At 36.1% G+C, this 72089-nt stretch overlaps 1 protein-coding gene across 1 annotated transcript; it reads left to right on the top strand.

The window, feature by feature from the left end:
* The first annotated feature begins 60531 nt into the window (after positions 1–60531).
* On the top strand, positions 60532–71303 carry LOC145037103 (protein trichome birefringence-like 19). The gene is made up of 2 exons (XM_078985673.1): positions 60532–61303; positions 70367–71303. The coding sequence occupies exons 1-2, from the start codon at positions 60611–60613 to the stop codon at positions 71135–71137; spliced, it is 1464 nt and encodes a 487-aa protein (XP_078841799.1). The 5' UTR covers positions 60532–60610; the 3' UTR covers positions 71138–71303.
* The last annotated feature ends 786 nt before the right edge of the window (positions 71304–72089 follow it).

Here is a 72089-nt window from a genome sequence, read left to right as displayed (position 1 = left end):
ATTATATGTTTATGTGCACTTGGTTAATTGACTAGGGTTGGGTTGAGGTGGGTCCTGCTTTGTGCTGTAGGCCAACATACCCAGGGCGGACCAGATACCCCGAAGGCCCAGCGAGTGGTCCTGATAGGCTGTAGGCCCCACGAGCACGGACCAGACGTGTCGAGGCTCAAAGAGTGGACTAGGCCGACTGAAGGCCCGGTACGGGCAGACCAGTCGTACTGTAGACTCAGAGAGTGGACCATGTGGGTTGAAGGCCCGGTGCGGGCAGACCAACCACACTGCAGACTCGATCTATATGGCTAGACTCGGAGGGTGGACCAGGTGGACTGAAGGCCCGGTGCGGCGGACCAGTCACGCAGTAGACCCAAAGTGCATGACTGTTCTGTTTATGATATGATATGTTATGAGTATGGTATATGTGGTTGGTATTTTGGGGGTAACTCACTAAGCTTTCAGGCTTACAGTTTTCATTGTATTGTTTCAGGTACTTCAGGAGATCGTGGCAAGGCGAAGGCGTGATCGTATCGCTCCTCATGTTTTATGTATTTATGATGTGGTCCTGGGAAATAATCTGATAATAAATGAATTGAAAACTTTTTTGTAATGAATTAAAGAATATGAGTTGTTTTTGAAAAGTTTAAATTGGTTGAAAAATTTAGGATGTTACAAGAAGAGTGTGTTACTACTTAACTGAAATATTTTATTGCCATGAGAAATTTCTAGATTGGTGTGTTTCACATTTCTGCCATATAATCTTTCTTATTTTCTGTATTTTTTAAAGAACAGTGAAATTAAACAACGTGACTTTCGAAAATATGCAAAATATAGCAATGTAGTTTATAAAAAATTGATTTTTAACAAATATGCATAATATAGCTATGTGCGACTGATTTGCCCCTTAGTCTCTACATATTTTTCAATAAAAAAAATCTAAGGTATTCAATAATTAGCATTGTACTTTCAAAAAAATATATATTTTTCTGCCATATTATCTTCCTTTTTCGAATATATTATAAATGTATGATGTTATACTCATTTTTGTTTTTATTCATTTTCTTTTTTATTAATGTTAAATGTCTACAAAATGTTGAATTGTTAGTAGCTTCCACACAAGTTTGGACTATTTTGCCCTTTCTTTAGTTATAAACGATGGGTATTTTGTACTTTCATTGATTTATTTTTTAAAACATCATATTTCCCGTTGTGTCCTTTAATTTAGCTGTTTCTTCTATTCACGTTTGAAATTTTTTGAAAAAAATAATTTATTTTGCAATAGCGATACCAAAAAAAATGGAAAGAAGAGTTTGTTATCAAAACGGAAACAGTCACTCAACAAGACTCTCTCATGGGTTGCTAGATTTAGCGGATAATATTTATTGATACCATGTCTTTAGAAAGATAAAAATCAATCAAAGATTGATGAAATGAAAGAAACAGCCTCTCAGTTTGATACTAATCATGAGGCTTAGGTTTTTTTTTTCTTTTCCTTTCTACCTTTTTATCCTTTTATAATTATTACAAAGTTCAATTACTACATTATTTTCTAAGTTGTATGCCTTTAATATTTTGTCAGATGTTAGTGGATAACGTCTTATAATGAAGATATTTTGGTCTTTTAATAAAAACATGAAGAATAAAATTGAATTCCTAGCGCATGTTCAATTTCTAAATTGCCAAAAAAGAAGTTATTTTCTATAACTAATGTCCTATATACCGCTCAATAAAGACAATATAAGGACATCTTGTGGATCTAAATTGCCATGATTGGAATAATCAATTAAAGTGTAATTTCTTATTGTTTTTTATTTTATAAACATTACATATTCTCCATCATATCATTTCACATTTAAGTGAGTACATTGCTATTAGAGGTAATGATATGTAAGTATGCTACTATTATAGTTAAAAAGAAATCATAGAAGTGGAAGTAGATCGCTATAATAAATTTAAATATTGATTCAACTAAAATTATTGGGACTGATTAAGCTATACATTTTCTCTTTTTACAGGTATAATACTGAAGTAGCTTATCTAAAGATTGGATCTGGTTGACACACGGCTAAGGTTGTGATCAAATCACAGGTTGTTGTTGTTGAAAGACGGTCTAAAATTTTGAATAATGTTTTTCTTTTACAATCTAAATCTCTTATATTGGTTTTAAGACAAATTTACCACTGTTTTTAGTAATTTTAAACCACTATAAATACTTAATACTTACACCTTTATGATAATTTTTTTAAATAAACATATGTAGTACACAAGTCTCACATTTAGTCTGTGTGTGTGTGTGTGTGTATATATATATATATATATGTGTGTGTGTGTGTGTGTGTGTGTATGTTTAGGTGATCATATTCAAAGTAATTATTGTGTTATTGTATGCATAAATGTGGGCTAATCGTTTTGATTATTTTAAGAAAGTAGTTAATACATATTATTGAATTAAATATAATTGAAAAATATCATCCAATTTAACTAGAAGAATATTTTAGTTAATTAATATATATTTAATAAAGGAAATTTGCATATTTTAAGGGATCATAAATTCTATGAATTTTAAAAATCCGATTTTTACTAATTATAAGGTTTTTAATTTGGACATTCTGACAGAATATAATTGAGTATATTCAAAAATAAAAATATTCTATACCAATAAAATAATAAAAATATTCTTGAACATATTTCTTGATCATGATTTAAAAAAATTCATGTAGAATAACAAATTCTCGAACTAGCAAATTAAAGAATTAAAAAAAATTACATTAATTCTTATAGAATACATGTAACAATTGTTAAGAATTACATTTATTATTAAAGAATAAAACTAAAAAACTTTCAAATCGGGAAAAAACATCAAAATCTAACAAATACACTAATTCATTCTAAAAGAATAATGTTGCTAAGAAATACTTTTAATTTTGTTGTCTGTTCTTCAAGCATCAACTTCTGTGAAAATGAATCCAATTATAGTTTAGAATCCAATAACGCATTAGCAAATGATAAATAAAAAACTATATTTCTTTGGAAAAATATGCGGACTTGTTAGGTGTACCAAAACCAATAACCAAAAATTGTAGAAGATGTATAATGAATGAGAAAACAAATCCATATTCCATTCCAACAAAATTAGAATTCGTGTTTCCATTCCGATAGAATTTGAATTCGTGATTCTATTCCGATAGAATTGGAATGGTATAAAATACACGAACCGATTTAATGCTTCTAGAACATCATAAGGGGAGAGATTAAGATCATCAAGAACTCATGTCACCTTTGATGTGTATATCATTTTCCCAGTCTCCCCCATCAGTTTACATCAAGAAAATAGGATTCGACTTATAAAAAAGGAAAACGAATTGGATTCAATGGGTTTTGGCTGTGTATCAAGAGTATAGAAGTAAGAATAAAGCACCATACCCACAACATCAATTAGGATTCCCAAAATGTTTCTCCAACTAAAAGGATCGTGTAATAGAAAATATCCAAATGCCAAACCTAACATGTTTTCAGGTGACCTAACACTTGATAAGTCACCGGAGATGTTTTTTCGATCAAAGTTGACAGCCACCGATATTAAGCAAGTCAGAATAATGAATGCCTGAAATTTATACAGAAAAATAGAATTAATGATTCCAGTTTGTGTGAGATATGAAACACTGAAACTGGCTTATAACATTATACTGAAAGACTATTTTAACCTAACTAGACTTGATTTGTGTATTTGAATGCAAAAACATTTTGATTGGTTAAAAGGGCATCTAGAAATGGAACGATGATGAACAGGATAAGAGGTCGGAGACATTTTTTTACCTGTTGTTGATTGGAACTGCCAAAATAAGGGGGAAACATCGGGATTGTCGAGAAAACACCATCGAGACCCCCATTTGATTCCTTGTTCTAACCGAGAACTTTTTTGACTTCTTCATCTAACCCTCACTGCTTCGCACTTTAAAGCCACAGAGGACGAAAGCAGCCTCGCTGCTTCACCCCACATCCTTCTTCAATCAAGACGACCATCGGAGCACATCATTCGGGTGCAATGGGTCTGCAATCGTCGGACATCCCTCGCACCTCGATCTCGCTATTTATCAATCATTATCTCTATTTCTCAGTTCTGGAATAAAAAAACGGAAGGACGGGGATGGTTGTAGTCGTCGACAATAAAGATGATGGTGGTGGTCAGTAGCCGATTGGATGGTCGGTGTGAAGGCGTCTTCAAGCGGTGATGAATGATTGATCCTACACCGGTGATGAATTCTTCTAATCAGTCTATAAAATGGGGGAATTATATTAAAATCAACATAACTAGCAAAATTATAGGGAGTATTTGTGTAAGTTATTTATCAAATTACTTAGTTACCCTTATTGATTTATTTAATTATTGTTTTTTCTATTAAATTTTGATTGACCAGCATTTATACATACAATAACACAATAAATACTTTAAACACCTGGATCTCTCTCTCTCTCTCTCTATATATATATATATATATATATATATATATATATATATATATATATATATATGTTTTATTAAGTTATTGTATCTTGAAAAATCTGTATATTTATAACATTATATATTTTTATTTTTATTAGGACATCATACTTTGTCAAAACATTTGATTATAATAGTGAAAATTGCTATATATTTCAATGACATTGTTGTTATTTGATAGATTCTTCATTATAATGCTCTAATAAGAAAGAAAGATGTATAAAAATACTTAAATGAATATAAATTGCTATATATTTTTAATACCGTTGGATATTATTTTTTCTTTAACCTTGCCTTAATTAAAAAAGAGGTGATTGTTGGGAATTTTAACCGTGCCTTAAATCAACCAAAGATTGATGCATGTGATCACTAGCCTAGCTGGTTGTGATGCATTCTGGGTTATAGGCCTCAGTGGGTGAGGTCAAGAGTTCGATTCTTGGCTGAGCACATTTGGGGGATTTTCCTTGAATTGGCGTGGGTTCGATTCTTCGTTCCCTTTGGTGGTGAGTGGTGCTCCTCTTGGTGGCCCACCCGGCATTCCTGATCCATCGGATCGGATTACCCTTTATCTATTTGTCGGTTAAAAAAAAACAAAGATTAATGAAATGAAAGAAACAACCTTTCAATTTTCGAAAGTCAAGAAAGTGTGATTTTTTGTAACTTTTGAACTTTTAAAACTAAATCACATTCAAAAGTCAAAATTTACTAAACAAATACTTTTTAAAACCAATTTTTAGCTTTTGTTTCCTCAAAAGAATTTTTACACAAAGAATTTTTAAGCTTAAAAAGTAATCCCAAACACCCCATAGTAAAATTAATACCCCATATGGAAACGGTCCCGCATGGATTTTTTTACACTATATTCATTATCGTTTGATTGGTTTATTTATAAAAATTGTAAATTAAGTCGATTGAATTTTGTAGTTACAAAATCCTTTATTCGATATTTCTATGCATTTTATTATTATTATTTAAGCTTCTTGAATGATTTACGAAATCAAATTGTTGTAAAAAATATGACTATTCCTTTCATTGAATGTATGAAGTCAATGAATAAAAAATAATACTAGCACATTTTCGGATAACAACAAGGAATAAATAGGAAACCATTATTGGTCATTACAAAAAAGCAAGTGCATTATTATGTCACAACCTTTTCCTTTTAGCTTATGATAATCTAATCTAACCCCCTTTCCAAAATGGACCCAATAATCTCTTGGTAGATGAATCCTAAAAAAGTTAGGTATATGTAATTTTTGTCGAGTAGCTTTTCATCATCTCCAAAACTGATTATGAAAATACAACTCCACAACACTCATTAATGAGAATCGGATTTTAATCGTAATCTCAAAACTCTCTAACTTATATGGCTAATGTAAATCATATCCTTATTGAATTAGTCGAATTTTATATATTTTAAGTAATTGGTGAAACCCCTTGAAACAACGATTAGAATGTAGTAGAAACCGAAAATGAAATTTTACAATATTCTGAATACAAACTATAAAAAGAGAGACACGTTTAGCCAAAATGGTGCATGGTTATAATATGAACAAGTGGGATGAAGTAGGCCAAGGAAGTGACATGGAAAGAAGGTTTCTTTTGTGGACTTAAAGCGAAAGTGACGACCACCAGTGTCACTGTTAACCACACTATCTTTAAGCTGAAAGGAGGGACCTCATGCTCCTCTCCATGCAAATCTCACTCGAGTTTTGTCATTTTTGGCTTGGATTATGTATCCAATGATATGCTAATTGATTACTAGTGATGAGTGATTACCCATGTCAGATAATATTTTAGTCAATAGTTTTTGTTGATTTTTCTTTGTATTTTGTAGAAATTTGATATATGGAAAATCACAAGAACATCATATTGAATTTAACAAAATGACCACATATTGCACCAATATCTCAAAATAACTTTATTTCATAATGAATACCTTTTTTTTTTTGATGAAATTGTGTTTCTTACAAAAAAAAAGTAACATTATTGCTGCAAAGTGTTTGACATTACGAAATATTTTATCAGAGAATCTTGAGTTGGATTGTGTCATTTATTTAAGAGATAATATTAGTGTAGTCATACAAATTCTCCGCTTTTAGTTTAAATTATCCATAATTTTATTTTTTGGCGGTCTAAAAACATAAAGTTTATTTTCGTGTGTTAAAAAAACTATTATCAAATAATTAAAGGGGACAATCGGTTGTTTTCCTCAATTTTGATTTTCCTAAAACACACGTGTATTTAAATTCTATTCTCTATTGTAAAAGTTGCTAGAACAATCATCGGAAATGGCCTTACCATCGGAAGAGCAGCAAAATCGGGAGGATTTGGCGGAGACCAAAGAAGTGCTACATAAGACGAAATTAATTCAATTCTTGGGAAGAATTATTCTAATTATCCTTCAAAACAAACATTTTATTGGTTAATTAGGTAATAAATGTAGAAAGAAATAGGGTCCGAACTGATATTTCTATCATATGTCTGGGTTGCAAGAAATTCAGCATATGATAATCCAAGAATACATTTACGAATCTAGGTACGGAAAACGTAAATCAAATTGCTAGAAGGATTCTGTGTTCGTTTGAAGAAAACGAGAGCTAATAATTTTTGTGTCTCCTCAAAGAGAAGAGTCGTTTATATAATAAACGAGATTAGAGTTTCTCTTAGGATTGGCCATCATGTGTTACCTTAAAAGCAAGCCAGGAAATCCGAAATTTAATGAGGATTTAGGGTTTCCAAAAACTAACAAATTTTGTTAGTTTTACCATAATCACCCTCAAGAATTTGAATTTTCCACTATGTTCTCAACTAGGGGCTCTGCCTCTTGGACCCCGCTAACGGCGCTACCACTAAACCCCACCAAAGGAGCGTTGCCCATATGGAAACCCTGGACCCAGCGGCTCTGCCCCCGAACCCTCAACTTGTCGTCGAACCGGCTTCTAATTCGATCTTATACATGCATGCACTCCGCACAACCCGTGTATATATTAGAGTACAAATTATGAAGCTCCTTAGCTCACATGTTGGTTCCAATTACATAAAATAGCATGGTGACACTGAAATCACCAACAATAAACATGGATTTTTCGATTTGTAAGGACCTCATACATTATTTCGAAAGTTTTTACGTATGAAACGTGACTTGAAACTCAAGCATAATCCTCTTGTCATTACATGTGGAGTTGCTCTTAAAATCAAGAAAATAGTGATATCAATAGAACTATATTTTAGAATTTGCTTTTTTGGTGATTAATTAGTTAACCCATGCCTAACATTTTTGTAAAACAACTTTTCTTTTTCTTTTGTTACTTATTAAGCTTAAGAAATATTACAAAATCAATTGTTGTGTTAATTTTGGGTTTGGCAAAATAGATGTTTTCTTGGATTTTTGTTTCCTTTATTTATTTGTTGGAACATAAAGTTTCAAATTTCATTTTGATGATCGATATGTGCAATTTGTTTTAGGTAATGTTCTCTTGTTAAGAAACAAAATGAACTTGCTCGGCTCAGGTGTGGCTGAATTGTCATAGGAGAAATTTCTTTCACTTGTGGCCTAACAGTTAATCGATCCAAACAACAATGTTAATGTGATCTTCTTTTTTTATCATATTGTTATATGTTAATAGCCCATCAACAACATAACTACAATTTAAGTGGATAAACCGTTCTTGTATTTTGGGTTGATATATATTGATTCTTTTCAGTTAGGGAACACAATAAAGATGTAGGGTATGTTGAAAATCAACTACAAAACATTGATGGATGATGATTCCATAGATAGAGAAGTTAGGTGGTAGACATTTGAGGGGAATTAGCCGATGAAGGAGGTAGAGGGGAGTTCGATTGAAGTGAATATGGTAGATTTTACTTGGATAAAATCAAGACATTCTCAGTTCAAAGAGATGAAGGTTGTGGATGATAAAAGCAATAAACAAATAACAAAAGAAGTGAATGTGGGTTTTGTCATGACGACACCAGCTATTACAAATAATTGTCTCTTTTACCTTTTTAGTAAAGACTATACTACTAAAAAATAAAAATCTCCATTTTTTGCTTAGCTATTGGATAAATTAAGGTTTATGTTGGAGATCTGGATATCCTTTGGATCGTGTAAATACTTTCCGAACTGATATTTCTATCATATGCCCGGGTTGCAAGAAATCCAGCCTAGGATAATCCAAGAGGGAACTTACGAATCTAGGCACAGAAATCGTAAGGCAAATTGCTAGAATGATTCTATGTTCGTTTGAAGAAAAAGATAGCTAATGGTTTTTCATGTGTCTCTTCTCAAAGAGAATAGTCTTTTATTTATAATAAACGAGATTAGGGTTTGCCTCTTAGGGCTGGCCGTCATGGGTTGCTTTGGAAGCAAGTCAGGAAAATCCGAATTTTAAAGATGATTTAGGGTTTCCAAAACTATCGAATATCATTAGTTTTACCATAGTCACCCTCAAGAATTTTGTTAGTTTTACCTAGCAGGACCTCAGCCAAGGGCTTTGCCCGTTGGACCCCGCTAGGGGCGCTTCCCCTAGACCCCGTTAAAGGGGCGCTACTCGTTTGGAAACCCCGGACCCAGGGGCGCTACCCCTAGACCCTCGAATATATGGACAAAATATAAAAGACTTATTGGCTCTTCCAATGATATAAAAAAAAGTTGAAAAAATTGATTAGTAGACACAATTTTTTTTCTACACATCAATTAATGTTTTAATAGGATTATACTATGCTAAAAATGAATGCCATTATTGTGTATAGTAAAAAAAATATTAAGTATGATTAAACTCCCTATCGATTAAGCTTATTATAATTATGAAGATGGTGACTGTTCCGGTTAAGAAATCAAGACTAGATTTTAGACATTTTTTTTTTGGAAAAAACAAATAGATTAATAAAAGGAGGAAACACGATCAAAAGGAACATGATCGCACCCACGCTTACAATGATGAAAGGAAAATTACAGGAAAAATAAAATAATTAGAGTTTTAGGTGTTCAAATGGCAAGCAGCTCCAATGAGTCAAACTTCCACACCCATGATTGCTCCTTTGATTACACCACGAGTATGAAGTGGCTATAATATTATCAGCCACTCTAGTTGGATTTGCTTTGATATTCTTAAAAATCTTATCATTCCTCGCAAGCCAGATACACCAGATTGAACAATACAAAATAGAGTTTCCGATAGCTTTCTTATTTTGACAGGAGCCCCAAGACGACTCCATATAGCAGATCCAATATGCTAGAGAAGATTTTGTCTTGTACCCTACACCATTTGAAAATCCACAAGCGGACTGTCTGAGCAAATTCACAACTGATGAATGAGGTGTTCCACCGATTCTGAAGTTTTATTACATAGAGAACAGAGCAGATTGGGAAATCGCACACCCCTGAGTAACAATGATTCTGCCACTGGGATTCTATCCAAAACAACACGACACACAAAGCACCACACTTTAAGTGGTATAAGCTTTGACCAATATATAGTAGGAACTTTGTGTCACACCCCCGAACCAGACGGCGGAAACGTCCGAGGGCTGTCGTGACTCAATTGAATACCATCACAATGAATATACATGAAACATAACATTATACATCACCAACATTCGGAATGATACAACTGGTAGCATTTACATCCATTACATTGTTCCCAGAATATTACATTCTCAAAAGTAACTGTTTGATACTAAATTAAACCACAGCAAAACGTCATAGAGTACAATTCATCCTTCACTTTATCTGTTACTTGAGAATACAAGTATTTTGAAAAACGTCAACATATGAAATGTTGGTGAGTTCATAAGTAATGTTTGAAATCCAATGTTTGTAATGTTTTGAAAAACACCAGAAAATCCGATATTTTCTGAAAATAGTAAAGTCAAGAATGTGTGAAGATCCATAGGTATGCTTGTTTGTTTCTATACTTGTAAAAATTGTTCATTTAAAATTTGTGTGCATTCCGAATCCGTATGTATTGAAATACCCTAGGAAAACCCGATGTTTTCCTAATTCTTTGAATTACATGAACGTACATTGAAACAATTGCAACGTGTGAAGTTATTGGTACCAGGCGACGTTGGATTATTTTTGAGCATGATTATTTGCTACAAACACACGTTACACAAACGACTAGTCTATAGCAATACTAACGATCCCGTAGGCGTCGTCCGTACTAATCACGTTATCCAACCGCCCTGACTACGTGTAGTCCCACACCCGAAGAGAACGAGGACACGAAGGCCTCGGTAACTCCATTAGCCGGTTTGGGATAAAAGGTACGAGGGGTCCCAGACCCGCCTCGCATGAAAAGGTAGACTTTACTAGCAATACCAAAGGACCCTTGGGGACCAGTAGTATACAAGCCATTGAAAGTCCTTTTACGTTATGTCGGATCGGTAAAACCCAACACTTCGTAAGAGAGAGGTCTTCGGGCCTTAAGATCAGGTCATTGGGCTAGCTAGGCTCAACGAACAAGATTTTACACTTTTGGGGCCCAAAGGTGGTGCGTAGACGTCTGTGCACACTCGCATGTATAGTGACTTCCCAATCGTTATCGTAATGTCGTAATGTCATAGTGTCGTCGTGTTAGTAGTTTCGGATTTTTATTGGTTCGAGACCGAACCAATTCGTTTGACAACGACTTTTGGTGTTGTAATGTATTGTATTTCATCGATAGTCGTGGTATCATCATTTGATCAAATTGCATGTATTGAACTAGTCTTGAGGATTTTTTTGTTTTCAGCCCCTCCTTATTTGTAAAAATTTACTTTTTCAACCCTTTATTTAAAAACTTTCCGGTTTGGTCCTTAAATCAATTTTCTTGACATTTTAATACCAAAAATTATTGAAATAAGTATTTTCCAGCATATTTTTCATAGAAAACAGCTTAAGTCCCTGAATTTCAGTTTTTCTCGGTTATAACCTTTCTTTTTCGAAAGTTTGACAATTTTGGCCCAAATTGTAAACTTTTTGCAACTTTGGTCCTTTTTAAATTTAAAAAGCATTTTTAACCTTTGAAAAGGACTTGGATCACTTATAGTCCACTGTTTTATAGAAAAACACAGTTTTGGCCCTCCAAAACAGAAAATTTCGCATAATGGGCCTCATTGGGCCGAAAATGTCATTTTTAGCCCATTAAACTTGAAATTTATGTTTTTAATCCTCTAAATGAGTATATTTCCAGAAATTGTTTTATTGAAACTGTTTTGACATAGTTCAACCCTTAGAATTCGTGATTTGTCAATTTAGGCCCTTAAAGTTTGTATTTTTCGCATTTTAAGTCCAAAAATGGTATTTTTAGCCCAAAGAAATTGTTACTAAACCATTTAGCCATTTTTCTAAAAATACTTTGTATGTAGAAATATATTTGATGCTAGAGTCTTTTAACATAAGGTATATCTCAGTTTTGAGGGGTTTTATGGCTAGATCCAACATTATAACACACAAAAGCACACATATAAGCATGGAATCATACAAAGCATACAAAACACATATAGATCTACACTTTCACTTGCATGCCCCCCCCCCCCCAAAAAAAACTTATAAAAACCGAAAATAGGGGGTATGAAGCTCACCTTGTTTGAAGCTTTCGGTTTTTGGAAGAAAAGATGGAAGAAAGTTTGGTGATTTTCGGCCTTAGCACCTTTCCTTGGTAGATCTCGAGTTTGATGACTTCTAAGGTGCATGATCACAAGTTGGAATAGATTTAGAAGAGGTTTTTGATGGAGTGAAGTATCTAGATCATGGATATAAGTAAAAACTTACCTAAGATGATGATTAACTTGCAAGATCCTCTTGAAAGCTCCTAAATTTCGAGATTTTTGGAGTGGGGAGGAAGGAGTGTTCTTGAGAGAGTTGAGAGATTTTTGTGAATGTGTGTGTGTGTTGCTCGGCCGAGAGTGAGAGGGAGGAGAGAAGAGAGTGATTTTGAAGTGATGTTTGCATGGAAGAATGAGATGAGTTGCATGGATGTCCTATGGATAACAATGATGTGGCAATGGTAAAGTCAACTCTTCCATTTCCTCTTGGGCTTGTGCATTGGGCCGAGAATTTGGAAGGGAAGAGGAAAAATTTGGGCCTTTGCCCCTAAGCCCAATGTTAGTGTTAATCTTGAGTATGTTTTAAGTCTAAAGGAATGTGGTAGGATTTTTATATTTTTATTGGACTAGTTTAGGTCATTCATGTATCAAGGCTTTTAATTCATTTCATTCTAGGTCCAACGTAGCCCGAAATGTTGAAACAAATAGATGTGGGTCCAATTAGAGCCCATTTAAGAGTTCTAAACCCAAGATAGTCAAATTGGAAGTTTATTGGTCCATTAGGCCCAATAAGGAAGTTCTAGTCCAAAGTGGACCTAAATAAGAACTTCTAGGGTTTCCAATTGCTTGTTGGCTATTTGTAATGCTTGTATGGTGTATTTGATTGAAATTTTGTTGTCACAATAATAGGTGTTACGCATGTTCTTAAGCTTTTGATTCACTTTAGCTTGAGTGTATAGTTTACAAGATACAAAATTTCCAGTTGTGACATCATCCCCCTCTTAGAGGGAATTTCGTCCCGAAATTCTGTTTGAAAGCTAGGTTTGAGAATGCTAGAATAGGCGAGGGTACTTTTGCTTCATTTGATCTTCGCGTTCCCAAGTGAATTCTGGCCCACGCTTTGCGTTCCACCGTACCTTCACGATCGGGATGCGACTCTGTTTAGTACGCTTCACCTCTCTGTCCATAATTTCGATTGGTTCTTCGACGAACAGGAGATTCTCATTGATTTTGATTTCGTCAAGAGGAATGACAAGGGTTTCGTCTGATAGGCACTTCTTTAGGTTAGAGACATGGAACACTGGGTGTACACCGTTTAGCTCTGCGGGTAGTTGCAGTCTGTATGCTACTGGACCAATTCGGGCGACGATTTCGAAAGGTCCAATGTACCGTGGATTTAGTTTTCCCCGCTTCCCAAGACGAATGAATCCTTTCCAGGGAGAGACTTTTAACAGTACTCGATCACCGACCTGAAATTCTAAGGGCTTTCGACGTTTATCAGCGTAGCTCTTTTGTCGGTCACGCGATGCTTGCAACCGAGCTTTGATTTGAACGATCTTTTCTGTGGTTTCACGGATGATCTCCGGTCCCGTTAGTGCTTTGTCCGACATGTGTGTTTTCGCTAGCTGGGTGTCACCTACTTCAACCCAACATAACGGTGATCTACATTTATGCCCGTACAGTGCTTCGAAAGGAGCCACCTTGATGCTCGAATGGTAACTATTGTTGTATGAGAATTCGATTAAGGGTAGGTGGGTGTCCCAAGACTTTCCAAAGTCTATCACGCATGCGTGGAGCATATCTTCGAGCGTTTGGATGGTTCGCTCGCTTTGACCATCCGTTTGTGGATGATAAGCGGTGCTCATATCGAGGTTTGTTCCCATCGCCTTATGGAGTGATTGCCAAAATTGGGACGTGAACCTACTGTCCCTATCCGAGATGATAGATGTTGGTATTCCGTGAAGTCTTACGATCTCTCGAATGTATAAACGCGTCAATCTCTCCATCTTGTACGATTCTTTAATTGGCAGGAAATGGGCAGATTTCGTCAGTCGGTCAATTATTACCCATATGGTGTCTAATCCATCCGACGTTTTGGGTAGCTTGGTCACGAAATCCATAGAAATCCCTTCCCATTTCCACTCAGGAATTGCCGGTTGCTGTAACAATCCTGAGGGTTTTTGGTATTCCACCTTTACTTTGGCGCACGTAAGGCACTTACTGACGTAGGTCGCGATTTCCGCCTTCATGTTAGGCCACCAATAGTGTTGTTTAATATCCAAATACATCTTATCGGAACTGGGATGAATGGAGTATCGCGTCTTGTGGGCTTCCTTCATGACAACATCTCTGAACCCTCCAAATTTAGGGACCCAAATACGGTTCATGAAATAGTATACTCCATTCTCCTTTGCTTCCGGGTTCTTTTCCATTCCGCGCAATGCTTCGCTTGCTCTATTTTCCATCTTCATGGCTTCCGACTGGGCTACTGCAATTTGAGTGGCCAGGTGCGATTGAATGGTTATCGAGAGAGTCTTCGTACAACGATTAGATTACTCCTTCCGACTTAAGGCATCAGCTACCACGTTGGCCTTGCCTGGGTGGTACTTAATCTCACACTCATAATCGTTTAACAATTCAACCCATCTTCGTTGCCTCATGTTCAACTCCTTTTGGTTTAAGATGTGTTGGAGACTCTTGTGATCCGTGAAGACGGTGCACTTTGTACCGTAAAGGTAATGCCTCCAAATCTTTAGGTCAAAGACTACAGCTCCCAACTCTAGGTTATGGGTCGTGTAGTTTACTTCATGCGTTTTTAGTTGGCGGGATGCATAGGCTATCACTCTCCCACGTTGCATGAGAACGCAACCTAAGCCCTGATTTGACGCGTCGCAGTAGACTACAAAATCTTCCGTTCCTTCAGGCAGAGATAGTACAGGTGCGCTACAGAGAGCTCGTTTCAAGGTTCAAAACGCAATCTCTTGTTTGTCTGTCCATTTGAATGGTACGCCCTTTTGCGTAAGCGAGGTAAGCGGCTTGGCGATCTTAGAGAAATTTTGAATGAATCTCCTATAGTAGCCTGCTAATCCCAAGAATTGACGAATTTCTGTGGGCGTTGTCGGGATGGCCCATCCTTCTACAGCTTTGACCTTAGAGGGATCCACATGGATTCCATCTTGGCTGACTACATGACCTAGGAAATTCACACTTCGCAGCCAGAACTCACACTTAGAGAGTTTGGCGTAAAGTTTTTCTGATCGCAGAGTTTCTAAGACTTGTCGGAGATGTTGGCCATGCTCTTCCTTGCTTCGAGAATAGACGAGGATGTCATCGATAAAAACAATGACAAAGTTGTCGAGGAACGGTCGGAAGATTCAATTCATTAGGTCCATAAATGCGGCAGGGGCATTCGTTAGACCAAAGGGCATTACGACAAATTCATAATGTCCGTAGCGAGTTTGGAAAGCGGTTTTTGGAATATCCTCTTCCCGGACTTTGAGTTGGTGGTATTCGGACCGTAGATCTATTTTAGAAAAATAACTAGCTCCTTGGAGCTGGTCAAATAGATCATCGATTCGTGGGAGTGGGTAGCGGTTCTTGATTGTGAGCTTATTTAATTCCCTGTAATCGATGCACATTCTAAAAGATCCGTCTTTCTTTTTGACAAAGAGCACCGGAGCTCCCCATGGCGAGTAACTAGGTCGAATAAATCCCTTGTCCAAAAGTTCGTTGAGTTGGCTGGATAATTCCTGCATCTCGGCAGGAGCCAGCCGGTAGGGTGATTTAGCGAGAGGAGTTGCTCCTGGAATAAGGTCGATTCGAAACTCAACCTGTCTCTCTGGGGGTACTCCCGGGAGATCTTCAGGAAACACGTCCGGAAATTCACATGCTACGGGAATGTCTCGAACGTCAATCTCCTCCTTGGTTTTGTCCACCACGTGAGCTAGGAACGCCAGATTGTTCCTTCTTAGATATTTCTGTGCCTTGATGCACGAAACGAGGCGAAGGTTCATGCTAGATTTGTCTCCGTAAATTACCAGGGTTTCGTGATTTTAGAGGCGAAGACGAACGGCCTTCTCATGGCACATAATTTCGGCATGGTGGGGGCTTAACCAGTCCATGCCGATGATCACATCGAAACTCCTAATTGACACTGGCATTAGATCTATTCGAAAGACGTGTTGATTAAGAGTTAGGGTACATCCGGTGTAGATTTCCCCAGTGGATTCGGTTTTCCCATTGGCCATTTCCACCGTATAGGTTTCATTTAGCTTTTGGGGTAGTTGTCTTAATAGATGCTTAAACTTATTGCTTACGAAGCTTCGTTCCGCTCCGGTGTCAAATAAGATGCATGCATAAGCGTGGTTTAAGGGAAACGTACCGGTAACAACAGAGGGGTCTTGAAGGGCCTCACTCTGACCCATGGTCAACATCCTTCCTGTTCCTCCATTTCTTAAATTGTTGTTGTTAGGACAGTCTCGGCGGATGTGTCCAGTCTTCCCACATCCGAAGCAGGTGTAGCTAGGCCCTGCGTTATTGCCGCTGGCATGGTTGTTGTTGTTGTTGCGAGGGTTGTTGCTGTTGGTTCCCTGATTTTGGTTATGGGGAGGGTAAGCCTTGCAATACTTTGCAGTGTGACCCCTTCAGTTGCAACTGGTGCACTGAAAATCCTTGCATTCTCCATAGTGATGGAAACCGCACTTGTTGCATTTGGGAAGATTACCGGAATAAGGTCTGGAAGCATTTGAAGTGGCTGAGGTTGGAGCATGTGGTGCGGCTGGAACCGGTGCGGTAACAGCATTAACCGTCACTGTCTGATGCTTCTTGGAGGTGTCAGGGCCCTGGCGCCCCTTCCTCTTATTGTTCTTTCCTCTCTTGCCATCACTTTCCTTCGTCTTCTCAGTCTCCACTGGCTTCTCTCCCTTCTTGTTGTTATGGTCATATAACCTTTTTGCCAATCTTTTCGCACTGTCAAATGTTTCGGGGTTTGCAGCTATCACATTCCCTTGAATTGGTGATGTGAGTCCCCAGATGAATTGCTCAATCTTCTTTCCTTCCGAGGCGATCATACCCGGGCACAGCAGAGATAGTTCGCTAAATCTCGATATGTAGGCATCGATATTCGCGTTCTGCACAGTGAGGTTCCATAGCTCTTGCTCCATCTTCTGTATTTCGCCTCGTGGGCAGTACTCAGCCATTAACATTTCTTTCATCTCTGTCCACGGCATAGAGTTGGCTACAGGGAGTGTCATGGATTCTACATGTCCGTTCCACTAGGTGAGTGCTTGATCCACAAAAGTGCAGGTCGCGAACTTCACCTTCATGTGCTCAGGGCAGTCGCATATCTCGAATACCGACTCCACCTTTTCGATCCATCGCTTCAGAGTGATCACCCCTCCAGTGCCATTAAAAGTTCGTGGTTTGGCGTTTGTGAAGTCCTTGTAGGTACATGTCTTGGTGGGTCCTTGATTCATTCCATTGTTCGAACTTCCGGCTCCTTGCCCATTGACTCCTCCATTGTTCCCTTGTTGAATTTGCGCAATCGTTGCAGTGACTGCTGCAGATACAGCTGCCTGGAAAGCGGCTGAGTCAACTTCAGGTGGGGTTGGTCCTGGGTTTCCGCGAGCAGGTCGGGGAGGCATCTTTCTGTCACAATACCGAAAGATGTTGAGGGTATGTTGTTTCTGTGAGGTCGTGATCCTACTGACTAGGTGCATGGTACGAACTTAAACACTACTACCATTGACCAATCAATAATAATTTCTCAACACATAGCAATTTGCAATATTGTAATAAAACACGTAAAAATTTATTAATATTATCCGCATTTGATACATGAAAATTTGCTCGTAGGAGCATACATGAGTGATACTAGTTCGACAGCATAACGACTCTATGAGTAGTGTAGTCACTTAAACATAGAGTCGGAGTACATAGCATATTTCCTAACGACCTACTATGACAAGTCTATCCCTAACAGCAATGAGCTGCGTCCTACTATAACGGTGAAATCATATGCCGAAGTGCTGAGCCAACAGCTGAGCCATCTCAGTCATGTCCACAATGACCTCATCCCTCTCAAGCTCTGCTTGCACGGCACGTGCTTCCATGGCGAACAATTGTTGCCGCAAGTCGGCAATCTCGGCTTCTGGGGAGCGATTTTCCCTCGCGGGATTCACTGGTGGGACGTGGTGATCCTGTTGCGCTTCGCTAACAGGAGATGCGACGTGAGCTATGTCCGGGGCCTGATCCTCCCCCATGTCATCGTCGGTCTCCTCGAACTTGTAGTCGGTGTCCATGTATTCGTCAGGTTCAACGCCGTGGACTCCCTCCTGATTCCCCTCTGGTTCGTCTTCGAGTACCCCGTGTGCTTCTAGGGCTTGGTGAAACTGAATGTCCTGATGCTCTCCCTCCATGAAGATTGGGAGAAAGTATACAAATAAGCCATCACTTTCCTATGACTCTACCGCTATTGCACAAGCTAAACAGGCGTTCTCTTTTTGGTGGTAGGGGTATAGTTTTAGATTCCCTAGAAATCCCGATCTCATCAGGGCGTGTGTTAGTTTTACTTTGGAGAGAATGTAGTTGATCAGGCTACATTCACTCCTTGGTATCACTAAGAACAGTCCCGAATTAACCGAGACACTAGTATTATTTTTGTTTGGTTCGTCGTTATGTTCCTATTCCTAGTGCAAGCAAGGGTGTTTTATTTACTTGTTTTGTTCAGAGTCATGTTAGTCCCTCTTTTTGGTTTATAGTTGCATATCCATGTGTGGCTAGATATGCTAGTTCACTATAAACAAAGCTCTGATACCAACCTGTCACACCCCCGAACCAGACGGCGGAAACGTCCGAGGGCTGTCGTGACTCAATTGAATACCATCACAATGAATATACATGAAACATAACATTATACATCACAAACATTCGGAATGATACAACTGGTAGCGTTTACATCCATTACATTGTTCCCAGAATATTACATTCTCAAAAGTAACTGTTTGATACTAAATTAAACCACAGCAAAACGTCATAGAGTACAATTCATCCTTCACTTTATCTGTTACTTGAGAATACAAGTATTTTGAAAAATGTCAACATATGAAATGTTGGTGAGTTCATAAGTAATGTTTGAAATACAATGTTTGTAATGTTTTGAAAAACACCAGAAAATCCGATATTTTCTGAAAATAGTAAAGTCAAGAATGTGTGAAGATCCATAGGTATGCTTGTTTGTTTCTATACTTGTAAAAATTGTTCATTTAAAATTTGTGTGCATTCCGAATCCGTATGTATTGAAATACCCTAGGAAAACCCGATGTTTTCCTAATTCTTTGAATTACATGAACGTACATTGAAACAATTGCAACGTGTGAAGTTATCGGTACCAGGCGATGTTGGATTATTTTTGAGCATGATTATTTGCTACAAACACACGTTACACAAACGACTAGTCTATAGCAATACTAACGATCCCGTAGGCGTCGTCCGTACTAATCACATTATCCAACCGCCCTGACTACGTGTAGTCCCACACCCGAAGAGAACGAGGACACGAAGGCCTCGGTAACTCCATTAGCCGGTTTGGGATAAAAGGTACGAGGGGTCCCAGACCCGCCTCGCATGAAAAGGTAGACTTTACTAGCAATACCAAAGGACCCTTGGGGACCAGTAGTATACAAGCCATTGAAAGTCCTTTTACGTTATGTCGGATCGGTAAAACCCAACACTTCGTAAGAGAGAGGTCTTCGGGCCTTAAGATCAGGTCATTGGGCTAGCTAGGCTCAACGAACAAGATTTTACACTTTTGGGGCCCAAAGGTGGTGCGTAGACGTCTGTGCACACTCGCATGTATAGTGACTTCCCAATCGTTATCGTAATGTCGTAATGTCATAGTGTCGTCGTGTTAGTAGTTTCGGATTTTTATTGGTTCGAGACCGAACCAATTCGTTTGACAACGACTTTTGGTGTTGTAATGTATTGTATTTTGTCGATAGTCGTGGTATCATCATTTGATCAAATTGCATGTATTGAACTAGTCTTGAGGATTTTTCTGTTTTCAGCCCCTCCTTATTTGTAAAAATTTACTTTTTCAACCCTTTATTTAAAAACTTTCCGGTTTGGTCCTTAAATCAATTTTCTTCACATTTTAATACCAAAAATTATTGAAATAAGTATTTCCCAGCATATTTTTCATAGAAAACAGCTTAAGTCCCTGAATTTCAGTTTTTCTCAGTTATAACCTTTCTTTTTCGAAAGTTTGACAATTTTGGCCCAAATTGTAAACTTTTTGCAACTTTGGTCCTTTTTAAATTTAAAAAGCATTTTTAACCTTTGAAAAGGACTTGGATCACTTATAGTCCACTGTTTTATAGAAAAACACAGTTTTGGCCCTCCAAAACAGAAAATTTTGCATAATGGGCCTCATTGGGCCGAAAATGTCATTTTTAGCCCATTAAACTTGAAATTTATGTTTTTAATCCTCTAAATGAGTATATTTCCAGAAATTGTTTTATTGAAACTGTTTTGACATAGTTCAACCCTTAGAATTCGTGATTTGTCAATTTAGGCCCTTAAAGTTTGTATTTTTCGCATTTTAAGTCCAAAAATGGTATTTTTAGCCCAAAGAAATTGTTACTAAACCATTTAGCCATTTTTCTAAAAATACTTTGTATGTAGAAATATATTTGATGCTAGAGTCTTTTAACATAAGGTATATCTCGGTTTTGAGGGGTTTTATGGCTAGATCCAACATTATAACACACAAAAGCACACATATAAGCATGGAATCATACAAAGCATACAAAACACACATAGATCTACACTTTCACTTGCATCCCCCCCCCCCAAAAAAAAACTTATAAAAACCGAAAATAGGGGGTATGAAGCTCACCTTGTTTGAAGCTTTCGGTTTTTGGAAGAAAAGATGGAAGAAAGTTTGGTGATTTTCGGCCTTAGCACCTTTCCTTGGTAGATCTCGAGTTTGATGACTTCTAAGGTGCATGATCACAAGTTGGAATAGATTTAGAAGAGGTTTTTGATGGAGTGAAGTATCTAGATCATGGATATAAGTAAAAACTTACCTAAGATGATGATTAACTTGCAAGATCCTCTTGAAAGCTCCTAAATTTCGAGATTTTTGGAGTGGGGAGGAAGGAGTGTTCTTGAGAGAGTTGAGAGATTTTTGTGAATGTGTGTGTGTGTTGCTCGGCCGAGAGTGAGAGGGAGGAGAGAAGAGAGTGATTTTGAAGTGATGTTTGCATGGAAGAATGAGATGAGTTGCATGGATGTCCTATGGATAACAATGATGTGGCAATGGTAAAGTCAACTCTTCCATTTCCTCTTGGGCTTGTGCATTGGGCCGAGAATTTGGAAGGGAAGAGGAAAAATTTGGGCCTTTGCCCCTAAGCCCAATGTTAGTGTTAATCTTGAGTATGTTTTAAGTCTAAAGGAATGTGGTAGGATTTTTATATTTTTATTGGACTAGTTTAGGTCATTCATGTATCAAGGCTTTTAATTCATTTCATTCTAGGTCCAACATAGCCCGAAATGTTGAAACAAATAGATGTGGGTCCAATTAGAGCCCATTTAAGAGTTCTAAACCCAAGATAGTCAAATTGGAAGTTTATTGGTCCATTAGGCCCAATAAGGAAGTTCTAGTCCAAAGTGGACCTAAATAAGAACTTCTAGGGTTTCCAATTGCTTGTTGGCTATTTGTAATGCTTGTATGGTGTATTTGATTGAAATTCTGTTGTCACAATAATAGGTGTTACGCATGTTCTTAAGCTTTTGATTCACTTTAGCTTGAGTGTATAGTTTACAAGATACGAAATTTCCAGTTGTGACACTTTGTATGCAATTACCTTGGAGTCTATAAACCACGACTGAAATATTGGAGGCGCTCGGAAAAACCTTCTATGACGGTACGGATGAAACACAACTCTTTGAGTTAAATAAAAGATTATTCACCAAGCAGCAAAGTGGAAGACCCTTATCAACTTATTTTAATGAGTTGATAAGTATCTTTCAAGAGATTGATACCCGCTTAACTGTGCAAGAGGAGACTATTGTGCAAACCCTAGCCTTGAACATGACGTTATCTCGTCTACGTGTACACATATTTTGGTGGGTCTTGATCCGGAATTCAACCAGGCGCGAAGTGAAGTGCTCAAAAAAGATCCACCGTTGGATCTTCACTCGTGCTACGCATACATCCACAAGGATCAAAGCCAAAGGAAGACAATGGAGGAACCAAAAATTGAATCGGAATATGCTGTCCACATGGCATCTCGAAACCGGAACTCGAAAGAAAAGAATTCGAATGGAAAGGGGAGCACGCTTCAGTGTACACACTGTGGTGAAGATGGTCACTCAAAATCCCGATGTTACGAAATAATCGGGTACCCTGACTGGTGGGACTTCACGAAGAAGCCGAGGAAGAAGATCGCACAAGCTACAATGGCAAGTTCATCACAACCCGATGAGCTTGCAAACTCTACAGTTCTGATGGTTGCCCACACGTCAACAAATACCGATATGTTCACTGATAACTGAGATACAAATAATTGGTGAATCATTGACTCAGGAGCCACCGATCACAAGATGAATAATTCAGAAAATATGATTACTTTTTCACAAAAAAAGATAAATATACAAACTACGAATGGAGGTATAGCCCCGATAACCGGTGAAGGTTCTGTAAAAATTTTGAACTCCATTGATCTCTATAAAGTCCTTGTAGTACCATCATTATCATCAAACTTATTATCCGTTAGTCAGATTACGGAAGCCCTCAACTGCTATGTGATTTTTTGGCCGAATGATTGCGTTTTTCAGGATATTGCAACACATCGGATTCTTGGTTATGGTACTAGGCGTGGAAGATTGTACTATCTTGAAGAAGGTTGTTAAGGTCAAGCAAATCACGTGGGAGTTAGTCATAAGGCCGTAGCATGGCTGTGGCACCGAAGGCTAGGACATTTATCTTTTGAATATCTTAGGAAACTTAGGCCGGATTTATTTTTACATGCAAAGGATAGTGACTTTAAATGTGGAACTTGTGAATTATCAAAGAGCAAGAAAGATTTCTTATGTTTCTAGGAATAATAAAAGTTCTATTCCTTTTGTAACTATACATTCCGATGTGTGGGGGCCGACCCGAATTCCTACACCTAGTGGTGCTTTATATTTTGTGACTTTTGTTGATGAGTGCACACGAATGATTTGGATCTCACTTTTGAAATAGAAAAGTGAAGTGTTTTATGCTTTTAAGGAATTGCATCATATCGTCAAATCCGTTTATAGAAAGGAAATTCACACACTTCAATCCGATAATGGAGGAGAGTATGTGAATTACCATACGCAACAATTTTGCAAAGAAAAATCCATCCGTCATCAAGCATTATGTGCGGGAACACCACAACAAAACGGATTTGCAGAAAGAAGAAACAGACAAATAATGGAAATTGTTCGAGCTTCTTTGTTTGACATGAATGTTCCCCGAGAATATTGGGGGGAGGCCGTGAAATCTGCCGCATATATCTTGAATAGAACCCCATCCCGTGTTCTAGAATTTAAAACCCCGTTACAACGAATGTATGAGCTCGTAGATATACCACTCCACAATGGACTCGAACCAAGAATTTTTTATTGTACAATATATGTACATCAATCCACCGGGAAACTTGAACCCCGAGCAAGCCGATGTATTTTTTTGGGTATGCCGACCTCAAAAAGGATATAGGTGTTACGATCCTATATTGAAAAATTTATATGTGACTCGAGACGTGCCGTTTCATGAGATGATTCCTTATTTTGGTAACGTGTGCCCGGTTCAGGGGGAGAGTAACAAGGAATCGAACCCACTATGTCATAATGAAATAAATGATGGACCAGATTTTGAGGTTCATGAAAACGATTTTGAAGTTGATCCGACATTTGCTGATCATGAATTCGAGAAAGTTAATGAGGTGGAGATGACATTTAATGATGATAATCAAGATAGTACAATCTCCGCTGACATAGATACCGGATCCGACACTATGGCAGACCCCGAAACTTTGAACATTCCACCTGATAACACTAACATAAATAATTATACTTCGGAATCTACTTTACAGGGAACAAATGAGGTGACATAAACCCGTTTTCCAGTGAGAAGTAATCGAGGTGTACCGAGAAAACAATATGATCCAAATTTAACGGCAAAAGGCAAGTATCCGATCAACAGTTATGTGTCAAAACATCATCTAGCTGAACCACATGCACATGTTGTTGATAAACTTGAAAAAATACACATACCATGGGACATAGGTGAAGCAATGAAAGATGAAAACTGGAGAAAGGCGGTGAGCGAAGAGATGTGGGCCTTGCTAGGAAATGATACGTGGGAGTATGTAAATCTCCCTCCAAGAGTGAAGACCGTATGATGTAGGTGGATTTTCACAGTTAAGCTAGACTCAAATGGTAATTTAATTCGCTACAAGGCACGTTTAGTGGCTAAGGGTTATACCCAAAAGTATGGAATAGATTATGGGGAGAATTTTTCACCCGTGGCTAAGATTAATACAATCCGTATACTAATATCAGTTGCTGCCAATCAAGATTGGACCTTAAAACAATTTAATGTGAAGAATGCCTTCTTGAACGGATACTTGGATGAAGAAGTTTACATGGATCTACCACCCGGGGTGAAGTGTGATGGGAAGGTATGCAAACTAACGAAGGCACTCTATGGACTAAAGCAGTCCCCACGAGCTTGGTTTGGAAGGTTTTCTACCTTCATGAAGAAGATCGGGTACAAGTAGAGCGATGCAGATCATACATTGTTCGTAAGAAATCATGATGGCAAGGTAACAGCTCTTATAATGTATGTGGATCATATGGCTGTTACTGGCAATGATACAGACGAAATAAAAAGGCTTCAAGAAGTGTTGTCCACTGAATTTGATCTTAAGGATCTTGGACAACTCAAGTGCTTCCTAGGAATTGAAGTGGCAAGATCAAAGGCGAGGATTTCTATGTGTCAACGGAAGTATGTCCTTGATTTAGTAGCAGAGACAGGTTTGCTTAATTGTAAGCCAGCTGAAACTCCAATTGAAATGAACCATAGGCTTGCAATCGTACGGGATCAGATTCCTACCGATAAAGAGAGGTACCAAAAACTAGATGGAAAACTTATTTACTTATCACACACGCGACTGAATATAGCATATGGAGGCTCTTTATAGAATTCTGAGGTACTTAAAGCCCTCACCGGGTAAAGGACTGTTCATTGGAAAAAAAAATAAAGATCACCAAGTATGTGGTATAGTGATGCAGACTGGACAGGAGATCGGTCAGATGGAAAATCAACCTCAGGATATTTTACTTTTGTCATGGGAAATTTGGTAACATGGAGGAGTAAAAAACAGAAGGTGGTCTGAAGATCAAGTGCAGAAGCAGAATTTTGAGGTATGGTGCATGGCGTGTGTGAGCTCATTTTGATAAAACGGATCCTACTTGACTTGGGAGTGAAAGTAGTGATTCCAATGAAGTTGATTTGTGATAATCAGACGGCAGTTAAAATTGCTAATAATCCAGTTTAGCATGACCGAACTAAGCATGTTGAAGTGGATAAACATTTTATTAAGGATCATCTTGAGAAGAAAATGGTGGAACTTCCATATGTACAATCGAAAGATCAATTGGCAGATATGTTAACGAAGGCAGTTTGTGGAAGAGTGTTTCGAAGCTCTATTGGAAAGCTTGTAATGATAGACATACATTCTCCAGCTTGAGGGGGAGTGTTAGATAGAGCTTAGTGTTCGGATAATGATAATGTATATGAGTTTGTTGTATAGTTATCTAGATCCTAATTTCATGCAATATAGTTGTGTGTAAAGCTTATATATACTTATACCATGTATCATATGGAAATAATAAAAAATTGGAATTTAATTCCCCAATCTCGTGTTATTAGATTCACACACTCAACTCTCATTGGTGAAGTCTCTACTTTTCAACATCTCAAGGATCTTCCCAGATTGCTAGATGCCGATGGCAGGATCCTATGTCACACTTTTTTGTGGGAGGTATGAAGGTAGCATTGAAATTCAATGATCCTAAAGCGGCTAAATCATTTCTTACTGCCTCATATCACTGGAACAAATGGTTCACATGGCTGAAATTTGGTATTTCGGAGGACTTTGCTTTTGAAAGGATGGTTTGGGTAAGATTACATGGGCTTCCAATTTATCTTCGCTCCAATGAGAATGTGAGTGATATTGCAAGTAAGTTTGAGAAATTATTAGAAGTTGATGGGCACAATTGGCACAACTCCGATCTTGCTGCCTACTGTGCACAGTGACAGATCCTTTATAGGGCCATGCCCCCCCCCCCCCCCTAATTTTTGAACTTATAATACCCAGATTTTATGTAAAGGATTGGTTTTTATATTTATAGTATTTTTTGGCCCCTCTCGTTCATTCTTTATAAACGAAACAAGAAATACAAAAGGTAGTTCATAAAATTAAGAAACTAGATAAGTTATTAACAAAATGACCAAAAAGTACTAAAAAGAATCAAAATTAATCATATATTAGGATACCTAATGATTTGGAAACTAAAATCTATTAAATCCAAAAAAACCTGTTGTAGTTTACAATTTTCTGACTCAATCTTTAACAAACAACTAACCATAAACTAGAGATTAATGCTTCAAAAAAGAACTTTTCACCGGAAAAAAAAATGGTCACCTCGGAAACTAAAGAATACAGATGTCTTTGTCTCTCTAGTCTTTTCACTGTCTTTACCGATTGTTGTTTACCGTTTGCTGTTCCTTCCTCTTCATTGTTTGTCTCTCCAACTGTCGTTATCTGGTGCTTCCTCTACACACCAGACTTTTGCCGACCTCTGTTTGTTCTTATTTTGTCTTCCCACTCCAAAATCCTCATCCTCCGAAGATGTGTAAGTTTTTGTTTCTTTGTATCTCTAATTTATTTGTCTTTCTTTCCCTATTACATATAATATATTATATTAAAAAGTTGAAAGATATATGAAGCTAGGTTGTACATACTTTTTTACAATGTATTAAAAGCCTGCAACAAAACGTTTTATTCTTTTTGTAATTTTATATATTATTATATTGCTAAACATTATAGTATAAATCTTACGGAAAAGTTAATTTGAAAATAGGATAATTTAGTTTGTTAAAGATGTATATATTATCTTTTATTATATTTATTAAGTATTAATTAATTTTATATTTTCATCAAAATATAATGTGACAACCTGATATTTCAATTCTATGTAATGACCTAAAAAGCCAAGTATTGTAACCACTTTTGAAAATAATGAAATTAACTTTGAAAATAAAATATACAAAAGTCTCTATTTGGTTACCTACTATGTTAGATATCATTAAACCGTGAGCGTACATAAAAAGAACGTCTAGATCTGACTTCGTATGAGGAAGTTATGATTTTTCAAAGTTCGGTATAGCGGTAGACAACTAAAAACTCGAATCAGAGAGCGAGCGACTTTTGGCCGGAATGACCTAAATGAAAATCTAAGGTCTCGACAATGGTATTTCAACGGTAAAAAATCTGGCAAAAACAGACATCGGATAAAGAAGTTATGGATTTCTAACGAACTTTTCCTAACCCGACCTTTTAAAAATAAATAATAAAAATAATTTGAAAATTGGAGACGGAGCCTAAATTAAAGTTGTAGAACGTAGTCTCACCTACGCGTGAATATAAAGAACGTCGAAAATAGAGTTCGTATGAAGAAGATATGAATTTTTGAAGTTTACTAAATAATTAAAATTTAAATTTAAATAAAAATCTGGTATTATCCGAAGGAGGAGTCACCGGGCTAATCCAAGTTACACCCAGCGTACCCTCGTACGCCCAGCGTACTCGAGGACTAGGCCTCGGAACGTCCACGTCGCCCCTCTACCCCCTATGTCTTGTCCCGTCCGAAGTTCAAGCAGTCGAGGATGCGGTCACGCATAACGCACGGGTACACCCCATGTAACCCCGTACGCCCAGCGTACCGAGGCGGTTCCCAGCCCCTATAAAAGGGATGCGAGGGTTCCGGGTAAATTGCTCATTTTCTCTCCACTTTCTTGCTTTTTTACTTCGTTTTGTGTGCAAGTAATATCCCGAAGCCCCGGTTTCCACACCCAAGCCCCGAAGGAAGTTTACGCTCCTGAGATTCCCGAGAATCCCAAGAAAATCCGCTTTCTCAAGTCAAAGTTCTGCTTAGTTTTCGTCTCACCTTCTTCGATTTATCAAGTGAGTTCATACCCCTATAAACTACGCTTTTAAATGTTTGATAAATGCTTTTTATAAACTTTTAAGAAGGGGGGAGGGGGGAATGCAAGTAAACACACGGTTATTATCGTGTGCAACCTAAAGTTTCACTATATAAACTTTTTATCTAGTAATCATATGTGATTCATAACTACTACATGAGAACTTTCGTATGCAATATTTATTCTCGATAACATCTTGTCTTTTGGAAATAAAACATGTTTATATACGAATCAAACACTTTATTTATACTTTAAGTATATGTGATCATTTATCTCACTTTAAATGTTATACTTTACATAACAAGTGAGCATTACACTAGGGTTTACTATATGAACGAAACATACACTTTGAAAAATTATAATAGGTATAGTTTACGAGAAATTCATGAACATTTACATACTAGAAACACTATATCAAAGAGATATTTTCATACACAAGAACAAACGGACATTTTCATACGTAAATCTGTTTTATACTAAGTTTTGTGAGACATTTCACGTACTTTCGAGTATGCATTTTAAGTCCTATATTATATACCATAATCCCTTGTAGGGGGAGCGTGATATTTGTGTATAGATCTATACGGGATTGATAATCTCACACCTAAGCTGATAGCTACAGTTAGGCCGGTAGGCCTGGGGTGACAAACGTCATAACTTTCCAACACCTGAAGAATGTTGTTACAGGCATCCTGGTCAAATAGTATGGTTATAAGACTCACATGGAGTATTAAAAACACATTGATTTACGGGGTTTTCAAATGGCTTAAACAATTTATACATAAACCTACTATTTTAAGCATGAAAAGCACTATTGCATTACAGTTTTGGAACAATCAAACTACCATCTACTATAGTAGAAAATATGGGATTTTCTAGGAACTTTTAAACATGTACAAACCGTTTTCATTCTATTTCATATAAACATTTTCACTAAATACTTATAAACTGACCAACTTAAATGCTGACCTACTCTTTCAAAACCACTTGTATTTCTCAGGGATTCAGTAATACAGATAAACTACAACTTTTGAAGAAGGGACGTTGCGGCGTTAGTTTAATTTCATTTTGACATCATATTGTAATTTGTTTTTGAAACAAGTACCTTTCAACAATGTAAACTTTTCAATTATATATATGATGGTTGTATTACTTTCTTTACTATGTATTCAATTGTTGCGATACTACATGAAGTCATCCGCCCTCGAACGATTCCGCCACTCTGGTTTGGGGGTGTGACATATAATTATCATTGTTGTAAAACAGTTACATAATAAATTAAAAACAATCAATTTGAAATATACAATTGTTAATTATTTTTTCATTTGGTTCTTTGTTAATGGTCACTTGTTAGTTAATTATGTTATTTAGTGTATATCAATTAGAAAAAACAAAGTATTGACAGTTTTCTAAAAAAATATGCAAGCTTTTCACAATATTCCAAAAAATCATCGTCAATTGTTTTGGATGTAACTACCGCTAAGATTAATCATGTTATGGAGAACGGATCTCAAACTAAACTTGTTTATATGTGAAGTTTTAGTTTCGACCAAGTCCTTCTGGTTTGCATGTTTGTGTTCCGCCCCTGCCTGTGCACATCTCTTGTCCATTGAAAGTAAACTCATTAACGACGAGGTCACCTATTCATTTAATGGAAAGACGTTCAAAGTAGGCATTGTAGAATGCGCAGAGGCCTAGGATCCAATATCAGACTACTACGAAGGGGAAGCGTTGCCGGTTGATAAAGAAGACTTTGAGGAAGATGGAGACGTGATTATGTCAGAGTAAGATAGTGATACAACCAATTAAATGGATGGTGAGTCCCCTGTAGAAACTAGAGATGAGAGATAGATAAACAAGATGATATTGAGACAATTTTTCTGCTTACTTCTTAATCAAAATGCAGGTTACAATTTATGGAAATCTTAAACTATTTGCTAACTAAAATTAAGGGAAATATGCATACTGGAATTAAATCGTGAGTCCTAAACTAATGCAAGAAACTTTTAGTGGCAATTGAATATGACCAAGTCTTTATGCACGTGACTTGACCACTCTTCTAGTTTGACTCATGCACATGGAATGTGTTTTGTATGAATACTCTGCCCCTGAAAAATGGACTTGTCCTCAAGGCCAAAATCGTTTTGTGTGATGTAAGGCCAAGGTGGACCTCTCTCCGACTGAAGGAGAATGAATTTCGGTGGGTTGCATTGGTGACCCAGTTGATATTTCGCAGGACAATTGTAACAAAGGCCTTCGGCCCGACGTTTTTGCATTTCAGCAGGGCTTAATTTCTTGATCGGGAGTGGTGGGTTAGGTGAAGAGGGGGCAACCAACAAAGGTGGGTTCGTTGGTGGCGGGTCGGGTGGACCCTCAGGCGACAGGAATTGAGCATGAAGCTTGTCTTCCACTAGTTTAGCGAGACCATAGGCTTGATGGAGAGACGTGGGGTGGTGTAGAGCAATTTCATTTTGGATGTCGGTCTTTAAACCAGAAAGAAAACATTTAAGAAGGGCCTCGTTTCCCAAACCTGTGACACAATTGCTAATTTTCTCAACGGTCATTTGGTAGGCAGAGACTGTGGTCGTTTGTTAGAGCTTGAACAAGGTGGCTTGGTGATTCTCATATGTGGAAGGGCCAAAGCAAAGTTCCAGAGAGCGGGAAAATTTTGGCCAATTTCCCAACAGTTGATTGTTGGCGAGATGTTTATACCAACTTAATGCGTCTCCGATGAAATAGAAGACAACAAGAGAGACTCGTTGAGTGATAGGAACATCATAATACTCAAAATAGTTGTTTTCTTGGAACAACCAATCAAGAGGGTTGGTACAGTCGAAGTTGGGAAGGAGGATTTTGGGTGGTCGAATGTTCTGGTTGTTAGAGCTCGGTGGCGGCGGCGGCGGTGGTGGAGGCGGGGTGACGCGTTGGTTGGTCATGAGTTGGATCAATTCATCGAACTTAGCATTGGTGTCGATGGACAATTGAGCAATATGTATCATGTGTCCGTGACGGGCGGCGATGGGATTTCCGCCATTGTCGTGGCTTCCTGCTTTTGGAGGCATGGTGTGGTCGGAGGTGGAGTCGAACTTGGTTTTTGGAGGCATTGAGATGATGATGAAAGCACCAGTTGATACATCCAATTAAATGGATGGCGAGTCCCCTGTAGAAACTAGAGATGAGAGATAGATAAACAATACGATATTGAGATAATTTTTCTGCTTACTTCTTAATCAAAATGCAGGTTACAATTTATGGAAATCTTAAACTATTTGCTAACTAAAATTAAGGGAAACATGTATACCGGAATTAAATCGTGAGTCCTAAACTAATGCAAGAAAACGTTTAGTGGCAATTGAATATGACCAAGTCTGTATGCACCTGACTCAACCACTCTTCTAGTTTGACTCATGAACATGGAATGTGTTTGTATCAAATAGTGTCGGAATCTCCGATACCTAGAACAACAAAGTGGAAGAAGGAGAAATTATTCCCGATTCCGGTGATAACGCTTAGTCACCGACTCCGGTGAACGATGTGTTCGTTGAAACTCAAAAAATGTCATCAAATTCAGGAGTCGCAAGGTTGCATGGGGAAGAGAATAGAGTTATTACGCCGACTCCCCAAAGGTACACAAAATTCGAAGGTAACTGCAATGATTCTTTTGTTCCATCTCATGTGGACTCACATGGGAATAATCCTATCCATCAGGCAACTTGCCCCCAGCCCACCCCAACCATTAATTTCACGGAGCCCATTCCTACTACAACAGCCAAGGTACCTCGATCCTTGGAGATAAACCCAATCAATAACACCCCTTTGGTTAACTCAAATATCCATCAGTTCGAAGCAAGCGTACCAAACTCTAACCGAAGGAAATTAGATGGTGGTGCTTGCAGCCTTATCCCCAATACTCTTCTTCCAAGATGTTTAAATGAAGATTTTGATCTCAATATTTCCATCCCCAATCCCAGTGTTAATTCCATCGGCGACGTATGTTGCTCCTCATCCAATGAAGTGGAATGCATATAAAAAAATAGGGGTAAAGTCGGCTTTCAAGTCCAAACTGAGAAAAGCGAGATTTTAGACTATTAATATTTGATTTTGTCAATATAAATCATAGCATGGTTTCCGAGTTTATCATGATATGTGTGTGTTCACACAATTAGCCAACAACCAATGACACAAAAATACAAGGAATTACAAAGTTCAATAGTTGTATTCACTTAGTTAGACACCACCGATCTCCTTATCTTTTTTGTAAAACATTCACCTTGTTTTTTGCTGCTCACGTTCTGGTCACTTGTTAGTCGTGGTGTTTTTATTTTTGAATTATTTTTTCGTTTCAAAAAAAAAAACATCCATGGCACCGACTACTGATTTGTAAACTTATTGAAATTTTATATTTTGACAAACCTCGACACAAAGTTAATGGTTTATCTATACTAATAAATAAAACCCATTTTCTGCCACATGTCATGTCCTCATTAATTTGGACACATGGCATTTTAATAGATTTTTAAAATTTATTTATTTCCACATGGAATTTTCTGATTTGTTCACATATCATAACTTATTTCGGTTACAATTGAGAGAAATAAATGATTCCTTGAAAAAGAAATGATATATTTATAATATAATAAATGATATAATTAATGAGAGCTCTAAAATTGATATTTATATTAAATTTAATGTTTAAATATTAATATTAAATTTTTATTTTTAATAAACCCGTGTAGTACACGGATCTTACACCTAGTAAGACAATAAAATAGGAATTCAAAACAAATGAGATTAAAATGTAATGCTAATTACGTGCATAAATACACCGATAAGGTACACTTATGTATCGACATTCACATTTACATTTAATGCATTGCCAATTATGGAGCATAATTTAACGGCTTAATGACTAAGGAAAATAGCTGGAAATTAGCATGAAGAATATTATGAAGAATTTTAAAGATTTTAGAGATAAATATCAATTTTACGACATCTCATGATAAATTTCTCATCACGTTGCGATTTAATTCGGTCTTAAAAAGGCTATAAATAGACCATACTTTATAATCATGAGAGAATAAGAAAAAGGGTCAAAAGACTGAAGAATTGCAACAAGAGACTCTTAAGCTGTAGGGAGTGGCCGCGGTTTGGGGCCACGATATATGCCACTTCAGCTGCAAACACCACCCTCTCGCTGCGATCTCCTGTGGTTTTGGCCGCACCGCAGCCCTCTATAGCCGTGCAATGTGATTGATTGGAAGGAATCAGGTCAAAATACTACCGTTTAGTTTTTTTTTTTTTTTTTCTTTTTACTTTCTTTCCTATAAAATACTATATACACTTTATTGTTTTTTCAAACAAAAAACACTCTTCTCTCTATTTTATTTATAAAAAAAATCACCAATCTCAAAAATGTGTTTTTTTTCATGTGTACTTTTTTTTTTGTTTTTTTTGGAATGCAATGTAATGTTTTTTCAATTTTCAAAGTAATGGGTTTTTTAATTTTCAAGTAATGAAAAAATATGTTGTTTTATTAAAAAAAGTTTATTAAATTAAAATAGTTAAAAAAAAAACAAAAAATAAATAAATAAAAGTGTGGCACCACTCCCTTGGTGTGGCAAGAAAACCACATTTGTATGGTAAAAACTGACATGACGCACATGTGGCGGTGAAGGAAGTACGGTGAAGGGAGCATCATTCCCTTCAGTTTTACATGAGTTTTGATTTGTTGTATATTAGATTTATTTAGTTTTCTTGTTTTTTTAGTTTTGATTATGGAATAAGTGTCATTGTTTTTGCTTAGATGTATATATAAGACTTAATTATGGTTTATTCGTTTGAAAGGAATATTAGTAGTTATTCAATTTATTATGAATCTTTGATTAAAGAAACATACATACTAACATTAATATTTGTAATTTTATGCCTATGTAAGTGAGTATATAATCTAAAAATAGGTTCAAATAATGTATCTTGTAATATATTGTGGCTGAAAATTTATGGCACATAACTCTATAGTCAAGGTCTGCACTGGTTAGCCATAGAAGTATTTATTTAATGTTCATAATTATATTACTGATTTATGCAATTTGTGAAGTCGCCACTATTAGATTAAGGTGTTTAAGGACTTAAACTAAATTGGTATAATATTGTGAATAAAAGCAATATCCTTTTTGGGTTGCCCTTAATAACTAGAAATAGCTAGGAACAACATTAGGAGAGTGAGAAATTAATTTGTTAATTTTGATTAATAAATTATTTAGAAATGGTTAAGAATTAATTTATAAATTAATCATAATTAACTGGAACTTTATTTTGGATTAATTATAATTAATTAAAGATGCAAGGGTTTGAATTGTAATTGTTCAATAGTTGAGCAAATGAGGCAACTCCAAAACCTTCCATATGGTTGGAAAGGTTCAAGAAGGCTCTGAAAGTCTTCCTTAGTTGATAAGGATAACCACTTGAAAGTCTTCCTTAGTTGATAAGGATAACCACTTGAATAAGATAAATATGGAATATTTTATTATTCCAACTAGGGTTTATCCTGGTTTCTTAACAATTATAAACAAGACCCTTAAGGCTAGGATTTTTGACCATTGTTCCCTTGTGAAGCCATAGCCAAAAATTCCTCTCCCTCCATTCTCTTCAAATCGTTCTTATCCTTCTAGGGTATTGGGTGTGAGCAATTAGAGGCATCATACTTTTGGTGCTTACTTTCCAAGGAAGGTTTGAAGAAAAGTAGATTATTATATTCGATCATAGCATAAAGGTAATGTCCTAAAATACAGAATAATTTTTCAATTTTTAAACTAGAATAAACACCTATTTTTAATAGTTACATTCAAGTCAAACCATTTGTTCGAATCAGACCACTTATGTTGTGCATCAGTTTAGGGGCGGGGATGTTTGTTGGTGGAACATGTTAAGGAAGAGCATCATCCCTAACGAGCCACTACAACTAACATGGACAAAGTTTTTGGTACACTTCAAACACAAGTTCTGCTTGGCCCAAAACATGCTAGAGCTTGAGAACAAGTTTCTAACACTAAATAAGGGCGACATATCCATTGATGAGTATACCAATACCTTCACAGACAAGATGGAGTTCGCCTTGCACATTCTAACCGACGAGCTGATGAAAATTGATAGGTATGCGAAGGGACTACCATGGGAGTACTATATACCGGTACGTCAAGCACATACTCTTGAGGCAGCCACCTGGGTTGCCAAATCTATTGAAGAAATTATCAAGGGAAGAATCGCTGACAAAGCTAAAGTTTGCGAGAAAAGGAAGTGAGAAGGATCTTCAAGGTCTAATAAGAAAAGTATCTTCTCAAAGTATGACCCCAACGAGAAGAAATATGGGGGTAATAGATATGTGACTTGCTTTAATTGTGGAAAGACTGGTCATTATGCTAGCATCCACGCCCAAAGCGCATGTTACAGGTATGGAGAAGTAGAGCATCTCAGGAATAACTGCCCAAAGAAAAAGGAAGTTGCAAATCCAAATGCACCACCAAACTTTGTCTCTTTTCTATTTTAGATGTCTACTTCGAACAACAACAACGCTTCTGGCTCGACCTCTTCCGGCTCATTCTCACTCATGAATTTATGTGGGAGGGTGATTTTCGATGGATCCAACTTCGACGATTGGATCCACAACATTCGGATGATTACCCGTTACGAGGACAAGGAGTATGTCCTCGGCAAGGAGCTGAAAGAAGTCAACGTCAACACTGCTACTCCCGAATAGATCGCTACCTTCGAAGCTCACGAGGAAGATGCTACAAAAGTCTATTGCATCATGCTCGCGAAAATGACCGCCGAACTCCAAAAGTCCTACAAGGACTACTACCCTTACGAGATGCATCAAGATTTGATGGATAGGTTGTTGGATTTTGAGCATTCTAACACTCCTATGGTGTACATGCAACCCTAGAAACCTTGGATCTATGTTTGACTAAGACACATGCAAAATGATTTTCCAAGGTTCATAATCCTATCTAGCATGCATGGGGATCTTTTATTCTAATAGTTAGTAAGATCTACATATCTCTTTATATCTTGGATTCCTTTGAAACCTTGTGAGCCTAGCACCTCAAGTGTGATGCCTCAAATGCTTCACACAACACCAAGTACACTTGGAATAAACTCTTAAGAGAATAATAACACTTAGTATTTCGACTAACCCTCTTTTGTTCACTCTAGTGACCGAAAATGGTGAATAATAGCTTATTTATATAGTATGTTAAAATTAGGGTTACACCATGTAAACCCTAATTGTCATGACCTTTCATTTCCATAAACCCATGGGTTATGTAACCCCCATGGAGCATCTTATAGGTTTAACCCAACTTGATAATCCATGGAGCCTTGGCCCACTATATAAGTTATGGATGATTGACACAATCAACCCATATATTTAATTAGTCTTCTTTTGATCACATTATTAATTCTAAATTAATTATTGATCAATACTAACTAAATATTATTATTCTTATTATTAATATATTAGAACTTATAATATATTAATAAACGATAAGTGTCTTATTTCTCTTATTTAGTCTATCCAAGTGCATGATGCCATGCAACCCAAATGGACCATGCCGGGTCGGGTCAAGTACATACCAAATATAGTTATGGACTTAGACACTATATCCAACAGTCTCCCACATGGATAAGTCTAATAACTATAGATGCAAGTATGACTTCAGGAACCGATCAACAATCGTAGCTCTTTCAAGGTCTCTCGGAACTGAGAAGATGATGGTGTGCCATTTTAGATAAGTGATGATATAATCCTCTGTTCTAGATATCTGCCAGACAAACACATGGAACAAAGTCTTTCTATTGTTTAGCAGTTGTTTCCCGATTTCCAATTTGTTTGACATAGGACTTAATTGAACACATCAATTTAGTTATGACTGGGCCCGGTACACGGGTCAAAAAAATCATCGAGGGGCCCAGATATCGCTTTTAATCCAAGAAGGAACATATAAACTTCAACTCATATGTTTGCTCTACTACTTGTTGAATTACACATAAGGTATGTTTTATAACATCGAGTTACCAATGCGTTTTCATACAATCAATGCATAACCAACTCATAGGTAACGAATCATATGTCTAGGTTTGAAGACTTATATGATATTACCATCTCACGATCACTCGAGATAAATTCCATGAAGTGATACCAGTGAGCGTGGGTTGAATCTAGTACTCAGAACTTATGAGCACTCATAAGCGTTGTAGCCCCCTTTGTCCAACATCTTGGACCTCTACAAACCAACCCATGACAATCTTCATTCATATGTACTTCCAACATATGAGTGATTGTGGAGAATTTGAATAATATGATATATACCATAACATAATTATCTGGAAGTCAAAACATGAAAAAAGAAATACTAGTAAATGATTGACAAGAGATAGAAACACTTTACTCATAAATAACAACTTTTATTTATCATCAAATGTCAATTACATTTTACATATTTCAAAATTATCTAACTTCTAAAAACTAATATCATCTCTTAGCCCTATTCTCATAGCATGCCGAAGATGCTTAACCCTGCTCAGTCCCTTCGTGAGGGGATCTGTCGGGTTCTCATCTAATGATACCCACTTTTCCACGAGAATTCCTTCTTCTATTCGATGTCTGATGAAATGATATTTTCTGTCGATGTTCCTGGATCTCCCATGATCCCTTCCTTTGCTAAGGCAACTACACTTTCACTATCACAAAAAATTGACATGGTTTCCTTAATAGCTGGTACAACTCCAAGGTCTCCAATGAAGTTCCTTAGCCATATAGCCTCCTTTGCTGCTTCACTTGCTGCTATATACTCTGATTCACAAGTGGAATCAGCCATTGTATCGTGCTTGGAACTTTTCCAAGTAATTACCCCTCCATTTAGGGTAAAGACCCATCCCTACTGAGAGCGGAAATTATCTCTATCAGTCTGAAAGCTAGCATCACTATACCCTACTACTTTCAAGTTATCACTCCCACCAAGTGTAAGGACCCAGTCCTTAGTCCTTCGCAAGTACTTGAGAATATTTTTTTATTGCAGTCCAGTGAGCCTTGCCAGGATTACTCGGATATCTTCTAACCATGCTTAAAGCAAAAGCAACATCAGGACGAGTACAAGTCATATCATACATAATCGAGACTACAACGGAAGCATATGGGACTCGACTCATCTCAGCTATCTCTTCACCTGTACTCGGGCTCTGAGATTTACTCAATCTGGCATTACACTGAATAGGTAAATCTCCTTTCTTGGAATTTTCCATACTGAACCTCTTCAGTACTTTGCCCAAGTAGATACTCTGACTAAGTCCAATTAGTCTTTTACTCATGTTTCTCAAAATCTTTATCCCGAGGATATAGGCAGCTTCTCCTAGGTCTTTCATAGTGAAACACTTCCCAAGCCAGGATTTCACTTCCTACAAGGTTGGGATGTCATTTCCTATAAGCAGTATGTCATCCACATACAGTACCAAAAAGCTAACTATACTCCCACTAGCCTTGACATATATACAAGATTCATCTTCACATCTCGAAAAGCCAAACTCTTTGACTTTCTCATCGAAGCAAAGATTCCATCTATGCGGTGCTTGTTTCAATCCATATATGGATTTTTCAAGCTTACACACCCTATTAGGGTATTCTGTACTTAAAAAACCCTCTAGCTGAACCATGTAAACATCCTCAGCCAACTTTTCATTAAGGAAAGCGGTTTTGACATCCATTTGCCATATTTCATAGTTATGAAATGCAACAATGGCTAACAGAACCCTAATAGACTTAATCTTGGGTACTAGTGCAAAGGTCTCATCATAATCAATTCCCGGAGTTTGTGAATAACCCTTTGCAACCAATCGTGCCTTATAAGTGTGTACATTACAATCCATGTCGGTCTTCTTCTTGAAGATCCATTTGCACCCTACTGTCTTACGACCTGGTACATTGTCAACTAAGTTCCAAACTTGATTATCATACATGGATTGTATCTCGCTATCCATAGCCTCTTTCCATTTAGCAGACTCAGGGCCTGTCATGGCTTCTGTGTAGCTGTTAGGCTCTTCCAGATTTATCAGTGTATTATCACTAATAAGGGTATCACCTTCTGCAGTAATATGGAAACCATAATAATGCTCAAGTGCAATCCTAACTCTGGTGGAACGCCTCAGAGGTATGGACTCTTCAGTCAGCTCAATAGGAGTTTCCTCCTCAGGTTGAGGGCTAGGGTTTGAGGTTCCTTCACCGCTTGACTCTTGAATTTCTTCAAGGTCAACTTGCCTCCCACTATCTCCTTGGCTTATGAGTTCTCTCTCTCTCGAAAGACTCCTCTTCTTGCTACAAAGACCACATTGTCACTTGGTTTGTAGAAGATATAACCAAAATATTTATGTGGATAGCCGATGAAAATACACCTCTCACTTCGAGGTTCGAGCTTGTTGTGAGTCTCGCGTCTCACGAAATCCTCACAACCCCAAACCTTGATGCGGTCTAGATTTGGAACTTTTCCAGTCTACATCTCATGAGGTGTTTTGGCAACCTTCTTTGTAGGGACTAGGTTAAGGATATGGGTGACAGTCTCTAAGGCATACCCCCAAATTGAGATTGGTAACGAAACTCGACTCACCATGGAATGAACCATGTCCCACAAGGTTCGATTGCGCCTATCAGCTACACCATTCAACTGTGGTGTTCTGGGAGGTGTCAATTGTGAGACTATCCCACATTATTTAAGATAGTCAAGGAACTCGGTACTAAGATACTCACCATCTCAATCAGATCGAAGCATCTTAATGTTCCTGCCCAACTGATTCTCCACTTCTTTCTTAAACTCTTTGAATTTATCAAAGGTTTCCGACTTATGTTTGATTAAGTAGACATATCCATATCTACTAAAATCATCAATAACAGTCACATAAAAGTGATTAGCATCTCTTATGGTAGTTCTGAAGGGTCCACACACATCTGTGTGTATGAGATCCAACAAACCTTCTCCCTTAGCACAAGTGCCAGTAAATGGTGACTTTGTCATTTTTCCAAGTAGACAAGATACACAACTATCATCCGACTTTAGGTCGAATGATTCCAAGACTCCATCCTTTTGGAGTTGGTCTATACGCTTCTTGCTTACATGTCCAAGACGACAATGCTATAAAGGTGCTTTATATAAGCTAGTGGAAGAATCGATACACAATACATTATTTCCTAAGTTATCTACAACAGATACAGTTTCATACACACCATCACAAGGTAATGCTTTAAAATAAAGAACACTATTATAGAAAGAATCAATACCACCACTTTTATTATCAAAATAAAAGGTGAACCCTTGTTTATACAACGCATGAAAGGAAACAACATTTCTTTCCATTTCTAGCGAATAACAACATTTATTCAAGTCTAATGTAAACCCACCATCTAGTAACAAGGAATAAACTCCAATCTTGGTGACAGGTGAAACTTTCCTATTCGCCATGATTAGGTTTATCTTTCCATGCTTAAAATCCCCACTTCTTCTTAGTCCCTGCAGATCAGAACATATGTGAATTCCACAACCTGTATCAAGGACCAGCATGGTTGGGTTTTACTTTCTCATCCTTCAAATCTTGTTGGTACTTTGGGTAGTTTCGCTTCCAGTGCGACTTTTCATGGCAATAGAAGCATTCAGCCTCATTAGGGTTAGCAGAAGGAGTGACAAAACCTTTCTTGGTTTTGCTTGAAGAGGAGCCTTCAAGGGTCTTACCCTTGGTACCCTTAGAAGGGTTCTTTCTCTTCTTACCTTTGCCATGCCCGATTGCCAAGACATTGGCTTGCAGTATGAGTAGGAGGAGTAGTAACACCCGACTTACCCTTAAGACTACTTTCTGCAGTCTTTAAGAGTCCTTGAAGTTTAATGAGTGTAACTTCTTCCTTATTCATGTAGTATGTCATTCTAAATTGATCATAACATGAAGGTAAGCAGTGCAAAATGATATCTATTGCTAACTCCTCAGGAAAGTAAACATTCAGTTTCTTTAAGCGATCCACAAATCTTTGCATTTCGTGCATGTGGGTCGTGAGGGACTCATTGTCCTTCATTTGGGTGGTTATCACGGAGGAGATTATTTCATACCTCTCTTGACGAGCACTTTGATGGTATCGCTCCATCAAGTCTATGTGCATCTCAAAAGGGTAATAGTCCTCATTGGACTTTTGGAGCTCAGCTATCATTGTGGCAGTCATGATACATGCTACTTTGGTAGCATCCCTTTCATGTGCTTGAAATGCAGCAATATCCTCTGTGGTAGCAGTTGAATCATCAATCTCCTTCAGCTCCCTATCAAGGACATATTATTTGTCCTCATAGTGAGTGACCATCCTGATATTTCTGATCCAATCCATAAAATTGGATCTATCAAAGATAACTCTCCCACAAAAGTTCATGACAGAGAAGGAGCCAGTAGGGTTTGAGCCAGAAGCATTGTTATTGGAAGATATCTGAAATGAAAGAATAAGTTTAGATTAGATTTCCTGATAGTCCTTAATAAAGCACCTAGATTCTATATTAAGGTTAGGACCGAACACAATATTTTATAACTTAGAAGAGGGATGTCGTAATCCAAGCTATAAAATATTTGAAGGTAGGTAAATGACGATTCACCAATTTCCACCATAAAACAGAATAAATCTTATTAGGTTTTAATTGGTTTAGAAATTCCTAGGTTCTTTGGGATTCATTGAACTTTTTAATGGCATGTTTTAATCTTGAGTGTGCCCTTCAAGTTTTGTGACTGGGATGCCGAGGATCACAAAACAAGGTGTGAAGTAACAATGCAAATTACTTGGTATACTTAATGTATTACCCCTCAATCGAAGTGTCGCTTAACCACACACGCTCCAACGATACTATGATAAACATTAAGTCACCCTTTGCCTACCTTGATAAGTCCAAGTTAGTGTGCCGGTTAACCACACACGCTCCACTAACGACTTAATCAAAGTGAAAAGTGTAATTTCATGGATTAGCACCTTATTCACATTTTCCTAAAGTAACTAAGATTGGGAATTAATAAAAGTTTAGTTACTTTAGTATATTCATAATACTTATTATGAGAATTATAGTCATTGTTCTACCTTTTCGGCTAACAACCCTCCACCGATCAAGGAAGCGGTGGGTGAGAATGGACACCCATTAAGTTGCCATTTTATAGGCAACAAGCTTATACCCCCCTTATCGACTGACTTCGTGAATGAGGCCTACTAATGGTAAAACGACTTTTATCTTATACATATATAATTATTATTCACTTATAATATTATAAAGTATAAGGGTTGAATTTTAATATTTAAAATTCTAAGGGTTGGAACTAAAGTTCTAATTATGACTTTACTTGTTCCAAAACTTGAGGGCAAGTTTTGTAAACTTTCAAAACTTTTCATTTCTCATAACTTATAAGTTTATTAGAGTATTAAAATGAAGACTCTTTATTTTCATAACTCTTGTGTTCTTTTAATGTTTTTAATTCAAGTGTGACTCTTGGCTTTTCCATAACTTGAGGACAAGTTATAGACTCCATTAAAACACATAATGATCAAGAATTAACTAACATGGAGGTTACAAATAATTCCTATGATCATCTAAATTCATAAGTTCAAGAACATGGTTATCAAGAATTTCAAGAATCATAACAAACTTATATAAAACTTGTAATTTTTTATAATAGCCATTGTAAATGGATTAGCAGAAAAATTACACCAACTAAAACAAGTTTTAAAACACCAAAACGGTTTAGGGTAATGTTTCTAGTCCATTTCCAGCAGCATAACTCGAAAATCTGAACACTGCAGCATGTACTCGTCGAGTGCATGAACTGACTCGACGAGTTGCATGCATTTCTTCATGGACTCTTTGAGTCTCCCCTTGGAATCAGCGAGTTCATGTGGGCAGTGAACAAAAAAAATTGTGTTTTTTAGCTATTTTGCATCAAGTATCAAACAAACAAGCCTAGGCTCTGATACCACTGTTGGGGTTTGAACATTCTAAAACTCCTATGGTGTACATGCAACTCTAGAAACCTTGGATCTATGTTTGACTAAGATACATGCAAAATGATTTTCCAAGGTTTATAATCCTATCTAGCATACATGGGGATATTTTATGCTAATAGTTGGTAAGAATTACATACCTCTTTGTAGCTTGGATTCCTTTGAAACCTTGTGAGCCTAGCACTTCAAGTGTGATGCCTCAAATGCTTCACACAACACCAAGGACACTTGGAATAAACTCTTAAGAGAATAAGAACACTTAGTATTTCGGCTAGCCCTCTTTTGTTCACTCTAGTGGCCGAAAATGGTGAAGAATAGCTTCTTTATATAGTATGTTACAATTAGGGTTACACCATGTAAACCCTAATTGTCACGACCTTTCATTTCCTTGACCCATGGGTTATGTAACCCCCATGGAGCATCCATGGAGCATCTTATGGGTTTAACCCAACTTGATAATCCATGGAGCCTTGGCCCACTATATAAGTTATGGATGACTGACACAATCAACCCATGTATTTAAATAGTCTTCTTTTGATCACATAATACTAACTAAATATTATTATTCTTATTATTAATATATTAGAAGTTATAATATATTAATAAACCATAAGTGTCTTATTTCTCTCATTTAGTCTATCTAAGTGCATGATGCCATGCAACCCAAATGGACCATGCCGGGTCGGGTCAAGTACATACCAAATATAGTTATGGACTTAGACACTATATCTAACATAGGTAATATCAAAGCGCAAGGCAGGAAAGGTATGAAATCATCGCTGTGATGATCACTACTAAAATGTAGGACGAAGAGTCTTTAACGACCCACCTACACAAAATGCAGAGATATGTGGACCGCTTGTTAAAGTAAAATGTTAACTTCGATGAGGAGCTGACCATAGATGTCATATTTCATTCCTTACCTCATTGTCACAACCAGTTCCGCATGACCTACCATATGAACAAGGAGGAGGTCACTATGAGCAAGCTTCAAGGCCTGCTAAGGAGTGTTGATAGTAGTCTAAAAGATAAATCTCTTGCATCAACTCCTGCTGTTAATGCCCCCGTCTTGGCTATTAAGCTAGGGAAGGGTAAGAAGAGGAAGGCTCATTCTAAGAGTCACCACAAGGGAAACTCCCAAGATGGCACCTTTTCTAGTGGAACTAAGGCTAGTCCCGTTGTGCCCTCCTCATACCCGAAGGATGCTGATTGCTTCTACTGCATGACAAAGGGCATTAGAAACGAAGCTGCATGAAGTACATGCAAGATATCAAGGATGGAAAGATCATGGGGAATAGGAAAGGGTCGCATGCCACCAATATTGGAGTTTACTCTTTAGTGATTACTAGTGGGTTAGATTTAGATTTGAATAATCGTTGTTATTCATCAAAAATGAAGCGAAACATTATTTCTTTTCCTGGTTTGTATAGACAAAGTTTTAGATTTTCGTTTGATAATGAAAAAGGTTCTATTAATGCTTTCTTTAATGGTACTTTCTATTTTGAAGCATTGCCTTGTAATGGAATATATGAAGTTGTGATGGTTGTAGACAACTTATCAAATGATGTATTGTATATCAATTCTTCCAATGATTTAGATAAAGCATGCTTGTGGCATTGTCGTCTTGGACATGTCAACAAGAAGCGCATAGCCCAGCTCCAAAAGGATGGAGTGCTGGAGTCATTCGACCTTAGGGACGATGACGTGTGCGAGTCTTGTTTACTTGGAAAGATGATCAAGTCACCCTTCACTAGCACGTGTGAAAGGGGTGAGGGTTTATTGGATCTCATACACACCGATGTGTGTGGGCCCTTTAGATCCACCACAAGGGATGCGAATCGCTTCTATGTGACTTTCACCGATGATTATTGAAGATATGGGTATATCTACTTAATCAAGCATAAGTCAGAAACCTTTGAAATGTTCAAAAAGTTTCAGCAAGAAGTGGAGAATTAGTTGGGGATGAAAATTAAGATGCTCCGATCCGATCGAGGAGGTGAGTACCTTAGTCTTGAATTCCACGACTACCTCAAGGAATGCAGAATTGTTTTGCAATTGACGCCACCTAGGACACCAAAGTTAAATGGTGTGGCTGAGAGGCATAATCGAACCTTGTTGGACATGGTTCGTTCCATGATGAGTCGTGCTTCATTACCTATCTCAATTTTGGGGTATGCCTTAGAGACTGCCGCCCACATCCTTAACTTAATCCTTACAAAGAAGTTTGCCAAAATACCTCACGATATGTGGATCGGGAAAGCTCCCTCATTGGCACATATCAAGGTTTGGGGTTGCGAGGATTTTGTAAAACGAGAGACTCACGACAAGCTCGAACCTCGTAGTGAGGTGTATTTTCATCGGCTATCCACATAAATCCTTTGCATATCTCTTCTATAGACCGAGTGCGAGGAGAGGAGTTTTCTGAGAGCGACAACTGATAAGCCAAGGTACATTGGGAGGCAAATTGATCTTGAAGAGCTTCAAGAATCAAGTGATGAAGGAACCTCTAACACTAGCGCTCAACCCAAGGAGGAAACTCCCGTTGAACCGATTGATGAGTCGTTACCTCTTAGATTTTCTAGTAGAGTTAGTGTTCCACATGTATTGTATGGTTTTCATATAACAAGTGAGGGGAAATATGCTTATTAGTGATAGTATACTAGTAAATTTGGATGAATCTAACAGCTACAAGAAAGCTATGGCAGGCCAGGAGTCTGCAAAGTGGAAAGAGGCTATGGACAGCGAGATTCAGTCCATGTATGACAACCAAGTTTGGAATTTGGTTGACAATGTGTCGGGTCGTAAGACGGTCGAGTGAAAATGGATCTTCAAGAATAAGACATACATGGATGGGAAAGTGCGCTCTTATAAGGTGTGATTGGTTGCGAAGGGTTTTACTCAAATTCCCAGAGTTAACTATGATGAGACCTTCTCACCAGTAGCAAAGATAAACTCTATAAGGGTGATGCTAGCCATAGTTGCGTTTCATGATTATGAAATATGGAAAATAGATGTACAAACTGCTTTCCTTAATGGGAAGTTGGCTGAGGATGTTTACATGAGTCATCCAAAGAGTTTTTTCGATGCAAAACGCCCTAATAGAGTGTGCAAGCTTGAGATATCCATTTATGGATTGAAACAAGCATCTCACAGATGGAATCTTTGTTTTGATGAGAAATTCAAAGAGTTTGGTTTCTTGTGAAGAGAGGATGAGTCTTGCGTATATGTAAAATCTAGTGGGAGTATAGTTATCTTCCTCGTTTTGTATGTCGATGACATACTACTCATAGGAAACGACGTCCCAACCATGCAGGAGGTTAAGTCCTGGCTTGTGAAGTGCTTCGCTATAAATGACCTCGGAGAAGCTGCTTATATTCTTGGGATAAGGATAATGAGAAATAGGAGTAAAAGACTAATAGGATTAGTCAAAGTACTTACTTTTATAAAGTACTAAATCATTTTAGTATGGAGAATTCCAAGAAAAAGGAGTTACCAATCTAAAGCAATGCCAAGTTAAGTAAGACTCAAAGCCCGAGTATTGAATCCGAAATAGCATAAATGAGTCGAGTACCTTATGCTTCCGCAATTGGCTCGATCATGTATGCTATGACTTGTACTCTCCCTAATGTGGCCTTCACTTTGAGCATGGTCAGCAGATATCAAGGAAACCCTGGTTGAGCACATTGGACCACAGTCAAGAATATTCTTAAGTACCTTTGGAGGACCAAGGAATGGTTTCTCATCGTCGGTGGGAGTGATGAGTTAATGATGCGAGGGTATAATGATGCTAGTTTTCCGAACGATCGAGACAACTTCCGCTCTCAATCGGGCTGGGTCTTTACCCTGAATGGAGGAGCAATAGCTTGGAAAAGTTCCAAGTAGGAGACCGTAGCTGATTCAACATGCGAATCAGAGTACATAGCAGCGAGCGAAGCGTCAAAGGAGGTGATATGGTTAAAGTACTACATTGGAGACCTTGGAGTTGTACCAGCCATAAAGGAGCCTATGGATATTTTATGTGATAATGAAGGTGTGGATGCCTTGACCAAGGAACAGAGGAATCATGGCAGATCCAGACATATCGACAGGAAATATCACTTTATTAGACATCAGGTAGAAGAGGGACTCCTCGTATTTAAGAGGGTATATTTAGAGGAGAACCCAACAGATCCCCTTAAGAAGGGGTTGAGTAGGGTCAAGCACTTGCAGCACGCTAGGAGCATTAAGCTGAAGGACAATACTATTTTTAGTGGTTATATATATTTTAGAAACTTGTAATAGCAAATTGTAATTAGCATTTGATGATTAAATAAAGGTGTTTTATTAATATGTAAAGTTACTGTCTTGTGTTAATTATTTATTATTGTTTCATTTTGCATGTTTTGACTTCCTAAATAATAAGATTATTTAAACTGTCTATAGTCGTTCATATGTTGGAAGTAGATATGAAAGAAGACTGTCATGATGTGGCTTGTAGACTGTCTAAAGTGTATTTGACTTAGCAAAAGTTTGTTGCAACGTTCATGAGTACTTATAAAATAATATTTGAGTATTGGATTAGACCCGCGCTCACTTGAATCACTTCATGGAATTATTCACGAGTAATTGTGAGATGATTATATCTTAGAGTCTTTAAACATATATATATATATATATATATATATATATATATATATATATATATATATATTATTGTTTGCGAGTTGATTGTGCATTGATAATGCGTAAACGCTTCAGTAACTTGATGTTATAAAACATATTATTGTGTATGATTTGATGAGTGAATAATAAATGCATATAAGTCGAAGTTTATCTGTTCCTTTTATCCTGTGAGAGTAAAAGCGATATCTTGGGCCCCTTGATGATTTAGTTTGACTTATGTGTCGGGCCTGGTCAGGACTGAGTTGATGTGTTCAATTAATTTCTATGTCATAAAGATCCGAGATCGAGAAAACAAACTGCTAGACAATAAGTATGATTATGTTCCTTGTGATTATCCACACAATATCTTGAGAACGGAGGACTATACGATCCCTTATATAAACGACCTGTCAAAGTTTGATAGAGGATTTGAGAGCTTCGATTGCTAATTGGATTTTGAAGTTGTACTTGCATTTATAGTTATTAGACTTATCCATGTGGAGACTGTTGGATTAGTGTCTAAGTCCATAACTATATTTGGTATGTACTTGACCCAGTTGTAGCATGGTCCTTTTGGGTTGCCTTCACCAGAGCAACTTGAATGGATGATTCATGGAGAAAGAGATTATTATGGTTTATTAATATATTATATGAATAATATATTAAAGGAGAAATCATATTTGTTTAGTTAATATTGGTCAAGAATTAATTAAGAATTTATTTTGTGATCAAAAGAGATTAATTAAACTTTGGGGACTGAAATTGTAATTATTGGATAGTTATAAAGTAAATTGAGAAACCATAGGGATAGGGTGGACGAAATCCTTATGGATAACCCATAAGATTTCGTCCAAGATAGGGATCCACAGGTTCTTATGGGCTGCTTGGTAGCTAAGTAACCGGATAAGGACTCTGACTGAAACCCTAATCTCACACCTATATAAAGGACCCCTATGCTTCATATTTCGACTACCACTTGAACCCTAGAGATACAAGAGCCAATTTTGAGCCTTTCCCCTCTCTCCAAGATCTTCCAAATTGCTTTGGTGTTTGTGATTCATTTGAGGCTTCACATTTGAGGTGGTAGGTTCTCATAAGCTAAAGATCTTCAAGCAACAATCAAAGCTAACATTCTTACTAGTTTATTTATGTTGATTTGAAGTTTTTTTGTATGCTAGATTAGGGTTTGCAAGTCTTGGACAATACTGCATGTACAAATAGAAAAACTAGATCCAAGCAATTAGGGTTTGCATGAACACCATAGGAATGTTGATTTGCTCATAACCCAACATGTTGTGTTTCAGCTCAGGTTTGCTAAGATTTGTTCATCTCTATCAACATTTGTTCAAATATGCTTGGCTCTTGCCAAGAGTTGTTTAGATCTGATTAGCTACATTTCAGATCTCTCAATTTGATGTGTTTTTCATCCAGATCTGTAGATCTACTTCATTTTTAGCTCAGATCTCTAGATCTGAACATTTTAGTTCACTTAATCATCTCTCAAGTTTAAAAGTCCCAACTCAACCCTAGTCCTACTAATATTTTTGGAGTGAAAAGAGGTTCTTAAAAGATTTTTCTCCATCTTTGTTCATATTTTGGTGTTTTATCCAAGCAACTTGAGAGGAGAAAAACTTTTTCATAATTATTTATTTATTTTCAGTTAATGTTATCAAGAAATCACCTTCAGTTTATGATTCTTTGCAAAATTCCTTTGAAGTTTTCTATTTAGTGTTTTTCTTTCAATCTTAGAGAAGGAAAACAATTTTTTTTTTCAGTTCTATTTCTTGTTCATATTTTGATGGCTGGTTGAGCAAGTTGAAAAGAAAAGAAAGTTTTTTTGGAAATAATCCTTTTTAGATCCGATTTTTGTTTATATTGGGGGGGGGGGGGGGTTCAGCAAGTTGAGAAGAAAAGAAGTTTTTTATGAGTTTTACCCCCATCTTTTGTTCATATATTATCATAAAACCTTTCCCTAGTTGTGCATTTTTGTGTATATTTTTACCTGTTCTAACAACTATTTGTACACATAGCTATGTGCCTTGTACATTCTACAAAACCTTTAAAAAAAAAGAGGTTTCTATGGGTCTCCATCCCGCCTTCAGTTTATATATTTTTGAAAATTTGCATTTAATTTATGATTTTTTGTATACAACTTTACTCAAGTTATTTACAAGATTAGAGAAAGAAATAAATTTTTACAAATTTTTATGTTATCAAAAAATGAGTTGTAGTTGAGGTTTTTCATAGACAATACCATACCATTTCTTAAAACATTCCTGCTGTAAGCAATGTTATATTGCTTGTACATCACTGATGTTGGTGGCATTAAACAACCTCATTCTATGCTTTATTTGAGGATTTCATAAGTTCTCCAAAGAATCATATTTTTGTTTTTACTATAACCCGTCAAAGTAATTATTTATAACCTCAAAAATTTACCATAACCACTATTTCCAGTTTACTGTTCCTTTCAAAAAAGAAAGGGAAAATGGCGTAGGAGGGTAACTACCTTTTATCCGTGTTCACATATTGACAACTTCTTCTTTTTTGTACATAATAAAGCAACTAACTTGTTTTAACTATTTAAATTACATCAATATTACTGGCTAATACCTATTTTAACCGGTAACTCAAAGGGAAAATGACTTACGAGGGTAACTACCTCTTATTCGTGTTCACATGTTGGCAACTTCTTAATTTTTGTACATAAGAAAGCAACTAACTTGTTTTAACTGTGTAACATCCCAAAAATAATGACCAAAAATTTCGTTTTTAATTTAATATTAAAACCATAATTGTCAAACCATTAATTTAATACTCCGAGATCGGGCCCCGCCCGGCATGAGGCCCTGCCTGGCATCGAGCCTCGCTCGGTATACAAGTTTGTCTCTCTTAGGCCCCGCCTGTTTCCGTGCCCCACCCGCTAAACACATACAATCATATAACATGCTAACACATAAAGAAACATGCTCTACTATATCTCTGTCCTAAGAAACATACTTTGCTAATAATGAGATACGGAACATCGTCCGTACTCAGCTAGTGATGAGATATGGGACATCGCCCACACTCACCTCCTTACCAGACACATACAAGTATCACACAGACAACAAATATAATCTAACATGCAAACATTCCTCGGGCACCCGCCCGACATCGGACCTTGGTCTTGAATAACATACTAGCATACAATGCCTATGGCTAACCCCCGGGTCTTCCTACTCATAGACTACATGGGCTGACATTGTGGCCTTAGACCCATTCACACAGTGAGGAGACTCACCTTGCACTACTGAAGCCCTGGCTGGAACTAGTTGAGTACGGACGAAGTTCCGTATCTCATTATTAGCAGAGTATGTTTCTTAGGACATGGACACGGTAGAGTATGTTTCTTTATGTGTTAGCATGTTATATGATTGCATGTGTTTAGTGGGCGGGGCCTAAGAGAGACATATCTGTGTACCGAGCGGGGCTCGATGCCAGACGGGGCCTGATGCTGGGTGGGGCCCGATGTCGGAGTATTAAATTAATGGTTTGACAATTATGGTTTTAGTATTAAATTAAAAACGAAATTTTTGTTCATGATTTTTGGGATGTTACACAATTAAAAAAAGTTAGTTGCTTTCTTATGTACATAAAATAAGAAGTTGCCAATATGTGAACACGGATAAGAGGTAGTTACCCTCCTAAGTCATTTTCCCTTTGAGTTACCGGTTAAAACATATAGTAACCGGTAATATTGGTGTAATTTAAACAGTTAAAACAAGTTAGTTGCTTTATTATGTACAAAAAAGAAGAAGTTGCCAATATGTAAATACAGATAAGAGGTAATTACCCTCCTAAGTAATTTTCCCAAAAAGAAAAAAAAAAAAAAGATACAACGGGGTATTACACGTAAAGACCATCGGTAAAAAGGAATATATTCTTGTTTTCTTTCAACAAAACGAAAATAAAAGAGGGGAAAGATACTGTCAGCACCACCATCTGCATACAGTCTATAAAGCAACTCACATGACCCCCACAAATACAAAAGACTATTAAAAGTCAACAGGAGAAGACAAAAGCCAAGGGTGGGACCCACCAGGTCCATTGCTTCATACTCACTACTGTGATATCCTGATCTCATCCCATCGCCGACTTCAACATTGGACCAACTACCAGAACAATAGTCTATCATCGATTACTACTGCTCCATCAAGTGGACCATCGGTCGCCACCACCTTCTCCGACTAGCGCACCGCTGCTCCTTAATCTAGTCAATCTTCGGGAACAACACCACCCATCAGCAATAGCCATCTCTGGTCAATGACAACGCCACCAGACGCCTATCGCTAGTCAACCACCTCCTCCGACAAATGCACCCCAGTTAGGGGCGTAACTACCCATTGTTAAGGTAGGTCATAGGACCTACCTTTTTTCTTTTTTAATACAATAATTATATACAAAAATCATAAGGAACTACCTTATTTTTGTCAAAAGACTTATATTTTCATACTTTTTTTTTCGTTTTATTAATATAAGGAACCACTTTAATTTTGGTTCTAGATTCGCCACTGACCCCAGCCCGATGCGGACCACCAATCACGGGCCACCACCATCTTCAACCCCACCAGTCGATCTCCAACAACGAAACCTTCAAAGAAAATCACCAACAATGTCGACGAACCAACAAAGAAACCACCCCGGTGATGTACAACTCTGATTTCTATTACTGTGAGGGGGTCATCGATTGTCAGCCACTAGGGATCTCCCTTCCATCACCGTTGACCGCTTTCTTGTAACACCAACTGCCTTTCGCCACCGAACGTTACCGCCTGTCTGTCTAACAGATCGACACCATCAAAAGATTTAACGATCCAATCTCCTCTTACAAACAACACACAAGAAACCATCACCGTGACCCATAAGATCCTCAATTGTAATCCTTTTCCATTTTTGGTCTCTTCAACGAGTTCCGACAGTGAAGAATAGGAGATTTTGTATCTTAATGATAATAAGAAAAAAGTGGTGGGCCCCACATTTGCATATCCAATACAAGTTATATACGCGTATACGAAAAGAAGAACCTAGGCCGCCCACATTCAAGTGGGTTACGTGTTGTGGGCTTCTTTAAGATAATATATTTCATATTATTGGGTTGCAATTAGTTCGTTTGAGCGTCAATCAAACTTGGTTTTCTCACAAGATTTCATAGTAGTGATTGCACGTGAAGATTAGGGGTTGCACGATAGTACAAAAAATAAAAAATTTCAAAATTTTCAAAAATTTCAAAAAAATTTCCACTGCGGCCGGAAAATTTAGGGGTTGCCGATGCCACCCCAGAATCCCCTTAAATCCGCCACTGCTAATCTGCCACTCAACATTGTGTGTGTGTGAGAGAGAGAGAGAAAGAGAGAGGGAGAGTGTGTGTGGGGGGTAATACCCATTTGTGTATATAGTTCATGCAAGAAAATTAATATCGGGCTGATAGTAACGAGTGATTCCAATAATCATCATCTTGGGCTTTTACTATTTCGAAAATGGGCTGTCATTTTATTTTGGGCATCTCCCAATTGGGCGTCTTCACATCATTGGGCATTTCTCATACAAGAAAGTTGGACCTACAATTCTATAGTGGGATTCTTTAAGATGATTTCTCCCAAGCTATTGGGCTAAGAATACATCGCAGGTCATATAATATTGGTATTTGATCATATTGGGCTACATCAACAAGTAACATGAGCTATCATCACAAGACAAAAACCAACAATTTAATACTTGAGCCATCATCACAAGACAAAAACCAACAATTTAATACTTGCGTGCCGCAAATTCCGTTCAATAAAATATACTTTCAGAAGTTGCGTTGCGGTCAAACCAACTCGATGTTTTTTTTTTTAAAAAAAAGGAAAAAAAAGAAAGGAGGGAGACTCTGTTGCTCGGGTTATGGAAAGTAAAATAGGATGTGAGGTTGTAGCCATCAATATATTGTTGTAATACTAGGGTTTTAGTCATCTAGTAGGATATATAGGATGACCACAAAATATTCTAGGCAAGTCTGGTGAAACATAGACAGGCTTGTAACCTGTAGTTGTTATAAGTCATACATGGATAGGTTTACAACATGTAGGTGTTAATCAACCGTATATGGGCAGGTCTTCAACCTATAGATATTAAGCGGACCATACATGAGCAGATCTTTGACATGTAGATGTTGATTAACTATATATTCATCCGGGTATTCTATTTGCCCCATGGTTGCCTTATTGATATATATTTCTAAGAAATCCCCGAAGCGGTATTGTCTACTTAGTGATCCTTTAGGATGGGTTCCACGAGATCATCATCTTTGGATTAGGGAGTGCGAATAACGGGAATGTGTAATTGACTTATTTGTTTGATGTGATATATATAATAAATAAATTATATTATTGTAGGTTGAAACCATATGTGCTCACTAGACTTTCAAGTATGACCCACTCAGTTTTTTTGTATCACAGGTAATGTGGTACGAAGGTTCAGGGATATTGATGTTTGAATCTGCCAAGAGATTTATGGAGTTTTAGACCATTAAATAAATGAATGTAAGGCATGTAAAGACTAGTTTATGATTATGTTTATGTATCAGTTATGACATCCTAAGATTTTAAATATTAATGAAAAAATGTTTTTTAGGGAAATGCCTTTGATATTGATATCATTTCACATTAATATTGAAAATTTCAGACAAATTACACATTAATAAAAGAGTACTCTTTTTAAATAAGCATATAGAAAAAAAAATTAATTGGCCGTAAAATTTGGGAATGTCATGGTTTTAGATCCATATACATATTGGTGTTGCTTGGATGAATAGACTACATGGTTTTATGAGAACCGGTAAAAACCGGTAGAATCGACAAAAACTGGAACCGTATTTTGTTATTTCTTGAGGACCGCTTCCAATATTGAAAATATGACAAGAACCGGTGGTTTAGTTCGGTTTTTAATTTTGACCGACATTGGTTCCCAAACCAGATCCGGTTCGTACCGATTCCAACTATACCGGTACCGTTGCTTGTCACTACATGGTTACAACCCATATTACTTTCACAAAATAAAATTCATGCATTGTCCGTAACATATTTCGCATGTCAATTTTTTTTTTCTTTTTAGTTATGCGACTTTATTATTAACATTTAAGCATGTAGTTGTAAACATTTCATAAATTTTATAGTACTTACTAGTATTACTTTTTACCAAACATTTTGTATTTATAATAACTTGTAAAGATAACAAATTTTAAATTTTATGCATATTTAATCATGAAATTTATTTTTGTGTTAAATTAATCATTGAACTTTTTCAATTTATTCGAAAAAATACTATTACGACCGACTATTGTAACTTTCTATGTATATGTTGATTTACTAAAAAACATTATACTAATTTAGTTACTAATTTTTTGTACAAGTTTAGTTACTAATTTGTTTTTTATTTATTTATTTATTTTTTGTAAACGTTTTATGATAATCTTACATGATTTGATCAAATAATATCATTCTAAAGAAAATACATATATTACAAAACATGTTCAAAGAATAGAGATATATTTAGAGTGTATTTACGAATAAATATGTTTTTGCATACAATACATATGTATAATATGCATTTTCATATTTAAAACCTATATATATATATATATATATATATATATATATATATATATATATATATATATATATATATATATATATATATATATATAGTGAACAAGTCTTGCATTTTGGCACCCACGAACAACCACTAAGATTGGGGTGTGCGGTAGCGGATTCCGGGTTCAAGTTCAATTTTGGGACAATTCGGGTATTTTCTTTCCTTGGTTTTTATTACATTACATTGTTCCGATTCGATAATTGCATCCAATTATGCTTTGAAAATTGCCTAGGATTGTTAGTTGTTGACCAGTTTAATTGGAAACATTGATTTGAAAATGGTTGAGATTTGTTAATTTGCTTGGAAATTTGTTCAAAAATTGCTTAAACTTTGGTTGAGATTTTCTCATTTTGTCTAGTAAGGCTGCCGAATTTTTGTTGGGATTGTCCAAGTAACCGAGTGGTGTTGTTGAAACCATTTTAAATTGTCAAAAGTTGGGTGCCATTATTTCTTGGAATTTTTGTGTTCGGTTTATAAATAGTTGCATTGATTTGAGAGTGGTGAGGTGAGGGATTAATTTGGTGAAATTGTTTTTGATATTGTAGGTTTTGAAAATGGGAAAAACCGCAGATCGAGCACGCACCCATGGATCATCGATTGACCCTAACCCGCAAAAGGATGTCGCCGGTCCATCACGCAAAGCAGCCGGTAAACGAAAAAAGCAAGGAGAAGAGGGAAGCGATCCTTCCCTTACAAATGTTGAAATCAAAACCTATCGCTCCAACATTCGGGGTCGCACAATCCGGCCGACAAAATTCTACCATAGAAAGTCCATGAAAAAGCTTGGGATGCACGATGGCGTATCATTCTTGTTCCAAAACATGAGTTGGCGTGGTTTTCTTCGACTTTGTGACAGAACTTACCAGGAACCCACAATGGAATTCCTTAGCACATATGCACGAGATGATGCTGCTAAAGTCCTCACATTCCAGTTGAAAGGGGAGCGCCATAGGCTCACATACAAAGAGCTTCACTATATATAATATTGACATATATACTGTATAAATTCTTGTGATATTAATACCATGGAATGTCCTAAAGGGGTGACATTTGATTGAAAAACTGATAGTTTGTTTTATTTACTTCTTTTTATAGTTTATTTTAGCATATTTCACTCATAATTTAGATAATTTCCATGCATATTTTCCTTTTTGTTATTTTATGACTATTTCGGGTACTTTCGAATCTTGTGAGCATAATTGCAGGTTTTTGGGTCTAACGGAGCGGGAGTGTTCGGGACGTATGGAAAACAATGGGATTTGGTAGACAAAAAAGGATGTTAGGCTTGGTGATTGTGGAGATGATGTATGGAGCGAGCTTGATGATTATTTGAAGGCTTGGGGAGAAATAAACTTTAAATTTGCAAGATGCGGGAGTTTATTCAAGCGTGCGTAGATTATTAACTGGGCGAGTTTGGAGGATTTGGAGATGCCAAATTGGGCTTAAAATGAAGAAAAACTAGAAGAAAATGGGCTAGGAGGTGATTGGATTCGATCTGGGCTAGTGGGATATGTTTTGGAGGCCCAAAAACTCAAAGAAGCTCATGTCAGGCACCACCCGCGCAACCGCATGCGGGTCGTGCAAGGCCCTGCAGGGGTAATTTCGAAAATCCATTTGGAAGGCTATTTGAGGAAGGTTGGTGCCTATCTTTTGCATACTCTTAGACATCCGATTTTTGAAGATTCTCTCTGGAGTTTTGAAGACTTTTGAAGGCCAAGAACACCTCAAGAACATCATCTTTTGACCTCTTGAATCTTGCTTAATGTTTGATACAATCTTCTCTAACTTTGTTTATTTAAGTTTAGCCATGCTTGGCTAAACTAATCTTGGTTGAATTTTGTTGAATCCTTTGAACTTTTGTTGAATGTTAAAGAATCCATGAACATGTTCTTAAATCTTTATGGGAATGTTTTGTGTTTTAATATCTTATCACTACTTGTATGTTTTAGTTCATGAGTTTAAATGTGTTTGTGGTGATTAGTTGGCTAATTTATTGATTTAGTAAAGAATCCTCAAATTAGCAAGCAACAAATGATTTTTGTGTTGTTTTTGCTTCACACAATCATAAAAACATTTCCTCCAACATGGTGGTGAATGCATTTGACCCCTCTTGGATTTGGTGACTTTGTGGTTTTTAATGCTAGTTGACTTTCACTAATGACATGCTTAATGGAAATTGTGACTTTAACTAAGGAAATTGTTATGAGCTTCTCTAACCATTTTAACAACTAAGAAAAGTCTAGGTAATCTCAAGCTTCTTGGATTACTATAGCCAAATTAAGGATTTAAATCAAGTATTGCACCATTGGATTCTAATGATGTGTTCTTCAAAAAGTCAAAGTGAGGAAACCTTAAGTCAACCATCCTTCTCTTACTGATTTACATCAAACTCTTACTTTTGTTGAAATTGTTTATTAAAATCTTAGTTTAATTCTAGTTTATTTCAAGTATTTTGAAAAGATCAATCTCCCCATTTTTAATTTATTGTCATTTTACAAGTATTTTAATAAAGAGATTTTTCATAGAGTTATAAAACTGAACCAATCTCCGTGGATTCGATCCCTTTGCCACTATACACTATTTTAGTGTAAAAGATTTAAGGTTATTAATTTTGTTGGCCTCGACAACCACCAAAAACTTTAATATCTCACATTCCGAAATTACTATTTAGAATATGGATGTATACATTTTTGGAAAAACGTTTGATACAAAAGAGAAAATGTGTGTATATGTTGTTATATATATATATATATATATATATATATATATATATATATATATATATATATATATATATATATATATATATATATATATAAAATTTAAACTACGTATTATACGTTAAAATATATAATTTAAGGGACGTGATATTAACAAGACAACAATAAAACCATGTCACACCCTAATATGACCATTAGGAGGTAGTTGTTTTCAAGCCTTAAGAAAATATTTTGTGTTGGATTGAATTAAAAAGATTAGTTAATGACACGTAAAAGTAACAAAGTTTTATAATTGTATATATTTAGTCATTAAAAGTAACAAAGTTTTATAATTGTATATATTTAGTCATTAATTTTTTTGTACACTATGTATTTTCCAACTTGTTCGAGTTGTTAAAAATAAAAAGTACTATTATGACCGACAAGACTTATAATCGGTTATATTAATATATTTTGAACAATTTAAACAAGTTGAATGGTAAATCACGTAAAAAAAAAAATTGCTTAAATATGTACAATTAAAAAAATAAATTAAATTTTCAAATGATTAACCCTTTTTTAGGAATACATATCCGCCTTTAACCAATATAAATATATTAACGGACGGCGTGTTAGTCGATAATATATGCTTACGCCATCTTAAGAAAAAGTATACGGGTTAAAAATATATGTGTCGTGAATGTAGGAAAAATAAATAAAAGGGAGTGTTTTGATTCCTTTCAGAAGCAAAGAGAAAGTGGCACCTTTGCGTGAGGAACTAGTAATTTTATTCCATTTGCATGTCGACCTCCAATTTTCTACTTGTTTCTTTTCTATCACACATATTTTCTTAACATATTTTAAGTCGTTGAATAAGTGAAGATAAAACTATTGTAATACCACATGCATTTCCTTAATTTATCTTTGTCAAATTCCATTAACTCATGATTGAAATAATTTCACATGAGCCACGTTAAAAAAAAAAAAAAAACTAAATCACTTCAAGATTAAAATAAAAGTTATCTGAGGTTTTAAAGGATAATTAGAATGATATTTTAGTCGAAATCACTAGCATTATTTTGTTTGTTTATAACGTAGGTTTTGTGAAAAATTCAAGGGTACAATGTGTCAAAAATGATAATTTTAAAGTCTACTAGACAAAAACAATAAAAAAAAAATCTTCAAATCGACTAAACAAATAAGGCAATGGCCGATCCTTGACTTTTCTCTAATTTTGGTAAATTACACCAATAACACTACACTTTCGTTTATAACACTACGCCCCCACATGTATCTTAGATATATAACACACGGGAACCCATCACACAACTTCTGTGAATTACGATTACAGTCCCCTTATAAGTCCTAAGTTCCAAATTATATATAGTATACAATTGTCACCAATTTGTCTTGGAATTGTTCTATCCTGCACCAATTATCCTAAGCCCGATATATTGTTAATTTAGAGCATTCACATTCCATTGAACTCTATGGATTGTCATACAATTCATTAAACACGTATACAACAACTCCCACGATCCATTAAATACATATTCAACCCTAGTCACCATTTTATTCCTTCTACTAAACCATTCAATGATCATTCAACTCTACTTTATATCATCACTCACATTCCATTCAACTCATATTAAATCATAATCAACACATTATCAACACATTATCTCATGCCATAATCTTCTTCTAGTGTACATATGAGAGGGGACAACATCACTAGATCTGATACCAATGAGTTGTGACGTGGCATGAGATCGGAATCGATCGACAATATATATTATTTAGGAAGCCTTTTGGGCTTTTTTATTTTGGAAATGGAACTTCTATAACGAGGGTTCCCGGGCCAGCTTACGCGCATTGATTAATCTTCTGCAACAAACATGAAACTTTGTGTTATGGACTGGAGTCACTGCAGACAAACCTCCATGAATTAACTAATAGTAGAAGGGGTTAAAGTGTAAATTGACTAGTTTACTTTATTATTATTATTATTATTATTATTATTATTATTATTATTTTGGACGGCATATTAGATGATTAGATTAGATGATTAGAATCATAAGATGACTAGATTACTATAAATATAAAGCAAGAGATAGCCATCAACTTTGTTAGTGAAGCAACCGCAATATTCGTATGTAATTATAGATTTGTTTTTTCAACTTCGATCCCAATTACACTCTCTACCACCATAATTTTCCATGAAGGTTCATGCCATTAATGAAGGCAAAACACAGCTTTCAACAAGACGAAAGACCTCTTCAAAGATAGCCCATCTTGTTGCCCTAGCCCTAATTGTCACCATCATCCCCATCTATTACCCTTATATTCATTACATTCTTGAAAAACCAACTGCAATTCCGTCACCTATAGATAATCTTTTAAATGTCCAAACCACCACAACTCTCTCCCGCCACCACCCTATCTACCGTAGCCACATCATTCCCACCACCCAAAAAGAGGATGACGATCCCAAATTGGTGGTTGTGCCACCGGAGAAGAAAGAACACAGGAAGAGAGGGAGGAGAAAGAGGGGGAGAAGGGAGGCGGTGTTGAAGAGAACGGGTGGTGATGGTGATGGTGATGGTGATGTTGGTGGTGGTGGTGGTGGTAACAAGTCGTGTGATTTGTTTTCCGGCGAATGGGTGGAGAATCCAGAGGGGCCTTATTATACGAATACCACGTGTTGGGCAATACAAGAACATCAAAATTGTATGAAATTTGGGAGGCCGGATCAAGATTTCTTGAAATGGAGATGGAAACCTAATGAGTGTGAACTTCCGGTTCTTGATCCAGTGCAGTTTCTGGAGATGATGAGGGGAAAGTCTCTTGCATTTGTAGGTGATTCTGTAGCAAGAAATCATATGCAATCTCTTCTTTGCCTCTTGTCAAGGGTATGTTTGTCTTTTCACCCTCTAACATTTTCTAATATTTGTCCACGTATCCATGAATTAGACATCATATTGTATGCACTACCATTATATATTTATACGTTACCCTACGAAAAACTAGATAAAAAAATTATGCAGCATTACAATAAGCAATGAAATTATACACATAATTTATAGTTAAAAGTGTTCAGATAAACAAATTCATCATACTTAAAAAAGACAAATTGCATTGAAAAGAAATGTACTTTCATTTAACTATTATTCTTTAACTGAGCATATTTTCAAAAACAAGTTTATGTGTACATATGCTTAGTGTTTAAATCAAATAAGGGACCCTTTAGATAAAAAGAAACTGACATTTGCAAATTAGCCAGGTCACCCTCTCATTTGGTAACCAAGTCGCTTGTTTGATTATAGATTATAATTATAATATGGACCTTTAAACATGTGATAAGTATATAACCGACTCTAAAAAGTTGACCTTATAAAATTCTTAGATATTTTAGTAACTTTAATTCTCCATACCGTAATTTTACACTTGATTAATTTTGTGAATACTCTAGTACAATACATAAAGTTAGCAATTTAGCATATATTCCTTGTTCTAATGCTGAGACATAAGGACTCTTGCTTAATTGGAGAAATCAATAAATTACGTGTTCTACAAGTGAACTTCCTTATAAAAAAATTAAATTAACTTGACCCGAGATAAATTGTGTAACGGATCTTCTTTCATTTGCAATAGGTTTGAAAAATGGAATATCATAAAACTTTTGTGTAAGAGTTTATTGCAAAAATAACAATGAGATTTTATTTATTGTGTATCAAAAAAGTTAACATAACTTTTTTTTTTTTTTTTTTTTGGAACGACAAATCTATTCTACTTCTACACTACTCCTAATTCTCCACCTATGTCCCTCACGAGACTTGAACCTTCGACCTCAAGGAGGAAGGACAACACTAGATACCATATCATAAGGATGCAAATGGGATAAAAGAAATTGGTTAAGGTGCACTCAGTCGTGTAGGAAGAGTGTGGGATGGCTTGTGGTAATTTTCATTGATTTGGCACAAAATAATACATGAAACATCATTCACTCCCCACTATTATGGAATGCGGAAATTTTCATTGATTTGGCACAATATAATACATGAAAATATATACTACTAGGTTTTGCGATAACATAAGGCCTAATATAAATTCAGGCTACATATATGCCTATACAAGCAAATACATACACGACATACATAATAACACATATACTAATATTCATCATAGTTTTATCAAACGGTGTAGAACGAACGTTTAAACTAGAACGAAATCATAAAATAATGTAGTCAGAAGGTGAAGATATCAGCATATTGAGTTGTTGAAGGGATGTGAAAAACTCTAATATAGTCGAGTACAACCTTGTCTTGGACAAAGTGGACGTCAATCACCATATGCTTGGTTCGTTTGTGTTGAACCGAGTTAGAAGACATATAAGTTGAGTTGACATTATCACAATAGATAAGGGTCACATTATTGGTGGAACAATATTGAAGCTCCAATAAGAAATTGTGTAACCATGAAGTCTTAATTATGGCATTAACAACACCACGATATTCTCCACTACACTGGATCTAGATATGACACCCAAACCTTGGAGGAACAGGAAATGAGATTGTTACCGAGGAATAGGTAGTAACCTGAGGTGAAACAACAAATATATAGGTATCCGCCCCAGTGAACATATAAGTATGCAATGAGAGAGTCAGTAGAAGACAGATGAATTTGTAACCTATAATCAATGGTACTTCGAAGGTAGCATACGATACACTTGAGAGCATGAAGGTGTTGCTCTTAGGGGTCGTGCATATAGAGGAATATATGCCGAATTGCAAAAGAAATATCTAATGTGGTAAAAATAAGGTACTGGAGTGCACTAGCCAAATTGTGGAAAAGAGTTGGGTCCACAATCAAAGGGCCATATGAGTCCATTTTATAGACAAGTTATGTTAGTGTACAATCAACTTCAACAATGTTGGTGGCATAATTCTATTGTGAAAGAAATAAACCACTAGAAGATCTAGCTACAAATATACCTAAAGATTAATTTAGAGCACCAAGGTTTCTTGTAGCAAACTCAGGTATGAGCTAAGAAATAATCTGGTATAGCATAACTATGGAAGAAGTTATGAGTATAATGTCATCAACATAAAGTAATAGTTATGCCATATCTTGGAATGTCTAAAGAATGAATAACAAGGAGTCCGTAAAATTATAGTGAACCCCGATAACGGTAGGCTAGTGGCATACTGAGCAAATTTGTAGGACCAAGTTGTATATGCTTGCTTGAGACCATATTAAGATAGCAAAAGATGACATACACATGATCTGGATACTATGGGTCTTAGAATCCTAAAGGCTTATGCATGTAAATAGTCTCCTAAAGGTAACAGTGAAGAAAGACATTACTCACATCTAGCTGATGAATGGGTCGGTTGCGAGACACTGCAAGAATAATACAAATACTAGCCGGTTTGAAAAACAAAATAAAGGTCTCCTCAAAGTATATTCTATGCTGCTAATTATGACCATTCGCAAGAAAGATGATCCTTGTAACAAGAGAGAGAGAGAGAGAGAGAGAGAGAGAGAGATAGAAAGATAAAGATAGAGAGGGAGAGGGAGATAGTGAGAAAGAGAGAGAGAGAGAGAGAGAGAGAGAGAGAGAGATGAAATTAATGAAGAAAAAGCCATATAGAACGAACAATTCCTAAAGGTCATGGTATTATAGTCCAATACCCATTTGAAATAAGAGCATTATACTCATCATGCATAGCATGTCGACAATTAGGGTCCTAAAGAGTTTGTAAGTGTGATTCTGGTCTGGGGGACACAAATAAAATATAAATATTACGATGTTGAATGGTTTGGCTATCTCATTATATGCATAAGTAGTCATTGGACAATTTGGTGTTGTGTGTATGGGATCCGAATGGCAACAATGAGAGTGATTTTTATTGGTTAGATTTGAGGGAAGGGGCTGATAAGAGCCTCAGACGTATGGAATGAAGATAGTGTAGTAAAAACAAAGGATAGGTGGAATTCAGTATAAAGAAATCAGTATTAGGTAAGGAGTTGGTTTTGGTTTGATAATGGGACGAAAACTAAGGAGATATGGTAAGACTATTATTTAGGAAAATGTATAAAAGGGTTTGGTTGGAGTTACTGAGTGGAAAGGAAAGGTGTTTTTGTCAAAAGTAACATGATGTGAGATTATGATCTTTCGAGAGGTCAAGTCAAGGTAATGGTACCCATGCTGATATGATGGGTAGCCAAGAAAGATGTAAGGGTTATTGAAAGGCAAAATCTTATATGAATATTGTATGTGAGGGAAACAATGGAACCAAATGATATAAATGTGTGAATAAGTTAGTTGTTGTTTGTGTTAACGAAAGTGTTATGTTTCATTTTTGACCGACAAGGATGAAAAAATGTTGAGAAGGTAGACTACCATTTGAAGGGCTTTGAACTAGTATGTAGGTGGGAATGAGATTGAAAGATAAGGGATTGTAATATATTGTTTATTGTACAAAGCATTCATTCAGATTTCATGTTTTGTTGGGAGGTCATGAGAAACAAAATTGAATAGCATTTTTGGCAAAATATTCACGAAATTGTTGATTGATATATATCCCACCCCCTGGTTGTTAGATTGCAAAGATTTAATGGTGGTTCCAAATTAGATTTTGATTAAAGTTGTGTATTTAACATATTTGGAGATAGTTGAGGTCCAAACATCGAAATGAATAATGTCAAATGCATTGGAAACAACCAAATTAGAAAGCATAAACATAATTCTAGTTTGTTTTGATATTAGCATGTGAACATGTGAACATACAATATTCGAAAAGCTTTTATTACATGAAACTAAACTGCTCGAAACTAAAAACTCACAAGTTTTATTTTTAGGATGGCCAATATGTAAGTGCCAAAGAGAAGGGCTTGTAGTGATAAAATATTGAGGCTATGAATGACCGGGTAGAAGGGACCATCACTGTCACATTAGATTAGATATTTTCATGTCCTATAATCCTTAGTAAAACCAAACCTGTTAAATTCAATAAAAAAATTTATTTTGATATAATTTTCGTACAACAATGTGATTTCTTTTTATGATTGAAGGGGTGACCAAGACTTATTTAAATGAAATGGTCGATATGGATTTTTTATTGGAAAAGTGGTTTGTCTAGGCATAGTTACATTCTAAATACTATATGATGATATTTATGATAATTGCAAATGAATCAAGGATATCTACATTGGCATATACATGATTGGTTACACCTATGTATAATCAACTTAACGGCTCTTGTAAAGGCATAGAGCTATTATTTTAGGCAATGTGGTGGGTTGTTGATCCATACCAAACTAGGCTCAAGGAAGAGGAAGATGCTTGTTTTGAGGTTGTCTAGTGGGTGTTTTTGGGTTGACGAAAACATAGGCTGCTGATTGGACAGTGGGCAGAGAAGGTGGAGGTCCAAGTAATCATTTTTAAGGTTTGGTGCATAAGTATTGTTGATTTTAAGTTGGGTCTGAAAAGGGATTGAGGTTGCTGTTGATGGACTAAGGAACTATCACTCATCCGTACCGGTAGAAACCTTACTATGTGACATTGTTACCATTGGTGGTTGCTGCCATCGACTGACTACTTTGTTATGGTTGTTAGCGATAATTATTTGGCTCTCGGTCGGTGATCTTGATGACGAGGATTTTATGGTGCATCATTAGTTCCGACATACATAATGGACTAAATGGATGAGTGGTCAATGTTAGTTGATGGTGGAGGGGTACGGACAATCGAAAGGCGTTGTTCTTCTGGAAATAACATGGAAAAAGTTTCTTGAAATTAGGGCATGAGTTTGTTGTGGTGTATGATGGTAGAAATATCATCAAATAGATGTGACAAACCATTAATTGTATAGTTAATGAGGTGTCTGTCTTTCACCTTAGATTTGGCATTAATATTTTTTAGTAGAGCTGCTAGGTTTTGAATTTTGGAGAAATACATTATCATAGAAAGATCCCCTATAGTGATATTATGTAACTCATTGTCAAGTTACATTAATGTCGATTCTTTATTGTCCCCGAAAATTTTCTCAAAGCTTATCAAAACGTGTCGAGCACCTATGTGAGTTTTAAGTACCATCTATAGCAAGGATTGTGAAAGAATAAAGTAGAACCACATCTTCACAACGACATATGCATCATAGGTCGAGTCTATATGATCTGTAATGTCGTAGGCTTCAGAGTGAGTAGAAAAGATCTTTCACCATGAGTCATAATTAAGCCATTCAATGTTCAGAATCATTGGAATGTGAGATTTGATGTTGGTTATGCCAAAAACTCTGTATGGGGGAGGAGGTACGATATCTATAGATCAAGGAAGAGAGAGAAGACAATGGCTATCAGTGAGGTTGTGGTGCCTAGGGTTTAGTAATCGGTGATAAGAAAAAGAAATGCGAGATTAGATGAGTGATTTTAGGAGGTGGGAGACGGTTGCGATACCATATTATGGAACGAGAAATGTTCTCATTGATTTGCCAAGATACAATACATGTATCATATATACAATGAGGTTTTGAGCTAACCTAGGCCCTAATATACATACATTGATATACAAGAAAATATAGACACAACATACATACTAACATATATACTAACATTTTGTGGTACCGAATGATTTTGTCTGTTTTTAGTGAATCTGTCCACCCTTCAAACATTATGCGTTACTTAGTTGTAATACATGCTCGTATTATTGTATCAAAGTGTGTAGGTTGAGAGGAATGGATTTCAAAGTGTTCAGAGATGAGAGAGTTGGAAGTGAAATGAGAGAATGCTAAGTAGTGCCTATGTGACATATGGGTTAAGAGGGCGGGACTCTCTCCACACTTAGGGACCTAGTATATATTCCAAAGTGCTAGTGGGCCAATGATATTAGAAGTTGATGGAAAATATGTCCTTTAGTCAGATGAGGATTCTAGTACCTAGGGTTGTCAAAAATACCAGAATCCGATTAACCCGATCAGAGCCCGAATTAGATAAATAAGGTCGGGTTTAATAGGGTCTAAAAGGAAAATTGGGTTATTCGTGTTAACCTGACAAACCCAAAAGTTATAAAGCTTGGGTTTCAGGCCTATTTCTTTGCTTTTATCCGGGTTCGAGTTAACCCTTATAAGCCGACTAATAGTTTCTATATGCGAACACAATATAGAACAGTTAATACATATGGTACCGTTTTAAATACTGTATTATCTTTTCAAAATATTACAATTTATGTACATACAATACATACATACATTGTTGCATCGCTTTAAAAAAATGCAACAAAAATCATCTAAAATGTACGTTGTACAGGGGCAGATTTAGTGGGGGTTCCGGGGTGGCACCGGCAACCCCTAAATTTTCCGGCCGCATTGGAAAAAATTTCGAAATTTTTAAAAATTTTTATTTTTTCTACTATCGTGCAACCCCTAATCTTCCCGTGCAACCCATACTATGAAATCCTGCGTCCGCCCCTGACGTTGTATAAGGAGTCTAAGAGCCAAAATAGATAAAAATTGATTGAGTTTGCATTCTTACCGAGTACAATACATATATAGTAAAAAAAACTCCACAAATTCACTATATTACTATTTTATATATTAAGTACTTAGATCTTCCACAGGAAGAGCATCTACTTCTTAATAAAAGAGACTCTCTTTGACAAGTGACAATTCCAACTCTAATATTTCTACAAAGTTAATTGACTATTTTGTCATCATTTAATTTAAATTTGGTATACATATTAATTTCCACCAAATTCCAGCATTGAAATCTTTAAATCTGTTAAGTTTGAACCAATCCCTAAAAATAAGCAATCAACATTATGTATTTAATTTCAATTCCATAATAATAGTGCAATCCCTTATGTTCAGAAATTATTTCTCGAAATTTGCATATCCTAAATCAACAACTATTTAAGATTTCTTTGACTCAATGTAATCAATGATAAATCAACAAGTAATTTTTTTAAAATTGAAATTAATTACTCGTGGTTCCCACGGATTTGTAACCTAATATATATAAATATTTGAAAGAATTGGAAGTCTTTTAGTACTCTTTTTATCAAATGGTAATATATAAATAACTAAACCAATATTTGACAAAGAAAATGAAAGATAATATTATAATTTTGTTTTATCATTTGTAACGTCTCAACATATAAATATTCAATATAGAAAACTAAATTTATCATTATTTTGTTATTTTACATTTAAAAAATTATTTTAATTATAATTAGTTATATCCATTTTTAAATTATTATTAGGTAAAATTTTAATTTTTAATTTAAAATTTATTTTAAAAACTATAAAGTAAATATTAATAAGACAATAGAGACTATTTCAAAAAAATAAGTGACATTACACTAATATAAAAGTTATTGTAAAAGATGAGGGATATATTTAAAAAATGAATGATATTTTATTGATACAAGTGACCTTATACATATAAATTATTTACTAAAATAACATTTTAAAACTACATCGTTGGGTTCATCAGTTCATCTTACATTCCAATCCAATTAACCCGACCCTAATAACATGTAACCCGATTAACCTAAATTTTAATAGGATTAGGTTTCTAGTGAAATATAAATTTTTTATTTTTATGAATCTGATTAACTCAACCTGTTTAACCCGAAACCCGATCGAGTTGACCCGATTAACACTCCTATGGTACCATTTGAGTGCTATAGTACCATTTGAGATGAAAAATATAAATTTATGAGTAGAGTAATACTATAATGGATATACCATATAAATTTAAAAACAATTTTCATGACAATACGAGAAAATAAGATGAATTTGTTGAGAATTTTCAACTATTTTTTACAAACTAACAGTAGTTTGGTAAATATCTACTTATGGAATTTACATTTTTATTGTGTAACGATTAAAGATAATATAGATAAAAGTTATTATTATTATTATTATTATTATTATTATTATTATTATTATTATTATCATCATAAATGTAATAATATTTTTTAATATAAAATTGCCACCAGTTTTTAAATTTTATAATATATAAAATTATATCCATTATTCTACATGTCATAGATGTTATATGTATCTGGATTTGTTCTTTCACTATCAGTTGATAAGGCTTAGGTGTTATCTAATATTGTTTATAGAGAGTTTTTTTAAAAGAAAAAACCCAAATGATGTTTAATTATTTAAGATTTGGTTAACCAAAACGAAAAGATGAAGGATTTTTGCTCTATTTATTTTAAAATGAAGTAAACAAAAAATTTGACTTTGAATTTTTACCCACATAAATAAGAATATAGATTGCATTTTACATACAATATTTCATATAACACAACAATATGGTTATGTCTTAAACCTTAAAAAAAAACAATAAATATTAAAGCATAACCACCTCCATATTCTAATAAAATAATAACTTTAATATCTTTTTGTCATATATCATTTTAATACAACTCCTCACTAATACTATGCTACATTTATAAAATCATTTTAAAATTCAAATTTATTTTTTCTAATTATATATTAAACTTGAAGTTATAATAATTTTAAAATTTTAATATATATCTCTTAATTAATAATTTATTTAAAATAATTGATTAATAGTTATAAATCTGTACTATAAAATTTTAATTAATTTTATAACAATGATTGAGGTTATGAACTAGTTCTAAATATACGTATATTATATGAAAAAAAAAAATCCTAAGGTCGAATCGAAAGAAAGACGTAAAGATTTTGGAATTTGGTCTCTTGATAGGAGTGTCGCATTGTAGCCCAACTTGCTCCTTCTTGGGCCAGACTGTATTTAAGTTTATTTATTATCATTAATAGAAATAGTTTATGATATTTTATTTGGATGCATGTAATTTTTGTCTTTGAAAAATATTTGTAAAACTCATATATTTTTCTGACCCATGTATTATAGCATCGTAATATAAAGATTATTTATTTATTTATTTATTTTTTTATATTTCATCTATCAATATTCAGGTTGCATATCCAAACGATGTTTCAACCTCAAGTGATCAAAATTTCAGGCGATGGGAGTATCCGGATTACAACTTCAACATTTCGATTTTTTGGTCCCCTTATTTAGTAAATACTGATAGAACCGACCGTAACGATATAACAAAACCATTCAAACTATACCTCGATGAATTTGACGAATCTTGGACATCACAGATAGAACAGTTCGACTACGTCATAATATCAGCTGGCCAATGGTTTTTCCGACCCACCATGTTCTACTCAAACCGTTTTATCATTGGGTGTCTATACTGCCCAGAAAGCAGTATCCGACACCGTCCCTCCACATTTAGCTACCGGAGGGCGTGGCGGACTGCTTTCCGGGCAATTAATAGCTTAAAGAACTTCAAGGGTATTGTTTTTTTAAGGTCATTTGTACCTTCACATTTTGAAGGTGGACATTGGGATAAAGGGGGTGATTGTGTAAGAACAAAGCCTTTCAAGAGTAATGAGAGTGTGATGGAGGATTATAGTTTGGAAATGTACAAGACTCAATTGCAAGAGTACAGGATTGGAGAGCGTGAAGGGAGAAAAAATGGGGTTAAAATTACTATTATGGACATGACACAAGTTATGCAATTGAGACCCGATGGACATCCTAGCAAATATGGACATTGGCCACTCCAAAATGTGACCATGGCCAATGATTGCGTGCATTGGTGTTTGCCTGGTCCGATTGATGCTTGGAATGATTTTTTGATGGAGTTAATAAAGAGGGAGGAGAGTGGTAGATAGTGTATATGCATTGATGACTTGTACAATATGTATTTAAATTTGTAATTTTTAGAATCACAAGTTCCCGAGGGGTTTGTTTCTTTTCTAGGTTATGTTCTTTGGGTTTGTTCGTAGCTTAATCGTTTGGTCTTCAACTTTCAAAGTAGTAATCCCCATTTTCTGCAAATACTTTGTTTTCTATTCTGTTTTTGACTATTTATAGGTAAATTGGTTTTTAGATGATAAATTATACAAAAGTAACTATGTTCCATAAACGTTTGATTTTGAAACAAAGCTATTTTTTTTTTTACAATTTAGTCGTTAGGTATTCTTTTAGTAGTCTTAACTACTTAACCGGTCAACTCAGTTATCCGTTGATGTTGTTTGTTGACGTGTCAGATTTTGGTGACGTTATAGATTGACATAACATTATTTGGTTATATGGCGATAACATTAAATGATATTCCATTTTTTTTTTAAAACCGAACATCAATTTTTTTATTTTTCAAATTCATTCGATATTGATTGTTTTCCATTTGAAATTGTATCAGTCGTGCTTAAATAGTAAGCAATTTGTAGTGGGGATGAGCATCAATCCAAATCCAAACGGAAAAATCTGAACAACCGAAAATCGATTTAGTGGGAAATGGAAAACCAAAAAACAATTTACTTGGGAAATGGAGAACAGGAAACCGGAATAAAGAACCTAGTTTCGGTTCTATTCTATTAGTAAGTGTTCTCATTAAGGATGTGCTCGGTTCCGGATTCGAAATGAGAATCATGAACCGATAACCGATTTAATGGAAAATGAAGAACCAAGAACCAGACTAAATACTCTGGTTTTGTTATTTTTCCAGTCCGATCCAGTTCATCGGGTCAAATTCTCATCCCTAGTATGTAGTGATTAAGCAACCAGCAACGCTTTAGTAGTAAGTATTCAGTAATACGTTAGCAGTGGAGAACAATTCCCAGT

The sequence above is a fragment of the Lactuca saligna genome, chromosome 3 (assembly GCF_052625555.1).
Source record: "Lactuca saligna cultivar CGN05327 chromosome 3, ASM5262555v1, whole genome shotgun sequence".
In the NCBI taxonomy this organism is placed as follows: Eukaryota; Viridiplantae; Streptophyta; class Magnoliopsida; order Asterales; family Asteraceae; genus Lactuca; species Lactuca saligna.
This window is presented reverse-complemented; position numbering and strand designations above follow the sequence as displayed.

Coding starts and splice junctions, on each gene's coding strand:
- LOC145037103 (XM_078985673.1), top strand. CDS start 60,611: ATGAAGGTTCATGCCATTAATGAAGGCAAAACACAGCTTTCAACAAGA. Junction 61,304..70,366: donor TTCTTTGCCTCTTGTCAAGG/GTATGTTTGTCT, acceptor ATCAATATTCAG/GTTGCATATCCAAACGATGT.